Source organism: Aristolochia californica, unplaced genomic scaffold (assembly GCF_029961685.1).
Source record: "Aristolochia californica isolate CCGP_79_NKW_82.1479 unplaced genomic scaffold, dmAriCali1.0.hap1 SCAF_6, whole genome shotgun sequence".
Classification (NCBI taxonomy): Eukaryota; Viridiplantae; Streptophyta; class Magnoliopsida; order Piperales; family Aristolochiaceae; genus Aristolochia; species Aristolochia californica.
In genome coordinates this window covers 38,883,926-38,956,014 of record NW_027182257.1, presented here as the reverse complement: position 1 = coordinate 38,956,014, position 72,089 = coordinate 38,883,926, and the positions used below count along the sequence as shown (strand labels likewise).

The 72,089-nt window shown below is 36.7% G+C and overlaps 4 protein-coding genes and 2 pseudogenes across 8 annotated transcripts; 2 read left to right on the top strand and 4 right to left on the bottom strand.

Moving 5' to 3' along the window:
* Window positions 1–774, top strand: part of LOC137934851 (uncharacterized) — a 1,925-nt pseudogene extending 1,151 nt beyond the window's left edge.
* Window positions 775–1,578: 804 nt separating this feature from the next.
* On the bottom strand, window positions 1,579–2,103 carry LOC137935387 (small heat shock protein, chloroplastic pseudogene; annotated as a pseudogene).
* A 14,774-nt stretch (window positions 2,104–16,877) lies between these two features.
* LOC137934992 (small heat shock protein, chloroplastic-like) lies at window positions 16,878–17,851 on the bottom strand. The gene has a single exon (XM_068779607.1). The coding sequence runs from the start codon at window positions 17,827–17,829 to the stop codon at window positions 17,110–17,112; it is 720 nt and encodes a 239-aa protein (XP_068635708.1). The 5' UTR covers window positions 17,830–17,851; the 3' UTR covers window positions 16,878–17,109.
* A 17,762-nt stretch (window positions 17,852–35,613) lies between these two features.
* LOC137935135 (uncharacterized) lies at window positions 35,614–36,446 on the bottom strand. The gene has a single exon (XM_068779798.1). The coding sequence runs from the start codon at window positions 36,324–36,326 to the stop codon at window positions 35,757–35,759; it is 570 nt and encodes a 189-aa protein (XP_068635899.1). The 5' UTR covers window positions 36,327–36,446; the 3' UTR covers window positions 35,614–35,756.
* An 8,290-nt stretch (window positions 36,447–44,736) lies between these two features.
* LOC137934474 (protein ARV 2-like) lies at window positions 44,737–50,328 on the top strand. Of its 5 annotated transcripts, none has more exons than XM_068778832.1 (10): window positions 44,737–45,069; window positions 46,033–46,185; window positions 46,461–46,508; window positions 46,759–46,848; window positions 47,323–47,368; window positions 47,470–47,543; window positions 47,683–47,777; window positions 49,338–49,404; window positions 49,904–49,979; window positions 50,065–50,328. In XM_068778832.1, exons 2-10 carry the CDS (start codon window positions 46,099–46,101, stop codon window positions 50,172–50,174), a joined length of 693 nt encoding a protein of 230 aa, XP_068634933.1. In that variant the 5' UTR covers window positions 44,737–45,069; window positions 46,033–46,098; the 3' UTR covers window positions 50,175–50,328. The 5 variants fall into 5 exon arrangements, 4 of the variants coding, with proteins under 4 accessions (XP_068634933.1, XP_068634931.1, XP_068634932.1 ...); XM_068778830.1 differs by having other exon boundaries at window positions 47,464–47,543; XM_068778831.1 differs by having other exon boundaries at window positions 46,030–46,185; window positions 47,464–47,543.
* Window positions 50,329–63,604: 13,276 nt separating this feature from the next.
* On the bottom strand, window positions 63,605–66,535 carry LOC137933885 (alcohol dehydrogenase-like 3). The gene is made up of 10 exons (XM_068777972.1): window positions 66,362–66,535; window positions 66,130–66,266; window positions 65,998–66,047; window positions 65,562–65,890; window positions 65,388–65,470; window positions 65,224–65,299; window positions 64,923–64,984; window positions 64,634–64,729; window positions 63,959–64,120; window positions 63,605–63,847 (listed from the first exon to the last, which is right to left on the bottom strand). The coding sequence occupies exons 1-10, from the start codon at window positions 66,429–66,431 to the stop codon at window positions 63,737–63,739; spliced, it is 1,176 nt and encodes a 391-aa protein (XP_068634073.1). The 5' UTR covers window positions 66,432–66,535; the 3' UTR covers window positions 63,605–63,736.
* Between the last annotated feature and the right edge of the window lie 5,554 nt (window positions 66,536–72,089).

Sequence of the window (72,089 nt, the reverse complement as noted above, 5' to 3'; positions counted from 1 at the left end):
TGGGGTGGCATCCAGCAGAGCCGAGCTGAGCCGAGCCGAGCCCGAATTTGCTTATATTCGAGCTGAGTTTGATTTAAATATTTTGAACTCGAGCTCGAGCTGAACCAGTCTCAAGCCTAAAATTATTATCGAGCTTGAACCCAAAAATTTTAACCGAGTTTGAGCTGAACTTCAATATACATTTAAAATTTTTCAAAAAATATATATCAAATAAATTGTATATAAAATTATGCATATATTTTTACATAAAATTGAGCATAACCTATATATATAATACATGTATAAGATTGGACATGACCTCTAGTTAAAATTAGGCATAATCTATGTATATAATACCTGTATAAAATTCGGCATGACCTCTACTTAAAATTAGGCATAATCTATATACATAAGACCTGCATAAACACTCCATAAAATTATTTATACATTTCATAAACACTCCATGAAATTGTTTATACACTCCGTAAACTCCATAAAATAGTTTATACACTCCATAACATTATGAATAAACGGCTGAAGGCGGCAGCGGGGTCAACCGATTTTTGGTGGTAAAACGACGACGAGAGAAGAGAGAAGGAATATTGGGGGGTTATGTGCGGCGCCGGTTGGCTGGGAGCAGTCGGCGCTGTGGTCGGAGGGGCGAACGGCGGCGATGGTGATGACGGCGGCAATATGGAACGGCGGTGATGGCGAGACAGAATCGAGACGAAGACTTCGTCGGGAGAGATGAGTTTGTGTAGCACCGGCACTGTGGCCATCAGAGTGAACGACGTGCGGTGGGAGAGTGCGGCTGCGAGCAACAACGGAGTATTGCTGAGAGCGGCTGAGTGGCGTAGTAGGGGCCGGTCGCTTAGCGACGGCGTGCGGTTTTAGGCTGCTGATTTTCGGCGTGCAACGGGAGCAATCGAAGGTTGTAGAAGTTCGACGGGTGACGAGAAAATCTTGCTAAACGGCATAGAAATGGCAGAGAAGTATGGGATTCGCAAAGGCGAAATGGAAGAGAGTCCAAAGACTGACTCCTGAAATTTTTCCAAATCCCCCCGATTCCTAAATCGCCGCTTGTTAGTCGCGGGACTCTCTTCCGGTCCCGAGACAGACTCCCAAAAATTTCGCTCATTAAATTAACGAGTTAGCAAGCCAAACCTAGGCTCAGTCGAGCTTGGCCGATTTCTGATCTCAACCTCAGCTTGAATTCAAGAGATAACGAATCAAACCAGCACTGAACCGAACTCGAATCAAACCAGCACTAAACCGAACTCGAACGGCTCGCGGGCCGGCTAGGTTCAAAGCTACCCCTACTTTGGCGCCACCATTGCCGGTGGATTCAGACATCGTTCCAGAGAAGATAAAAACTAGAAATCAGTTGATAGGCTTGGATTAGTGTTTTCTTTAGAGTGAATACACACTTGATCGACAGTGAATGCATATTTGAAACCATTACTGAGGAGCAAATACTTACACAGATGTTTACGGGCAGAGATATTTACAAAACAGCACAGCAGAACTCAAAACAAAACAAAACAAAAAAGGTCCAGTTAATAGTAAAGACACATGGAAAACGGATGCTCGTCAGCAATCTCACTGAACCGGAACATCAATGACCTCCCTCTCCACTTTGGTCTTCGGAATGGAGATCAACAGAACACCATTCCTCAGCTCTGCTTTGACTTTGTCCTTGTCGCAGTTATCAGGAAGGAGCAGCTCAGTCTCGTAGCTGCAGTTCATACCGGACCACGTTTCCTCGTCTTTATCCTTGCGCTCTCCCCTGATGACCAGGATGTCGTCTTCCACGGACACCTTCACGTCTTCCTTGGAAAGGCCCGGCATATCAAACCGCATCTTCAGCTCATTCTCATCCTCCATGAAATCCCACGGCGAACGGGCCTCCCCGGCTTTCCAATTCAAACCAGGAAACGTCATCGCGTCCTCGAACACGCGGTCGACGGCGTCAAAAATCTGGCGCATCGTCCGCATAGGCGAGAGCACGTCTAGCGAACCTAAGGGAGAGACTTCGAGACTTGACCTCCGGGGACGCAGCTCCACCTCAGTTCCTTTCTTTCGGTCCACCTGAACATCCAGAGACTGGCCTTTGTTCTCAGCCATCGCGGCCGGAGGGAGAGCCGAGTGTAAGTCTTAAACATAAATTTCTAATATCAAAATGAAATTAATTATAAATTAAACGGAAGATAAATCGTACCTCCTTCCATACGTTTCAAATTCCTTCTCTCTGTTTTCTCGGCGCTTCCAATCTTTGAGCACTCACGGCGATGGCTCAACTGAAGGGGAATGAGAATGACGAGACAGGGGACCGAAAAACATTCTTAACCAAAGCCAACCTCCCATCAAGGTTATTCATGGCTTCGTGTTACCGAGGGAGTTGCAACTGCCGGAAGTTACAACTGCCAGAAGTTTGAGACCACGTTAATGAGAAAACCGTTTCTCATAAAAACGGTTTACATTCTCCCACTTGGTCCAAACTTCTAATATAATTTTAAACCCATCGATAATCTGAATTTAAGTAATAAATACATGAATCATGGCGATAGGTCCTCTAATGACGAGTAGTATCTTCCATGTATTACTATATATGTATTACTTATATTGTATGAATAAACCCTATGTTTACTCTTGGTCCAACACAGATGAATTTTCTCAAAATTTAAAGTGCACATGAATATGAGAAAAAACATCACTTTAATTAAGAATTTCAGTGAAATAACATTGTTCATACAATGAAAAAAAAAATTTACATAATGGAACCAAGTCCCATATTCACAACATGATCCTTGAATTTAAACGGTGGCATGCCCTTAGTCAAAGGATCTGCGATCATTAAGTCAATGCTGACGTGCTCAATGACCACTTTCTTTTCTTTAACACGTTCTCTTATGGCCAAATACTTTATGTAGATGTGTTTACTTCGACTCCCACTTATTGTTGTTCTTGGCCATAAAAACAGCAGCTGAATTATCGTAATATATTCTTAATGGCCTAGAGATAGAATCCATAATTCTAAGCCCAGAAATGCAACTCTTAAGCCATACACCATGTGAAGTAGCCTCAAAACAGGAAACTAACTTGGCTTCCATAGTCGACGTGGCGGTCAAAGTCTGTTTGGCACTCCTCCATGATATTGCTCCATTGGCCAACAAGAAAATGTGTCCTAATGTTGATTTGCGGGAATCAATACAACCAGCAAAGTCAGAATCTGAGTAACCAATGACTTCTAAATTGTCCGTCCGCCTATACATCAGCATGTAGTCTTTGGTTCCTTGAAGGTACCTCATTACTTTCTTTGCAGCTCTCCAATGGTCTAACCCGGGATTACTCTGATATCGCCCCAACATTCCAACAACAAATGCAATATCAGGTCTTGTGCAGACCTGAACATACATTAGGCTTCCGACAGCAGAAGCATATGGAATGTCCTTCATTTGTTCCCTTTCAAGGTCGTTCTTCGGGCATTGGTTCAAATTGAACCTATCACCCTTCACAATGGGAGCTACACTTGAAATCTCTCTAACACTATATTAATACAGGTTTCCTGAGACAGACCTAAGATACCTCAAAATTTGTCTCTATGAATCTTAATGCCAATGACATAAGATGCTTCACCCATATCCTTCATATCAAAATTGTTAGAGAGAAATTGTTTCACCTCATGTAGAAAACCCTTATCATTGGTTGCTAGCATAATGTCATCCACATATAAAACAAGAAAAAAGATTTTACTCCCACTGACCTTCTGGTATATACATTGATCCATAATGTTTTCTACAAACCCGAATGAAGAAATTACATTATGAAATTTCAAATACCATTGGCGGGATGCTTGTTTTAATCCATATATTGACTTTTTTAACTTGCAAACCAATTGGTCACCATCACTAGAGGGGAATCCTTCAGGTTGTTTCATGTAAACCTCCTCCTCTAGATCTCCATTGAGAAATGTCGTTTTCATATCTATTTGTTGCAACTCTAAGTCAAAATGGGCTACTAATGCCAAAATTATGCTCAAGGAATCTTTCTTAGATACAGGAGAAAAAGTTTCCTTGTAATCGATTCCTTCTTTCTGAGCGAATCCCTTAGCAACGAGTCTTGCCTTGTATCGTTCAATGTTGCCTAATGAGTCTTTCTTTGTTTTAAAGACCCATTTACATCCAATGGCTTTAAATCCACTAGGCAACTCAACAAGATCCCAGACTCCATTACTCTTCATAGAATTGATCTCTTCCTTCATGGTATTGTACCATAATTCTGATTCTTTGCAACTTATGGCTTCTGAAAAATACATGGGATCATTTGCGGTTCCAATGTCAGATTCTTGGAGATACACAATATAATCATCAGGAATTGATGATCTCTTGAGTCTAGTAGATCTTCTTAATGTAGAACCATCATTTTCCTGAGAAGTATGTGGTTCAACTAGTTGTTCAAAAGTGTTTGGCAACTCTTAAAGAACTTGATCTACTGGAATGTTGTCAGCAATTTGTGGAACTTCAATGATTGGTTGTTCAACACCAGTTTGTACTTGAGGGGTGCTATGAACAATAACCAATCTATCACTTGAGGTGGAAGGTTGAGATTCTGAATAATCCTTCTCAAAAACTATGTTCCGAGTTGGATTCCTCCCACTGATCAAGTCATTTTCAAGAAATTTTTCATTTCTTGATTCCACTATCCTAGTGTTGTGAGATGGACAATAAAATCTGTAACCTTTAGACCTTTCAGCATATCCAATGAAATACCCACTAATGGTCCTTGGGTCCAACTTCTTCTCTCGTGGATTATAAATTTTCACTTCAGACGGGCATCCCCAAACACGCATATGTCACAAACTCGGTTTCGAACCTTTCCATAATTCAAATGGCGTTTTTGGAACAGCCTTAGTTGGAACTCAGTTTAATATATACACTGCCGTCTTAAGTGCTTCAGGCCACAAGGATCTAGGAAGATTAGAGTTGCTAAGCATACTCCGCACCATGCCTAATAATGTTCGGTTTCTTCTTTCTGCTATACCATTTTGGTCCGAAGAACCAGGCATGGTATTTTGGGCAACAATCCCATATTCCTGAAGAAACTTTGCAAATGGCCCAGGTGCTTGTCCATTCTCAGTATATCTACCATAGTATTCTCCACCTCTATCCGATCTCATGATTTTAATTTGCTTACCGCATTGTGTCTCTACTTCAGCCTTAAAGATCTTAAAGGCGTCTAATGCTTCATTCTTGTTATAAAGCATGTAGAGATACATGTATCGTGAGGAATCATCTATAAAAGAGATGAAGTATTTCTGACCATGTGAGTCCATGTCTGGACTACATATATCAGTATGTATGATATCTAATATGGTTGAACTCCTATTGGCACCTTTCTTTGACTTGTTAGTCTGTTTTCCCTTAATGCAGTCGACACAAGTCTCAAAATCAGTAAAATCCAGAGTATTAAGTTCCCCTTCATTCACTAATCTTTTAATTCTATCTATGGAGATATGACCTAATCTCCGGTGCCATAATGTAGAGGAATCCTCATTAATAACACATCTTTTATTACCAGTGTGAACATGCATTGAACCGTAAGTGACATTGTTTTGTAAATTAATGCTATAAAGACCATCAGACAATGTACCATTCCCAACACAATCAGACTTATAATATAAACTGAAAGATGAGTCTGAAAAGTTAAAAGAATATCCATAAGGTACGAGCCTTGAACCTGAATTCAAGTTTCTGGAGAAACTTGGAACATAAAAAGTCTTTTCTAATTTTAAAACAAAACCACTACTTAAAGTTAAATAGCAAGTTCTTATAGCTTTTACATGTGAGCTCATCTGATCTCCTGAGAAAATGTGATGCTCACTTCCCACTGGTTTCCTTAGGTTTTGCAAACCCTGCAAGGAATTCGAGATGTGGATTGTTGATCCAGAATCAATCCACCAAGTGTAATTATTGACATTAACCATATTAGATTCATAACAAACAAATGAGGTTAGTGTACCTTTGTCAGCAAACCATTTCTGAAACTTGGCACATTCCTTCTTCATGTGTCCCTTCTTTTTACAGAAAAAACACTTGGAATCTTTCTTAATACTAGCTTGGGGGGATATTTTACCCTTTCCTTTTTGTTTGGCTTGATACTTGCCCTTTCCATGTATTGCCATCATGACATTTTCTCCTTGTTTGATCACTAGTCTCCCTTCCTCTTGAACACACATGGTCAAAAGTTCATTAACTGACCATTTATCTTTATGTGTGTTGTACGAGATTTTGAAGGGTCCATATTGGTGTGGAAGCGAATTCAGAATGTAATGCACCACGAAAGATTCTGATATATCAACCTCAAGATTTTTTAATTGAGCCGCTATATCCCTCATTTGCATGATGTGCTCACGCACACCTCTCATACTGGTGTGTTTTAGGGATGAGAACTTCATGATTAGGGTGTTTGCTAATGCCTTATCTGAAGTGACAAATTGAGCATCAATGGCTTTCAGCAAGTCTTTGACATTTTCATACTGCTCAACAGAACCACAAATACCAGCAGCAATTTTTGTCTTAATGAACATTACACTGAGGCGATTAGATCACTCCCATCGTTCATAAAGTGTAATTGCAGCTGTAGTGCTGGTATCAGTAATTACGGGTGGTTCGTCTTTCCTAATAGCATAATTTATGTCCATCCACCCTAAATGAAGAAGTATTCTCTCTTTCCAGACCTTATAGTTATCTCCCTTAAGATCAGGGATATCACAACAAAAATCAGAGAAATGTGCAGGTTGTACAACTGCATAAAATTACAAATTACATGCCGATGTTAAAATTGAGGCCTGAATAAAATATCATGCTTTACCAATGTAAATCATGCTTAAAAATCAAATCAACTGACATAAAAAACATTGCCTGTGGGCTAAATGTTTTTAATTCAAGTAGATTCAAGATTCTTTATGAGTACACTGGATGATAAAACTATCAAATTATTTATGAATTCATAATTCCTGTGGGTAAATTATGAATAATTTGATATTTTATCCTAATTAATATACTCAAATATAATAAAAAAATTCCTGTGGGATAAAATTTATTATATTAAGTATAATTAATTACAATTAATTTCTAATTTTTCTTTATGATAAAACTATCAAATTATTTATGAATTCATAACCCTGAGGGTAAATTATGAATAACTTGATATTTTATCCTAACTAATAAACTCAAATATAATAAAAATTCATGTGGGATAAAATTTATTATATCAAATAAAATTAGTTACAATTAATGTCTAATATTCTTTATGTGATCCTAATCATAATATATAATTTTTATTAAGTTAAAGATGTTGTGGCTACTCTCTAATTAATAAAAATTATATGGATCACTAGACATTAAATCTCATAAATATATGAGAATAGCATGAATTGCATAATTGTAACTTACACTAACATGTTATCATTATGCACCAGATATGCTCATAAGATATGCATAATTAAAAACTATAATATTATGCATAACTTTAATTTCATGCATTTACATATAAGCCAAAAAATGCATAAAAACTGTAAGAGGAAATAAATTTAAAATTTCCTATATACACAACAGCAGACGACCCACATGAATATGCGACCGCGCGGGTTCGAATCCCGCTGGCGCAAAACCAATTTATGCACCGAGTCGGCTCGGCCCAGGAACGGCGAGCCAACTCAACTCGTCCGAGTCAACTCGACGTTTTTTTTTTTTTTTTCGAGTCAACCCGACCTGAGTCGCGGTTGCCGAGTTGGAACGGCGAGTCGAAGAAAACTCGTCCCGAACCAACTCGATGGTATTTACAAAAAAACCATATGATTTTAATTTACATGATCTGCGTGTTGGAGGTCGTCTTCAACCTCCAGCCGCGCACAGAAGGAAAGTTCACCGACGTTCTTTCAAGTCGTCGACACCGACAAACCTGTCGGAATGGTCACCGGCGTCGGCGCTGCGACTTCCGATGCTCGAAAGTGTCACGAGACAGCCGCCGCAGTGAGCTCACAGAGAGCGTACTGCGACAGCCTCCGTCGGCGTTCTGAAATTTGTCGGCCCCAACAACCGTGCGGAATGGTCGCCGGCACCAGAGTCATGCTCGACGCTGGCTGTCACCGATGCCAGAGCCCCGACGCCCGAAAGCAATGAGCGCAGAATTTGTTTTAAAAAACAAAAACAGAGACTCTAACTGAAATAGAGACCCTCAGAATCGAAACGCTGGATCAGAGGTCTGCTCTGATACCAACTGTAAGTCTTAAACATGAATTTCTAATATCAAAATGAAATTCATTATAAATTAAACGGAAGATAAATCGTACCTCCTTTCATACGCTTCAAATTCCTTCTCACTGTTTTCTCGGCGCTTCCGATCTCTGAGCACTCATGGCGATGGCTCAACTGAAGGGGAATGAGAATGACGAGACAGGGGACCGAAAAATATTCTTAACCGAAGCCAACCTCCTATCAAGGTTATTCATGACTTTGTGTTACCGAAAGAGTTGCAACTACCAGAAGTTTGAGACCACGTTAATGAGAAAACCGTTTCTCATAAAAACGGTTTACACCGAGTAGGTCTTATGGCGGCATATATTGACGCCCGTCTACCATGCGCAACTGAGATGCAAGAAGCAGGTACAGAAACCGTCGATGAAGGCCGCTTCAACGTCGCGGTTGCTGACATCTTAAATTACACTTGAAACGCGGGAGTTCAGTTGCTGGATTCAGCAGGCTGACGACGGAAACTAGGAGGGGGGCTCTTGGGGTTTTAAGGCGGCGAACAGAAGGGGAAGAGGGAGCATATGGGGAGAAGAGCTTGGGGAAGTCGTCGTGGCAAAAATGAGCATCTAGAGTGAGGACACCCGAGCACAGGCAGATGCCACACGTACCCCCTTCTCTTTCTCTTTGGGAGAAAATTGTGGATTGTAGATGGCTTTTTACATTAAAGCACAATCGAAACGCCTCTATGGCTAGATATAAGGCATGGCTAAAGCTACACTCAATCTTTTGGTAAATTATGAAGAGGCTCTTGCTCGGATGACAAAATTGAATTCATATTAGTTTTTATCTCTATTGATTCAAATTTTAAGTGATCTATCAGCCAACTAGCCTCAAAGAATATTTTTCTTAATAACAATCTATTTTAAAATATTTATATGATACAACCACCCGATTATTTGATTGAGGGGGAGAAAAGTAGCTGATGCAGTTAGTCCTTGAATTTGTTTTTCAAAGGTGTCTTTGTGATCATTCTATTTTCACTAAAAATTAATCAAGGCATGATTCATGTAGCTCTTTATTTAGATGATATTATCATTGCACACCATTACATTATGAGAATTTAGCATGTTTAAAAGGATTTAGACACAACTTCTCAATTAAAAGACATTGGTCTATTAAAATGCTTTTTATCACAAAGAAACTATATTCTGGATCTCTTAAAAAAACATGTAGGGTTTTTTTACCAAAATACCCAATTTCAAAAACATATTTCGAGAAACAACGATGCTATGAACTTATTTGGAAAAATACCCAATTTTGACCAATCCACTGTACATATGCACAGTCAAAGGAGACACAAAAGCTTTGATTGATTACGTATCGCCACATCATCAGTATAGTGTGAGTAGATGAATACATCGACTGCCACATCATTATTCGGACACAACATTTACCATGTAAGTTGCCACGACATTAAATGATAAAAAATTGAATAATTTTTTTTAGTTTAAAAATCAAATTTATGAATACACTTTTTATTACCTTATATCTAAAATAATAAATTATTAAAAAATATAATAAATAATTAAATAATTAACTCTTACTTATTTAACCCCATTTATTATCGATTAAAATATTTATTAATTCAAAATAAAATTTATCGTTACACTTTTTATTACTTTAAAAAATAAAAAATAAAATAAGTATTCTAATTAATTAAAAAATTTACTAACATATTATCGATTTAAAATATTTAGAAAATTAAAATATTTATAAACATAAAAAATCTTACTTTTACCCATTTATTATGGATTTAAAATATTTATAAATTAAAAAAATCTTACTCTTAAGTCTTACCCATTTATTATCGATTTAAAATATTTATAAATTGAAAATTTTATACAAAAAATTTATTTTAGAGTTTAAAAATACAATTTATTTGTATACTTTTTTTCACCTAATTTAAAAATAAATAAATTATTAAAAAAATATTAGTTAATTAAAAATCTTACAACACCTTTTATTATCGATTTAAAATATTTATTAATTTAAAAAATAGGAAAAATTTATTTGTGTTTAAAAAATAAATGTATCGATAAATTTGTGGTTTAAAGCCCTTTCCATGATGTATGTTAAAGCCCTCGATGGAAGCATTGAAGCAGAAAATGTTAAGTTGTGGTCAGGGCACAAGGGAGAGTAAATGTTGCACATATCGATGATGTCAAAGAGATCGTTAATGGGAGCCATGGCATCCCAACATATTTGACCCGGGTTCGAAAGACTAAAATTACATTTCTTCTTTATCTCCCTATGACTCTCATCTGATATCTTTGCTTGACTCCATGCATAATCTACAAAGCCATTCTGGTCTGTCTCCAAGTCTATCCACCCATTACCAATCTGCACACAGTTTTCAATCTTTTTTTCTTAATTTAAAAGCTCTAAATATGATCAATGGAAAGTCGTATATTAATAAATGATTTTACATCAAAATGTAAAAGAATATTAAAATTCTCATTCTGCTCTTTAGTCTGATTATAACAATAACAAAAAACAGTGGGATGACCCTCGCTTTCAAATGTGCCAAACTTGTGTTGACATTTAGCCAACCTATAAGCAAGAAAGAGGGATGGAAGGTCTTTTCTTAAAATGTCAAATTGGCGGACCAGGGACTCCTCCGACCAGCCCGCCTGTTACAAGAAAGGAAAAGATGATCAATGCAAATGTCAAATATGATAAGGAGAGGGAAGAGAGAAAAACAAAAGGAAGAAAAAAGGTCAAGACGTGGATAGGGCCTTGCCTAAAATTTCTTCATTTGTTGGAATAACACTTCCTTTTTTCTTCTGAACAAGGAAAAGCACATTGAGGCATGAGAGTGAGGGATCGAGAGAAAACTAGTGCGACTTCCATTACATAAAAAGTTAAAGAGGGAGAGAGAGTACTCGCCTTTTACAGTGTTATCGCAATGAAACTCATCGGCTCTAGTTATGATGTTTAGCCCTTTTCTCACGATAGTTTCCGTCCATGATGACTGAAAAGGATCAAATTCAAACGAACATACTTATATTTCCTATCAAACAAACGAAGTTGTGGAGCTTCTGAAATACGTTAAACTGAAAATACAAAGACAGCTACCTTCTGGTATCCATTTTGATTTGTTCTCATTTTTAACACACAATAAGCACTAGCCAACAATTCCTGAAACAAGGCAAACCTTACTTATGTTGATGAGAAGTTTCATTTGTTCATCCAGCATTACAACTTTAACAACATCAAGACCACATTTCTTTACAAGCATTTCAAGAAGAAGCTTGACCTGATTTGAAAATACATTGGATGCAGTTGTTTAAAAGTGAAGGACAATTAAACATTGAATTATTTCAAAAGTTGACAAAGCCATTTAGGTTTTTTTAAAAAATAGAGCAAAGAAATTGAACAATAATCATGTCCCTATCTTAGTTTTTTTGTCAAATGTATTATGCTATCATGGAATAAAAAAACTCAGTTAACCAATGAAAAAGACCAGGATTCCACATTCACTATTTCAACTTCCAAAGAATAGTAGGAAACTACATTGGAATCTGAAATAAATTAGTCATGACTCATGTCAGAAAAGGTCTTCTGCCAAACTCTTACTTGCTGGACAAGTTCTACAAACGAATCCGGAGGACCCATCTGAGCTTTTGATTGATTATTTTCAAATGGGGAGATCAAATCTTGAACCTACAAGAAACGAAGAAAAATAAACTTTAATTCATTCAACTAAGTACTTTATATGTTGAAATAAAACAAAAAATACAGAGGAAACGATAGAATCATCACCAGTCTTTACACGAATGATGAATCCATCAAGAAACTCAACCACTGACATGCCCTCATCTTCAAACAAGGGCTTTACCAAATGGGCACTAACTACAACTCCCACTAAGAACAACTACAAAATATAAAACTTTAAAATGAATGATTAATACATATAAAATACCAAAAAATAAAAGACAATTATCAATAGTAATACTTAAATTTCACAAGTAATGAAAATGTTCACCTTGGATTGCTACTTCCTGGAGCGTTTATTGGGGGGTGTTAACTAGCTAGTTTCGACATTTTCTGGAGTTATGCCCCGATTGTTTACATCTACCACAAACATAGGTACCATGTTCTCCTTTATCCATTTCCATACGTATACGAACTAAATGTGGACGACATGGTTACTTCCTTGCAATAGGTGGAACAATTCGTACACTCGTATTAGGCCAATAGAGTTCATATTTAGGATGATAGAATCCAATTACATATGTTTCTCTATATGTCTCTATTGTATACCAAGGACCACACAATTGATTGAAATCATAATTGATTTTTCCACACACTGCAATGGCATGGGTACAAGAAATTTTTTCCATTTGAAAGTGAGTCCATGTACATGTCATATTCTCCAAATCAACTTGACACAACCTTTCATCATCCAAAGAGATTTCATACATATTATTCTGATACCAACGTACATGACATGCTCTTGTTGTATCCATCTTATTTTTTAAAGAAGCATCAACAGAGGGAGTACAGAACGATGTCATCTTTCCTACAAATTCATGTCTTTTTACAAAAAAATTATTCAATCTATAAAAAGGTGATGCCACCAATGCTTGAATTGGAAGACTTCTAGCACCTCTCAAAACACTATCAAAACTCTCAGACATATTGGTGGACAGCACACCATTGCGAACATTGCCATCATGCGCCAATGACCAAAACTCAAGACTCAATTCTCCTTCTATCAATAATTCTTTCGTTCTCTGACTTTGCTGCTCAATCAACTCCGTTATATGATCAAATTCTATAATATTTGACTTCTTTGCTACAGACTATATGTGAGCAATCAATGTTTCATTTTTGAACGTCTTCTTGAAATTGGCAACTATATGACGCACTCAAAAATGATGAAAACATTCTGGAGGTGGAAATTGTCTCTGGACCGCCCTTATTAAACCCTTTTGATGATATCAAATCAGAGTAAATGGATTTCTTTCTTTAATAACAAAATGATCTAGACAAGCTAAAAACCATTCCCAACATTTTTTATTTTCTGATTCAACAATAGCAAAAGCTAGAGGAAAAAGACCATCGTTCCCATCAAGAGTAGTAGCAATCAACAGACATGTAGGATACTTACCATATAAATGTGTTCCATCAACACTAATAAGGGGTCTACAGTATTGGAATCCTACAATGGATGACCTCCAATGCCCAAAAAAACATAGTTAAACATCCTTTCATGGCCAAATTCCTCACAACATAGTATATATTCATTAGATGGATTCGCCATTTTTATTGCATCTAAAAATCATGGCAAAAGATTATATTATTCATCCCAATCACCATAAATTACTTTTATAACCTTGCATTTTGCTCTTCATGCTTTCCCATACTTGACAGAGATATGATATTTATCTTTCATGATCTGATGTATATCATTAGGACTCAAAGTAAATTTTGTCCTCACTGTTGGCATAATAACTTTACAAACGAAAGATGATGTACTCAGTTGATTAACGAAAGATGATGTACTCAGTTGATTAACGAAAGATGATGTACTCAGTTGATTATCGTGACAAATAGTACTATTAACACATGTGTGATCTCCACCACACTTTGTTATCTTAAATTGACGAATCATTCGATCACATGATGCAAAAAAACTCCAAGGGCATCCATCTACACCACATTTAATTTTATAATCATAACTGCTAGACCTCAATGTCTTATACTCGACATGTCTTTCAAACGAGTATTTTCTCAAAAAAATATATTATTTGGGACTTATCCTCAAATATTTGACCCACGCTGATATCATTTGATGTTGAGTCTGAAATATTTATTATTCTATAATCATCGCTGATACATCTAGTATTAACCTCCTAGGCATCTTCATATATATATATATATATCCGGGTACCCAATTTCATCTATTTTTTTAACTCTGTTACTATGAACCCCGGCTTCGAATATCTCATCCCCCTCCCCTTTAATATCTTATAAACTAATATCATTATCACTAAAACTATCACTATCATCATTATTAACAAACCTGAATAAACACAACAATAAACATAAAAATCAAAGTAGGGATAGCATAAATATCACACATATCACAACGAAAGGGTAAAACAATTACATGGGAGAAGACATTCCAGACTCAGATAGTGATGCAATAGACAAGGGGTTCAAAAACCCCACTTCATGCATTTGTGTATTAAACCTATATAGATAATAGTTTGTACTAAAAAACAAGTCATATAAACTTAACAATTCATATCATAAATATATGAACATAAATACTTACTCCTGTGTACGTGGTAATTCTTGTTTTCGGGGATAGGATGTTTCACCAAAAAAGTTTCGATTTCTCGTACCTTTCCTTCCATGGGCTCTTTGTCTTAAGACCTTCTTTTCTAATAAAATCTCAACCATAGATCAATTACTTGAAGCCTTCTCAAATAATTCAGTCAAATCATGATCATTTTCCACATTTAAGATAACAAAAACCATGTCAGAAAATGGGACTTTGGCCTTAATTATCATTGGACGAGTATCACCATCCCACCCCGTGAGTCTGTACATCATTACTAAGAATTGACTCAACTTAGTCAAAACTGTAATCATTTTCATTCGTGATTGACCTCCATCATAACTATCAAAATATCCATCAATTTTTCATTGTTTCGATAGAAGAACCCAACAACTGACGCCATATTATCTATAAAAACTACATACATTAGTAAGAGTTTATTTATACAAAAAATTATCTAAGTTCTAATTTTTATGACTAGTCATAACAATGCAAAAACAACACCTAAGTCCAAATTCACCAAACACCCCTGGTAGAACCCCATATGACTTCACAGTCACTATAAACCGTACCTCGTCAGTCATGCGGGTCGGGTTTAGTTGCCTAATAGACGCCCGTGCATGCGACTCAGCCTAGTTTGAACTGGACCCAACCTACTCTTAATCAGACCCTCTACCCATCCCTAGGGACACTTGGAAACTCAATAAAACATAGACAAATAAAATACCATGTGGTGGTTATGTATGGCAAAATCATTCCATAACACTTCAAAATTATTCAACAACATTCTACAACATTTAAAAATTAATTGAACTAATTCTATAACAAATGACTAGTCATAACAATACAAAAACACACCTAAGTCCAAATTCACCAAATACCCATGGTAGAGCCCCATATGACTTCGCAGTCACTACAAACCGTACCTTGTCAGTGATGAGGGTCAGGTTTCATTGGCTAATGGACGCTTCTGCATGCGACTCATCCTAGTTTGAACTGGACTCAACCCACTTTCTATTACCCAATCTACTCTTCATCAGAATTTGTACCCATCCTAGTAACTAGGGCAAACATAAGAAAACATAAAAAAAAAACAAAAAAAAAACATGTGGTGGATATTTATAAAACCCAAATCTTCTCACCACATGGCGTGATCATTCCATGACATTTCAAATTTATTTAGCAACAACTAGCAACTAAAAATCGAGTAAACTGTAACTTCATAAATCAGAAAATTAAACAAAATTAACTAAAATTAAACTAGCAACTTCTGTTCAATGGCATAGGAATCCATAAACTAAAATATAGCAAATTATACAGAAAATTCATAAACTAAAATTAAACTTTACAATAATTTTAATTTATCTGCAATTAACTAAAATTTCATTAACATAAAATCAGAAATTAAACAGTAAATCTAAAAAAAATCAATACAGTAATTAAACACCTAAATTCAAATCAACATTATAATTAAACATAGTAATTAGATTCAATTAACAAAAGCCCTAAAAAATCACCCTACTAAATCGGCTTCTTAAATTTAAATTAGGGTTTAGAGAGTGAATAGGGCTTCGATTTTGAGAGAAGGGGCGGTGAGAGAGTGAAATAATTGGGGGTTGAGAGAACAGTATAGGGTTCGGTTTTGAGAGAGGGTACGACGAAGAGATGAAATGATAGGTTTGATTTTGAGAAAGGGGCGGCGAAAAGATGAACAAAAGGAAACGGAGAAGAAGAATGAAAAATGAAGTTAAGACGAAGAGAAAGTGGTTGAAAGGGGGGTATCGAGGCTGAGCGATAGTAGGGGAGCCGCCGAGGCCAAGCGGCGACAATAGGGGAGAGGGGGAGAGGAGAGGTGGCGAGAGGGGGAGAGGAGAGGTGGCGAGAGGAGAAGAGAAGAGAAGAGAAAGATCGAAGAGGAGGGATAGAACGAAAAACAATAAGAAGGGAGGGGTTAGGTGACACGAGATGTGTTCTACTGATAACATAACAACACATAATCAATTAAAGATTACGTATCACCGTTAACTGGACACATGTACAATAACATAACAACACATAATCAATTAAAGATTACGTATCACCTTTTAATGGATCGATCAAAGTTAAATATTTTTCAAAATAAGTTTATAATGTTTCTCGAAATAGATTTTTAAAATTAGGTATTTTAGTAAAAGGTCCAAACGTGTATGTTTGGATGTAATCTAGCATATGGACTAAAAATATGAAAATCAAATATTGAATCTCAGAGTGCGTGATAGGAAACAGAATATATATCTCAATAATTTCTTCCACTCACATTCAACCTCTACATTCTCTCATTTATCAAAGTTGCCACTTTTATGAAAACTCACTCGGTTACTCCTTGGCTTTGAACAAGGGTAACAATTGTAAGCGAAGTAGCTATTTACAAGATGCGATATGCTGATTGCTCAAACAAAACCATGCTTTATAACGATAATAAAAAAGAGGAGAAATTATAATGAACAGGCCGGACTGCGCACTGGCAGTGACATGTTCTAGGCTCCTCGCTCACTGAATCTGAACATCTATAACCTTCTTCTCCACTTTCGTCTTGGGAATGACGATGAACAGGACCCCGTTTTTGAATTCTGCATTGATCTTGTCCTTCTCGCAGTTGTCTGGAAGCCGGAGTCTCGTACTATAAGAGCTATAGCTCCGGCCGGACCACGAATCCGCCCCTTCATCATGTTCTTCCGCTTTCTGCTCTGCTCTGATCACGAGGACATCGTCTTCTACACACACCTTGACGTCTTCCTTGGATAGACCCGGCATGTCGAACCTCATTTTCAGCTCATTCTCCTCGTCCTTAAAATCCCACGGAGCCCGAATGTCTCCGACCTGCCGGTTAGACCCGGGAAACGTCATTGCGTCCTCGAACAACCGGTCCATCGTGTCCAGCATCTGGCGCATCGTACGAACCGGCGAGAACGGATCCAGCAGACCGAAAGGAGAAATGTCCAAGGTCGACCTCCGGGACCCCTCGGTCACCTCTTTTCCTTTCTTCTGGTCCACGTGAACATCTATAGCGTGGTCTTTATTTTCTGCTTCCACTCGCAGCCGCCGGCCCGCATGCCGACAAGGCTTTAGGGGAGCTACTGCTGACAATCGCTTATTATTTTTGGATGGGAAGAAAGCCGCAGACGGGAGGCCCGAGTTGGACAAGAGCCGTTTCTGCCTGGGAAACGAAGAAAAGGAGCAAACAGGGTTTAATGCCGCGCAGGCTGACATCTCCACTCTGCAAAGACCAAGAGACGATGTTCTCTACAGCCGGTCGGACACTGAAGCACTAGCTTTTATAGAGAGAAGGCCAGTAGAAGAAAATAATAGGGCGAGAGAAGGCTAGAAGAAAGTAGAGGTATCCGGAAGTGTCCGGGCGATGGATGAATGTTCTGGACGCCGTGAGACCGTGATGTGACACGTGAGCTCCAGTCGTACCTTAGGTTGAGGAGTGCTCGAGTAAGATCCCTTTCATCTCATAGTGATCGTAGGTAAAATATCTTAAATTGGCTTCACGGAAAGACAAACTCCAAACTATACCACTAATAACCAAATTTTAAAGTTTTACACTTTATTTCATCTCAGGTCTAATCAAAACCAAATGGTCCATCAAATAATTAACTTGGAATATCTACAACGCCCGTTTGGCTTATAAAATGATAGAGAACTCTTTTGAAACTTATTGCATATGAGTTTGAAAATAATATATGAGTTTGAAAATAATATTTTTTGTTAAATTAGGTCAATATTTATCCCAAAATGACTAGACAACTTAAGAAACGTCTTTTACCAACTAATAAACTTAAGATCTTTCATCTTACTAATTCATGTAAGATTATTCATTAACACTCTCACTCATGTGTAGGCACGTAGATAATTTGGGTAGAGGACCTCACGTGTGGTACGTGGATAATTTTTGGGTGGATTGCTCACATACTGAGTGGACGCTTTGATACTATATTAAATTAAATCAAGGTCTATCCCAAAATGACTAGCTAACTTAAGAAACCTATTCTACCAACTAATAAACTCAAGATCTTTGATTTCACTAATCCATGTGGGACTGTTATTTAACATTTTTCATTTTCATTTCTTCAAGTTGAATAAAATGTGAGAAGGAGAGGATAGGCTGAAGCGAATGGGGGAATATTTTGCTAGAAGGTACGGTAGTCTAAGGAGTGGGATGGGAGGGTGGGTTTGGGAAATTTCCAAGAGGGGTAAGGGGCCCTAGGGGATTTTGTGAGAAAGATGAAGGGGAGATGGAGAGAGGGAGACAGTAGTGAGGGACTTAAAAAGGATAAAAAGATAAAGAAAAAGGGGGGAAGCGAGAAGGAGAGAAGAAGAAGCAAAGTAATAGTAGAGGGAGGGAAGAGGCAGATAAAAAATAAAAAGAGGGGGAAGGGAGAGGGATATAGAGGGAGAAGGTTGGCTGAAAAGATGGAAAAGGAAAAGAGAGATAAAGATAGGAAAGGGAGAATATGAGAATGTTGAATTTATGAAAAAGAGAAATACTTCATTAACTTATTATAATCAGAGTATATGAACCCCTATTTATAATAGAAGAAAGTAGTAGAGTCCAATTACAATTAAACTACTATTGTGCCAATTATATCCAAACTCTAATACTTCAAGACAAATTATAGCATAATTAAATAACTCAATATAAATAGAAGACTAACATGACTAAAACACATTTAAATTGAAATTCTTCTGTGAGGCCTGCTTCCATAATAATTGTAGCTCTATTAGACTTCTTATTGTATAAGACTTCTTATGCCACTTCACAGGATCGTGGTAGGTTCCATATCTTATGGGCTTATGTCCATCTTCTAACACTCTTGGATATGTGGGCATTCCTTGGTCTTATGGGTTTGGGCCCCATCTTCTAACACACTTTGGATATGTGGGCATTCCTTGGTCGTGTGGGTTTGGGCCTATCTTCCAAACTCCCCCTCAAGTTGGGGGTGAGAGAACATCATGAACTCCCAGCTTGCTATAAATGATGTATAAAATCTTTTCTTATAAAATGGCATATAAAATGACAATCTTCCATATCTTCCAACACTCCCCCTCACGTTGGTGCTCTCTTCCATGAGGCCCAACTGGCATAAGATAAGTGAGAGTAAAATTACTCCAAGCCGTATGACATCGCCCCATACTCCAGTCATAACTCATGCTAGATGTAGGGAACACTCTTATCATTCTTAGTAGTGACACCTATCTTTCGCAGGTAGTGGGTCTATATGTAGTGCTCAGAAGTGTAGTAAAAACTCCTACATCACCGTGTCCCTCCACTAGACAACGACTCTCAAGTCGTAGGAATAATAAATGTCAAGGGGGGTAACATATATGTAGTAGTAAGCTCCTCCATCACAGTGTCCCAACCCGGGCATCGACTCTTACAGGTAGAAATGGGTGATAAATGCATGTCATTCACATGTCAAGGGGGGTAACATATATGTAGTAGTAAGTTCCTCCATCACGGTGTCCCAACCCGGGCACCGACTCTCACAAGTAGAAATGGGTGATAAATGCATGTCATTCACAAGACGGCGATAAAAGACACATAGGGTATATATATATATATATAAGTCTCAATGGACTTAAAACATCCATATATGTATATATGTATTGACTTAAACTCCCAACCAAAGCAACACACAAAAGGTTGACCCAAAGATGTATGTGAGAGTCAAATAAAGGATGGTAGGAGTAAGGTTGTCAAATAAACAATAGGTAATGGGTAAACAGGAAGATAGGAAGTTGAGGCCACTATTTCTTTAATAATAATATCTCATCCAAAGAGACACAATAACTATAGCTAAAATGGGCATGAGCCCATATAAATCCTTGTAAAAAGGACCCAAGAAATAATTCGATGCAATATGTTGACCAAAGAATATGTTGCGAATACTTCAAAATAATAATCTAGCCGGAGAAATAGAATCGGTCGAGCCGAATTAGGTATCACCAATAATTACCACAATTATTATTGTGAGTCAGGATTCTTGATATCCAATTTTCTTCACTACAAAAAAAAATATTCTTAGATGCAAAAACTTCATCTTTTGTGATCCTCTTTTCTTGAATATTTTGGTCACATAAAACTTACCACAACATATGGAATAAAATACCTCTTTCTTATACTTCTTATACTTCTCCCCCTCAAGCTGGGAGGTAATGGCATTGTTCCTAGCTTGAACTAAATAACATAGATGTAGTAACAGAAAAAGGGGTAAGTGAGATATTTTCTTGATATAGTTTATCAATAATAGGCTCTCAAAAAGTGACGCAAAACAATCAACTTAAATTTGGATTTTTCAACACAACAGGATACCAGTATGACCTTTGATTCTTCCAATGAGAATAAATCCTTAAATATAAATCTGATTGACATGAAATTTTCTCTTTTTGAAACTAGACTTAAATACCTTTCATCCAAATATAAATTTACTTCATAAAATATACTTATATTGAGTAATATACTTTGATACATTTTGGTCTCTTCAGAACTAAGTACTATTTCCCCTTTTTCCAACATGACCATTGACGCTTCCAAGATCAATATCTCCATATAAAAAACACAGATCGAGAATTGTTGAATAGGTAAAAAAATATACTTACATATCTTTCGTTTTATATATAATTCTCCATATAAAGTCTCGTTCTTGATAGCATAAAATAGCTGGGAAGTTGAAGCTTTCTGCCGCTGCATGAACCTCTTTTGCAATTTGACATTTGCTGCTTCAAATATCTATTTCTCTTTGTAGATAACTCCAATGGAAAAAAATCATTTTTCCTTGGATAGTAGACTCGAATATATTTCTGTAAATATATAATATGAAATATGAAAAGGTCATTATAGAGGTGAAAACATAAATCAAATAACGGGTATAGGGACTGACAAAAGATAAATACAAACCTAAACTGTTAGAGATAATAATTCTGAAAAGATCACATTACCTTTGTGGGTTAACCGAGTCAACTCACAAAACCTGCTTTGATACCATGTTGAATTGATGGAAAAGAGAATTACTTCATTGACTTATTGTAATCAGAGTACATGGACCCCTATGTATAATAGAGGAAAGTAGTAGAATCCAATTACAATTAAACTACCCTTGTCCTAATTACACCCAAACTCTAATACGTAAAGATAAGTCATTGCATAATTAAATAACTCAATATAAATAGAATACTAATATGACTACAACACCTTTAAACTGAAGCTCTTATGTTAGACCTAATTCCATAATGTTGGAAGATAGGGCCCAAGTCCACACGACCAAGGAAGACCCACATATCCAAGTGTATTAGAAGATGGGTCCAAGCCCATAAGACCAAGGAAGACCCATGCATCCAACAGATATAGAAGACATGCTCAAGGCCCATAGGACCACATACAATTATGGCAGGATGGTAAATAAAGAGTTATCTCATAAAGATGACATTGATGTAATTAAGTCAAAATTATAGGGTTAAAACCATTAACCATTACCCTAATTTCAGGGCTATTATTGTAATACAATAGTTTCATTAATCTATATATAGAGCTTCAAGGGGAGGGTTAGGACATCGAGTCCATAACCTCTTCTTCCTCTGGTTTTCTCCCTGTGGGTCTCTCTCTCTCTTTTTTTCTCTATGAGCTAAATCCATGGAGTCCTGAAAATCAAAATGGTATCAAAACTTTGATTTTCAGGACTCGTAGTATAGTAAACCAGTTTTTTTTCTTTTCCCGTATCTATGCTTTTTTATAGTAGCTAGAATTGGTTTTAGATTTTGTTTTTTGTTGCTGGTATTTTTAAACTACTGCTTCCTGATCATCACCCCGGTAAACTGCTTCATGTTGTTCTCCATGGAAGCCATCCTGAGTGCACTCTCGAGCCCATCTAATTGGCAACAGCTTCGTTGTTGGTCATTGACAGCACTCTTATAAGAACTTCCTATTCCATTATATGATATTGAAGTTGTCGTCGTTGCCTCTGTGCTGGCTAACAACAGATTTTGGAAATTCGGTCCCTGGCTCGTCTCCTCTGGTCCAGTTTTTTTTATCTGTCGAAGATTGGATCATCGTCCAGCAAATCACTTGGAAAATCATTTAAGCTTCCGCTGGTTGATTACCATCACTGTGTATCATCGTTCCAACTGACAGATCCTCTGTTCAAGAAAACTCAACCGAAAAAAAAGGGGCCTGCCAGCGTTTCTGCTGCTCGACTCTGTTCCACCATCAACGTCAGTATTTCCAGTTTCAACGTCGGTTGCTAGAATTGAGTAGTCAGGGGAACTCGTCGCAATTATTCGCCCAGAATCAACAAACACAGCTCGGTGCACCAGCTGTATCAGCGGCTTCTCAATTCCGGGATGGGGTTCGGGGCGCCGGAGCTGTTTCTTATTTCAAAAAAAATCTCTGCCAGTACGTTGCCGTGTTTAGAGGATCACATCTCTATTTTGGACGTTGTTTCGGAATTTATCTTCCGAATTGCTGTGCTGCCATTTTTTTACGAACACAGCTGCCATCTATCTTCGAAAAATTATTTTACGTTTTTGCTGTCTGGAAGATTGCCATCTCGGGAGCTAATAATATTTTTTCGGAAACTCTTTTGGGCCTTGCATTGTTGTCTTCACTGGAACTTTCCATCTCCACTGTCATCCAGCCCGAGACTTCGAGAAAATCTATCTGCTTGGTTTCCGCGGGGGAACGAAGATATCGTGATTGCACTGAAGAAGACGACATTGTTGCCAGATTCAATGTTTCCTAAGTTAGGAAACGTATTAAAGGCGGGTCGAGTGCCTGCTTCAACCCGGACAGGACCGAGTTCCCATCCAACCCAGCAACCCGAGGGAACTTACTGGTTCTGTTCCACCGAGTTAACCCAGCGGGTTGCGGTTCAAGTCATCTCAATGAGTCAACTCAGGCATGGCTCACTTATTTTTTTGCCTCGATATATGTGTCCACGACCCAAGGTATACATATTTCTTCCACGACTTAGATATATTGATCTACTATTTGACTCGGCACGACTCGGTAATTTTTCTATGGCTGGATTATTATTTTGAAGTAATGACAGATTATTCCTTGGTCAACATATTAGTTGGTACAGGTATGTGCATTGGATTATTTTATGGGTCCTTTTACAAGGATTATTTTTGTTCATGTTACATGGGCCCAAGCCCATTTCAGCTGCTATTGTGTCTCTTTTGATGAGACATTATTATTGAAGAAGAGGTGACCTCATATCATTATTTATTTGTCCCTGTAAAAAATATCAAAAATATTTGCAGTTAGGATTCCTTGACGAAGGAACTTAATTCCCTGTAAAAATTATAAAAAATATTTGTGGTTTGGATTCCATAATGGAGGAACTTAATACCCCGTAAAAAATATCACAAATATTTGCGGTTGGGATTCCATGACGGAGGAATTTAATACCTCGTCAAAAATATAAAAAATATTTTTAGTTGGGATTCCATGACGAAGGAACTTAATACCCAGTCAAAAATATCAAAAATATGTGCTATTGGAATTTTATGATAGAGGAACTTATTATTACATGTATGTTACTTCTCCCCATTAATGTCATATATTACTCTACCACTTGAGAGTCGTTGTCCTGTAGAAGGACATGGTGGTGGGGGTGGACACTTCAGAGCAATGCCGATAGACACACTACCTACAGAAGACGAAGTGTGCCCTACATCCAGTATGAGTTAAGACTGGAGTATGGAGCAATGTCTTAGCGGCTAGAAGTGATTTACTTTCACTGATATTATGTTAGCTGAGCCTCATGAATGAGAGCACCAACGTGAGTGGGAATGTTGGAAGATGAAGGCATATTGGAAGATGTGCCATTTTATAGAAAAAATATTTTATACATCATTTACAGTAAGTTGGGAGTTCATGTTGTTCTCTCACCCCTAGCCTAAGGGGGAGTGTTGGAAGAGAAGGCTCAAGCCCAGATGACCAAGGAAGACCCACAAATCCAAGTGTATGAGAAGATGGGCCCAAGCCCATATGACCAAGGAAGACCCATGCATCCAAGAGATATAGAAAAAGGGCTCAAGGCCCACATATCAAAGAGAAGGCCCATAGGCCCACATACAATGATGGCATGATGGCATGATGGTAAATAAAGAGTCATATCATAAAGATGGCATTGATGTAATTAAGTTAAAATTACAGGGTTAAAACCTTAAACCCTAAACCCTAAGTTCAGGGGTATTATTGTAATACATTAGCTTCATTAATCTATAAATAGAGTTTTAGGGGGAGGGTCAGGATATCAAGTCCATAACCTCTTCTTCCTCTAATTTTCTCCCAATAGATCTCTTTCTTTTTCTCTATGAGCTAAATCCATGGAGTCCTGAAAAGCAACACATAATAAGTTAGACTTCTTATTGTGTAAGACTTCTTATGCCTCCTCACGTGATCATGGTGGGTCCCATATCTAATGGGTTTGGGCCCATCTTCCAACACACTTTGGAAATGTGGGCCTTCCTTGATCATGTGGGCTTGGGTCCATCTTCCAACACTCCCCGTCAAGCCAGGGGTAAGAGAACATCATGAACTCCCAGCTTGCTGTAAATGATGTATAGGATCTTCTCAAATAAAATAGTAGTCCTTCATATCTTCCAACACTTCCCCTCACGTTGGTGCTGTCTTCCATTAAGCTCTGCTGGCATAAGATAAGTAAGAGTATAATCACTCCAAGCCGTATGACAACGCTCCATACTCCAGTAATAACCCATGCTGGATATAGGGCACACTCCTATCATTCTCAAGTAGTGGCACTCCTATCTTTCGCAGGTAGTGGGTCTACACGTAGTACTCAGAAGTGTAGTAAAAGCTCCTCCAACACCTTGTCCCTTCACAACACAACAACTCTCAAGACGTAGGAGTAATAAATGTCAATTAAGGAGCGTAACATATATGTAGTAATAAGCTCCTCCATCACGGTGTCCCACCAGGGCACCGACTCTCACTGGTAGAAATGGGTGATAAATGCCTATGATTCACAAGACGGCGATAAAAGACGTGATACGTGATAAGTACATATCATTCACAAGACAACAATAAAGTATGTGATAAGTGGGTAATGTCTATCATTCACAAAACGGCGATAAAGGACCCACAGGTATATATATAAAAGTTTCAATGGACTTAAACACCCATATACGTATATATGTATGGACTTAAACTCCCAACCGAAGCAATACGCAAAAGGTTGGCCCAAAGAAGTATGTGAGAGTCAAATAAAGGATGGTAGGAGTAAGGTTGTCAAATAACCAATAGGTAATGGGTAAACAGGAAGATGGGATGTTGAAGCCACCACTTCTTCAATAATAATGTCTCTTCCAAAGAGACACAATAGTTGCAGCTGAAATGGGCCTGGCCCATATAACATGAACCAAAATAATAAAAATCCTTTTAAAATGGACCCATGAAATAATCTGATGCAATATGTTACGAATACCTCAAAATAATAATCCAACCAGACAAATAGAATCGAGTTGAGCCGAGTCAAGTATCACCAATAACTACCACAATCATTATTGCGAGTCAGGATTCTTGATCTTCAATTTTTTTTACTGCATAAAAATTGTTCTTAGATGTAAAAGTTTCATCTTTTGAGCTCCCCCTTTCTTGAATATTTTGGTCACATAAGACTTACCACAACATATGGAATAAAATACCTATTTCTTATACTTCTTCTACTGCTCCCCCTCAAGTTGGGAGGTAAAGGCAGTGTTCCCAGCTTGAACCAAATAAAATTGATGTAGTAACCAAAAAAGGGGTAAGTGAGATATTTTCCTGATATAGTTGATCAATAATAGCAACTCAAAAAGTGACACAAAACAATCGGCCTAAATTCGGATTTTTCAATGCAACATGATACCAGTATGACCTTTGATTCTTCCAATGCAAATATATTCTTAAATATAAAACCGATTGACATGAAATTTTCTCCTTCTAAAACTAGACTTAAATAAATTTCATCCAAGTATAAATTTTCTTCTTAAAATATACTTCTATTGAGATATATAATCTGATAGAATTCGGTCTTTACCGAACTAAGTACTCTTTCCCCTTTTTTCAGCATGACCATTGACTCTTCCAAGATCAATATCTCCATATAAAAAACTCAGATTGAAAATTGGTTGAATAGGTAAGAAAATAGACTTACATATATTTTTTATATATAATTCTCCATACAAAGTCTCGTTCTTGATAGCATAAAATAGCTCGGAAGTTGAAGCTTTCTGCTACTGCACGAATCTCTTTTGCAATTTGACCTTTGCGGCTTCAAATATCGATTGCCCTTTGTAGATAACTCCAATTGTGAAAAATCATTTTTCCTTGGAAATTAGACTCGAATATATTTTCGTAAATATATAATATGCAATATGAAAAGCTCAGTATAGAGGTGAAAACGTAAATCAAATAACAGGTATAGGGACTGGAAAAAAAGATAAATATGAAGCTAAACTACTAGAGATAATAAAAAAAAATCACATTACCTCTATTGGTTGACCGAGTCAACTCACAAAACTTGCTCTGATACCATGTTGAATTTATGAAAAAGAGATATACTTCATTGACTTATTGTAATCAGAGTACATGAACCCCTATTTATAATAGAAGAAAGTAGTAGAGTCTAATTACACTTAAACTATCCTATTTTCAATTACACCTAAACTCTAATACTAAAAGATAAGTCCTAGCATAATTAAATAACTCAATATAAATAGAAGAATAACATGACTAAAATACCTTTAAACTGAAACTCTTCTGTGAAACTAGCATCCATAATAATTGTGGCTCAATTAGACTTCTTATGCCACCTCACGTGATCATGGTGGGTCCCATATCTTATGGGCTTGGGCCCATCTTCCAACACTCTTAGATATGTGGGTCTTCCTTGGTCTTATGGGATTGGGCCCATCTTCCAACAAAGATAAAGAAAATGGGTAAGGGGAGAGGGAGAGAAAAATACGTAGAAGGAAGGGTAGAGGGAGAGGGAAAGGGAGAGGGAAAGGGAAAGGGAAAGGGAGAGGGAGAAAGAAATATGAAGAAGAGAAGAAGGAGAGTGGAATAAAGTGGTGGGAGCCTTAGGAGGAGCAAAGGAAGAAGGGAGAGGTAGTGTTAAGTTGTAGAGCCTAATTAACGCCTTACGCTGAGTCGGTACGTAGATCGAGTCAACGTAAGTCACCTGAGGGTAGTTTTGGGATTTTATAATTGTATTGTGGTTATCCTAGTTTTATTTTTATATTTTGGGGCACCGTTATTAGGGTTATCATCATTGAGAAGGATTATCAATTATGGCTGAGTGATGTTCGAGAAAAATACTTGAGTGTGTGCGATTTTTCTTGTAAACTATTTTATCTTCAAAGTGAATTACTACAACGATGGAAGACAGGACGTAGTCTCACCTTGAGGCGAAACTGTATAAATCTTGTGTTTTTTGTATTTTATTTTTATTTTGTTGTGATTCTTATTGCTCTCGTTCGTTTTGAATTAGGGCGTCTAATTCCTAACAGGTAGTGAAAGGGAAACAAAAAAAGGAGGAAGGGGAAAGGAGGGAGAGAGGGATTGTTCAAAAGACTTGGAGAGGGATGGGGTGATGAGAGAAAACTTCGGGCGGGGGGTGGGGGAACCTATGGGAGAGAGTGAGAGAGAGGAGTTAGAGGGGGAGAGGAGAAAGATGGATAATGCAATCATAAAATTGAACATAATATAAGTTTAATATATCAGTATAAGCCCTTATGAATGTTATTAAACATAATATGAACCTCAAAATGATGAACATAATACAAGCATAATATAAGCATGACAACCCATGCCAGTGACATTCAAAATCATATCTATAACAAAATTATTATAGACCCCACATAATCATGTATAAATAATTACATTAAAATATATAGTAGATATTTACTAATAGGTAAACACAAGTTTAGTAGAGCTTCTCTATAAGCGATAGTAAAGGTGGGAAAGATAGAGAGCGTAAGTCAACCTCAACTCTAGTCTCATTAAATCAAGATTAGTAAGGGTCGTAGTAATTTAGTCGATGTATTGCTATATTTGTGCCCTTGATTTGAATTATTTGGATGAAATATGACTACCAGATTAAAAATTTGTAATGTATAGTTCAAAGTCCTAAGAGTTTCTTTGGCCATCTAGAGAGAACAAACCGAGAGAGAGTGTGGGGGGGGGGGGGGGTGTTGGGGAGAGAGGGGAGGCGGGGCAGAAGAATGAAAGAGAATAATGCCCAATTGGGGAGAAAAGAAGAGAAGAGAAGAGAAAGAATAGGGATATGGACTAATTCCAAACCCTTCCCCTTAAGCTATATTTACAAATGCTACAAGTACCAATATTATAATTACACCCTTCACCATAGTAAGAGTGAGGTATAGACAAAAAACATAAACTAATTGCATCAATAATACTCCAACATATTTATATCTTCCAGCACTTCCCCTCAAGTTGGGAGGTAATGGTAATAATCCCAACTTGGAACAAATAACATAGATATAGTAATAATCTCCTCCATCACAGTAGCCCAAGGATAAGTACGAAAGCGAGCACAAACTCTCAAAGGGTAGAAATAGGTAATAAAACATAAGTCGAAACCAACCTCAAATGATTTCAAACAAATATAGTGATAATAATCACTAAAGTGGGTAATGCCTGTCATTCACAAGACGGTGATAAAAAAACCCAAGTGTACCAATAAAATGTCTCAATGGACTTAAAACACCCATATATATAAAAGGGACCAACCAAAACAACACATCAAAAAAGGGTTGGCCAAAGGGAGGAAAGTGAGAGTCATATAAAGGACGGTAGGAGAAAGGCTGCCAAATAATAAAGGGTAATGGGTAATGAGGAAGATAAGATGAAGAAGTCGGGGTCATCATGTGCTTTATTTTCCTAAGTAAGTCCAATTCTTCATCATATGAACACAATCAGCAAATAATGAACCCAAGGCAAGCAACTAAGGAGTTCATTTCTAATAATAAAGTCTCAATCAAAGAGACACAATAGCAGTTGTAGTAATGAGCCAATGCCCAAATAACTTGTACCAAATATACAGTTATACAGTAGCAGATAACCGATAAATAATGAAAGTCTTTAAGAGTAATAAAGACACATGAAATAATCTACAACGAGTCCATCTTTGAATAAGGCAGTTGTGCACCAAGTAATAAGCTAAAGATAATCCAGGGTAATAATCCAAGTAAAAAAATGAGTCACGATGAGTCAAGAGTTGAGTCGGTGTCAGACCAATATAGCCCGATTGCGAGAGGAATTGGTATAGTACTCGGATCGGGACCAGTATACCGGAGGCAAAGAGGCAAAGAAAAAGTCGGCTGAATTAGGCTAACTCGTGTCCAAGTTGACCCGGTCCGAGTTAACTTGAGTTAACCAGAGCAGAATAGTATCGGTATGGTCGTTGGTTCAGTGGTTTGAACCCGAAAGATTAAATACAAATAGAGATTGACCCGACAGGTAGTGATTTTTCCCATATGACAATCCCCTTCATCTCTCTCTCTCGACTTTCCTCCTTTCTCTGCAATAGAGATAGATAAAAGGAGAGGATATACGATAATACTGTTCTACTCAATCACTAGCATTGAGGACATAATCTCATATGACTTTCCAAGATAAACTTTCGTCTACGTATAATGTGTTGGATGACAGTGGAGACAATTGTGTTAATCTGAGCAAAGCAAACTTCCAGGAGATTGCCAATGAGGGTAGTGTGAGAAATAGTTGAAGATATAACTTCCAAAGATATGCCAGCAAATTATGGTGATTCAGTATTAACAAGATACCTAGCAGCCAAGATACTGTATCGAGATATAAGTCAACGATCAATGATGATGCCAGCAAAATATTGTTGAAGCTTGGGTACCAACTTGGGATACCAACAATCAAAGACAACAATAATGAAACTTCCATTGTTAATGGTGGATTAAAAGAGCATGCTAGCCAAGAAGATACCCGGAAGATTACCAGGCATTGTGGCGCTTATTTGATGATGAACTTGCTAGTCAACAACTGGATAAGTAACCAAGTAGGCAATCGAATGAGCATATATCAATACAATCAGAGAATTCACTAGATCAACTTGGAATGAGTTTGACAACTAGGCTGGATGAGACCAATGAGAGCAATACAAGAGCAATACGACTTCGAGAGAAATACCAGAGAGGATTGGTAATGCCAAAAACTTTCCGAAAGTAATCTCAACTTGCCAGCGTAATAACGAAGTCTACTAGATTTGTGATTCATTCAGTATCAGTAGCGTTGAAAGTTTAATGTAATCACATAGAAACCTTGCTGATAATCAACAATAATCACGTAAAATCACTTCTAGGATTCTACACAGCAGGGACTACAATCATGTCTCTGATACCCGACAGCAACAAAGCACAACAATTTGATTTTTTGAGATGAAGTTACTGGATGATCAGTAGAGACGACGATTAGCAAGGAAGACTATCAGCAGGGACAACGATATCAATAAGCACCAGAAACCAGAAAGTTATCAGCCTCTAGTCAACTCCCAATACCAGCAATGCAAACGAAATATTTTGCTATTAAGGAGAGTTTTTGAGCTGAACTATAAAACACAACAACAATAGAACGACGATAATAATAGCACTAACATAATGCAATTCTTGATGATCCCAAGCAGTAGCAGATTCACAAAGAAGACTTGACATATTGACATGGGTTTTTCCCTCCACCGAGAAATAGAAAGTTTGGAATTCATAACTATGAATCCTGAAAATCAATCCCTGCTATGATACCATGTTGATATTCAGGACATCATAGATTACATCTAGGGTAAAGAAGAAAAAGAAGAAGAAGAAGAGACAAGAATGCACGAGGATTTGAAAGATTTGCAAAGAGGTGCTTCTTTTCTCTCAAAATTGAACTTAGAAGGAATTTCAAGGTTGAATGCTTTGACTGGTGTAGGTATGCCAATAAATGCTCTTTAACTTGTCGAAGGCATGTTTGGTAGGTAATTTATAAGTTCTCCAAGCCAAACTAGTTATAATTTAACTTTTTTGCAAAAAGTTGACATGACTTTGATCGATCAATTGTGGGTATCGACTATAGTTTTGTCAAACAATGGCTTATTGATTGATGGATTGATTGATCAATATTTTTTTTATAGGTTTGACACATTAAGTTGTTCGATCAATGTACTCAGATTGATCCATCATGCAATCTTCCTACTGGTTGTGCAATATATGTTTGATCGATCAGTAGAAAATCTATGATTCATCGTGCATTATGTACCTCAATGGCAAATTCTATATGATCGATCAAACTGAAGGTGTGATCGATCATGTTGCTTACTTTTCCATCATCTAGACAAGATTGATCGATCAATCTATAAGGAATAATCGATCATGCTTTATAACTCTTTCTAGCCAAGTTTTGATTGATCGATCAATCACCCCTAATTGATCGATCAAGTTTTATTTTTTAGGCCAAAGCACATTCCAATTATTCGATGATTCACAAACAATGATCAATCATGCCAAAGCTAGTTACCTAAATGTGACTTCAAAGCATAAGTAATTTTAGTCCTAAGACATTATAACATGTATGGAATATAGGTATGCATCGGTAAAATAATTCATGAGTGCAAATATCCTATAGCTCCAAAAATTTCAATTAGACCTCAAGAATTTTGGGTTGCTCTGTTACATAGGTGGAGTACTTGAGATTTGCTACACTACTTAGACTCTAATATTCAATTCTTCATTTCTTTTCTTGCGGGTGTTTCCTCAAGATGACTTGATACACTTTTAAAACTCAAGGTCTTGAGATATTCATGACGATTCTTTCGCATAGGCCTTTATTTTTGTCTCTTAAAGGAAGTGCATTTGACATGCTTAGTGTGCAATTGTTAGATCAATTAAGTCTTGCTATCTTCAAAATTTGGATGCGACTCAACCCTCGGTCAACAATCTCCTCTTTTTTATGATGATAAAATCTTATATAGGAAATAAAATAATAATAGTTTCGAAGAGTAGGAGAATAAAAATTAATCTAATTTGGGAATAAGATCCCCCTAAATCCATGTACATTAGGTTTTCAATTTTATTTTAATTTTGTGTATTGGCCTCTTTGTCATAAGCAAAAAGATATTATTGTAGAGAAAAAAAAAGCTTCATGACCTTTCATTTAATATAAACTGTATCAGATTTAAAAAATGGAGTGACTACATACATCATAGACAATGTGTACTAAAATTGAGTCAAACTCTGCCAACCAAGGTTAATCCTAGCTTCAAGTGGTGGGGGTGGAGCGACATGGCTGCGGATAGTCTGGAGCATAGAGTGGAGCTTGAGCCGACTCGTTAACTTAACGAGGACCCAGGAGGCGGGAGATGTCTTTGACTCTTCCGGTTCGAGATAACTCTTCGTTGTTTCGTTTTCCTCAGGGAAACGCAACTAGCCCCTGCCTTCTGAAAATAAGAGGAAACAACAATTGATGAACAATGTATCTCTTCCCCACCAACTTTTCCCTCTTGATTTTCTATTTGCCCAGATATAGAAACATCATACCTTCAAAAAAGGGAGAGACGACGACAATAGAGACGTAACAGGCCCCTTTGCCGCCTCCCATGTTTCTCCGCTGTTTTCTGGACACATATATTTGTTTCTAAGAATCATCGTTGTCTATTATAGAGGATAACTGGGTGTTCTCAGTTGCCAATGGCGAAGCTTGTTAAGAAGCTTGGAAGTAGGTAGAAGAAGCTGGGACCAAAACCGTTGTTGTGATTCGCCTTCCAAATTCTCCAGCGGTAGCATTTACCGTTGAATTTTTTTGTCTTGTCTCTCTTTCCCATCCGTCTCCAAGGGCTTTTTGTATGTAACTAGCAGCCTTCGTTCTCTGTTCTCCCTTCGCATTGAAGCGTTCCATTAGCCTTGTGGAAAGGAAAATCATTTATAGGCTTCGGCACGTGACTTGTCACGGTTGTCGTTAGGTTTCATATATCCTGTAAACAAAGTGCGGGATTCATAGGTTTTTACACAAAAGTTTTCTTTTTCCTGTTTTACTTAAGCTTTATAGGATTCATTCATACAACAGTTCTAAAGGAATCCCAAGGTGTGAGAAGATTCCATGAAGAATTTGAGGAGGAGTAGATGGCGTTCTACTCGAGAGACCCAAACAAGAAGGTGAGGTTCGTGAGCAATTTTGATCTATATTAGTTGAAAGCTGCGAACTGGAGAGGTACGCTCGGCTGCATCGTGGCTCCTAACTTTGAAGGCCCAGAAGAATTGCCAAAATCTAGTAGGTATTTTTCTCCACATTTGAATTGTTATCCATGGCGGATGTCCAGACGAGGATTTACGGGCTAGGTTAATTTTTTTTAACAAATCAGACATCATGAATGGTTTCGAAAGCAAACTTTCCCATCCGGTGATCAATTTTGACTACTAAACATCAAACGACATGGACATATTCAATCCCCTAAACCAAATAAGATTTTCTTTACATTCCTCGTTCCCATCTCATGTTTTCATTCCGTCGGTTACTGGACTTCCAAGTTCTTCGTTCGTCATCCTTTTATCGTTTTGTCAGTTTTGGTTTCAATATTCCAAATTGACATCTCATGAATGAATGAATCCTGTAAAAAAAGTGTGGGATTCATAAGTTTCTTTTTACTTCATAACTGCTGCTGTATAAATCCATGCTCCGATGGAAAAAACAAAAAATGGGCATGCGATTAAGTCTTCCAAAACCATTTTTCTTAATTTTTTTTTTCTCTCGATGATTTGGTTTTTCAGTCCTTGAATCAGAACGATCTGATTTAGTACAAATAGATAAAACTAGCGTTGCTTTTCAAATGAATATTTTTGTGTTTGATTATTAAATAAAGTTTATGCATAATTATGCAGCTTTTATGAATAATTTTATGCATACTGTATAGATAATTTTATGCAAGGTTAATATACAAAGGTTATGCCCAATTTTGTGTAAAATATATGCATAATTTTATATACAATTTATTTGACATGTATTTTATGCAAAGTTTTAAATGTAAGTTGGAGCTCGATCTCGAACTCGAACTCGGTTAAAATTATTAGGCTCAAGCTCGATTACAATTTTAGGTTAGAGGCTAGGCTCAGCTCGAGCTCAGGTTCAGTTTATTTAAATCAAACCAGGCTCGAACATAAATAGGTTCGGGCTTCCCTCGAGTTGATGCTACCCTTAGTCATCAATATGATTCCTCTTGACAAATTCATATAGTTGAGCTTGCCATTGATCTGCACTGAGCTCGTCACCAATCCCACAACCTGAGTAGGTGTCTTCCCAATAGTGTCTTTGGGTACCCATTGACTTCTCCACTTTGTGAAACCAAACTTTTTGGATTTAATTTCTTTGATCGTCATCTTCTTGGTCAGGTTGATGCAGTCCTCGTTGGTGAGGTCAACTCCGATCTACATATGTATTTATGTTTCATATTATGTCATTCTAGGTTCTCTTTTTTTACATTGTAACGTGGTATTCTTTTTTTAAAAAATTACATGTTAACTGTTAATTGATTACCCATTTATTTGGTTGATTAATAAGTCAAATGGAATTTTCACACATTTATTTTAGAAACTATCTATTTTAAATTGTTTTATCAAACCTCAGCTAGGGTAATGTTTCCCCAGATAGAGCAAGGTTCAGTGGAGCTGATTCCGTGTAATCTGCCTCCATTGATGGCGAGCGCCTCCATATATGGTCAAATTACAGGTCTTACCGCGAGAGACAGTCCCTGAACTACATACATCTATGTAAATTTTTTAATACAGTTTTACTCAACTCTCCTAACCCTTAACACTTCGAACAGATCTGGGGAATAATGCCAGGCGAGTATATTTGATGAAGACCAGCAGATATGTCTCAAGGATCAGATCATCCTTGCACACAGCTAGACCAACGAAGAACTCCTCGAACACGCGAATATAATTACGTGTCGGAAGAAGGGGAAAAAGAAAAGCCACCAAAGATTACTTATGTATCAACGTGATAATATCAGAAACATGTGAGAACAACTGATCAACGAAGAAAAAATAATAATAAGAGAAAGAAAAGTGAAAGGAAACAGACACTGACTTCCTTCCCAGTAATTTCTCTTCTCTCAGGTAACGTTTTCCGACGCCTTCCAACTGCTGGTCACACTCCACTGATCAGAATTGGCGGCAGAGGCGAAGCCATTTCCGCATTTGGCCACCGTTCGCACGCTCTCAATGAGAGCCTCCGTCCTCGTCTCCTGGGATAGGATCTCTGTCAGCTGCTCTGGACTGATCACCAGCTTCACCTTCCACACACCCGATGTGTTGCTCCTAGGCACTACCTCTGCCGTCTCCGCCCTTCTCCAAATCCCCTGACTGTCGAACGACATACGGTAAGGTGCAGCAGCGGCCGCCGCGGATGCTACGTCGCCCCTTCTGGCCCTTACCCCTCCCATCTGCGGCCCCAGCGGAAGGAGATAGTAAAGCTCCCCGACGAGAAGCTCCTCGTTGTGAAGAAGCGGCTGTGGCTGCGAAGAGAGAAGGTCAGTGGAGTGGAAAATCCCTTGTCCCGGAAACTCATTCGTGATGTTCTCGGCGCTGATGGGCGGGTAGAGCTCCATGATCCCGCCATTAGAAGTCACCACCTTTATTACATGCTCCGCCTCCACCAAACCCCGAAAGACACAGTTCCCCATGCCGCAGATCTACCCCAATGGACTAACGTCTCCCTCTCCCTCTTTTCGTCTATTCCTGTCTGTCGGTCGATTTTGCCGCTGAAGAGGAGAGACGAAGAGGAAGAAGATAAGGGTGGGAGAGAAAAGACTCGAGGTGGGATGGTTCTAAAGAGCTTCCCGCAGACAGACAGATCTTTCTACTGTCGCAAAGCCGCACAGTCGGGGTCCATGGGTCGCTCTCTTTTTTCCTTTCTTCCCATGGATCGGGACCCACCGGACGGCGACTCGTTGCATCAAAAGTTGTGTAAGGTTCGGGTAGCTCTCGGCGGAGACTGGAGTTTGTTGTGTTAAAACAAGAAAGAGATTATTAAAAGAGAAACAGGTCAAAGATAGGAGGGCGAAAGATTTGACCGGAAAGAGACTCCCCAAAGAACAGAAGAGAGAAAACGACGGTGCCCAGGACTCCATTTTGCATAATTTGCCCGCTCTGTGTGCTTCGCCCTCGGCTTAGGGATCCAATTTGCTCACACTCGGAACAGTGGGTTGATGCAGTAGTTAGAGCGGGATCGTCGTTCTGAAGAAACTTCTCAGGGGTGACTGGTTTTTTTCTTCGGAAAGCTTCCATATTTCCATTTGTCAAAGTTAACTACCAAGTTGAAATTACTAATTGAAAAAGGGTACAGGAAAGGATCCGTGAGGAGTTTTTTAAGAGTAGGAAGAAGGAAAGACAATTGAAGACATAGGTGGCCCACAAATCATGATACGTGATTTTCGCTGATTTCCTCTTTGAATTGACGGCATCAATTAAGACGGCTAGAGGTTTCACGGCCTGATTTTTGTTGGTAAGAGGCTTCGTTCACAGGCAACACATCCCGTGGAGGAGCAAGAATTGATCCATAAATTAAGCTAGTTGTTAGATATGAAAATCCAATCATCGGAATTTGGACTTTCCATCAATGGTTCAGATTATTGACATCCATCAATTGTCGTGATTGACAGATCTTGATCACTAGTTTGATCAATGACAAAAGTCAAACTTCTCAAGGGTGAAGTATGAAGAATTAGTTAAAGGGTAGTCAATCAAAAGTCAAAATTAAGGTATCAATCAAAATCAAAATCAAAGTCAATTATTGAGATCAAGGCCCGATTGATGGTTAAGATAAAGTAGATCGCATAAGTAAGATCAAATTAAAAGAATGCCAATTAGGTGGTATTAAAGATGACACATGGCATTGTAGGAAAGGCTCACCAAAGCAAGAGGGACAACACATTGGTTATCCATGGTGTGTTTGGAAGGCTCCACTTTAAAGTAAAGGTGACAAAAGATTGTGAGGTACCACATCCTCATCAATTAGAGAATAAGTCTTACCATGTTATGTATACTAAATAGCAAAAGATTAGGGAGAGAAAAAGGTGGGTTGGTTGAACCACCCCCGGGAATTTTTGGAGACCAAGAGAGAAATCTTAGAAGAACTTTGAGAAAGAGGTTTTTGAAGGAACTCTATCCATCAAGTGAGAAAGGCTTTGCCAAGATATCAAAATTTCAAATCTTTGCTAGATTTCTATTGTTGGCATAACAACAAGCAGTCCTCTTTGCCACAACCTTAGATACATCATCACAATATGAGATCAAAAGTTTCTCGCCAAACACTAAGTGGAGACTAATGCTAAAACTAAAATTAGTCGATCAAGGAGGTTGCAGACATTCATCCAGTTAAGAAAAACATGAAATGAGTTTGTGAGATTAAATCAAATGATTAAATTAGAGGTTGGACCATTTTGAATTTTCATAATTTTCTCTTGTTCTTGTACCAATGGTCATATTGATTCGTAGCTCAACTCTTTTGTACATCGACAATAGAGAACTTATATTTTGAAAGGGTATTTTCTCCATTTGCTGATATATAGAAGAAAGACATTTTCATCATTTTTTATTAGGGATTATTTAAAAATAACCAATTTCAATATTGCTGATACCGACTTCAAGTTTCTACGGGAGTTGGTATCGTTGATATGTATCTGTTGCACCAACTTTGCTTTTTGTTTTGCTTTTTAAACCGAATCCCCTATCTTCACTATCCATGGAAATGGAGATTGCCAGAGCCCATTATTACTCTCCTCACTGCCAAAAGACTATTTTCCCACCACTGGAGCTAATTGTCATCATTGGAGGTGTCGCACTGCTCGTTCTTGTAGTCAAAGGTGACAAAATCTCGTTGACCCTCTCTCTCTCTCTCTCTCTCTCTCTCTCTCTCTCTCTCTCTCTCTCTCTCTCTCTCTCTCTCTCTCTCTCTCTCTCTCTCTCGATCTCGACTCTTTCTACCGCTCAGTGTTGCCTCCTTAACCATATTAGGCTCCCATCTAGCCGCTTCTCAAGAGAGTATCTAATCTCTAACAATTACGGCTCATATTTGCCAAAATTTTGATTGATTAGGGTTTTGTCTACGTTTGAGGTTTTCTCTGGTTTACCTAATTTGATTGATTTTCTTGAAATTAGGATTAAGGTGAGGGGGAGCGAAGGGAAGGCTAACAAGAAGAGGGGAGGGAGGGAACAAAAGGGGAGGAGAAGGGATAAGGGAGGCAGGGGAGAAGCAACGGAGAGGGCAGGGAGGAGAGGGAACAAAAGGGGACGAGAAGGGATAAGGGAGACACGGGTGAAGGGTGGGAGGGGGCAAGGAGGGAGGAAGGAGGAAGGGGGAGAAGGGAGGAAGGAAGGGAGGGAAGAGAAGGTAGGGAAGGGAGTGGAGGGATCATTTGTTCTCATGCCTTCAAAGTCAAATTAATTGAACTTAGGATCATTTGTGCTCATGCATTCAAAGTCAAATTAATTGAACTTGCACTGGAATGATCGATCAACATCTGACAATGATCAATCATCCAAAAGTGCAAAGGCCAAGATTATAAAACATGATCGATCAGCCTAAGTTGATTGATCGATCATCCAGAATATGGCAAAATCATGCTATAAAGCATAATCGATTTTCCCACTTGGATTGATCAATCAACACTATCCATTCAATTGAATTTTACACTAATTGGTTGATCAACCTACATGGCTAATCGATCATAGATAACCTTTCTTGTTAGAGACATAAAACATGATCAACCATAGAAAGTTCATTGATTGATCATACTTGCTACACACTACTAGCAAATATTGAATTTCTGAAAAAGAGAAAAACTTCACTGACTTGATGTAATTTGAGTAAGAAGCTTCTATTTATAATAGAGGAAATAAGTCGAATCCAATTATAATGAAACTACCCTTGTCCCAGTTATACCCAAAGTTAAATACTAAAACATAAGTCCTAGAATAATTGAATATCTGAAAATAAATAGAAGACTAAAAAAACTAAAACACCTTTAACTGATACTCTTTTGAGTGACCTCCTCCTATGAGATTTTTTTCAAACTCCACCTTAATAATTCTGGCTCTATGAGATTTACTCTTGTGAGAGTCATGTAGGACTTTTTGGTAGAACTAACTTTAGTACTTCTGATATTGATATCCCCATGATATAACTTAGAATCACAAAAAGTTTATTGCTCAAGAAACTAAATTCAAATATCTTTAATTGGATACCTAAGTTGACATAAAAAGTTTTGTTCTTGAATCTTCTGTTACCACTTGATTTTTCTTCATTCTGTAGATTGACACTTGCTGACTCTAATGAAAGTATCTCTTTACATATAGGTCAGATTGTCATGAAAGTTACTCCTTATGATACTAGACTTCGATAAATTTCATTCAAGTATAACATTCCATTATAAATATACTTCTTTTTCGATAAAGAATATGATAGATTTTGGACAGTACAATCTAGCCGAGCTAAGTATTCTTTCTTCTTTGGCCATCATGACCTTTGAGTCTTTAGATATTGATATCTCCATCTAGAAAAGTCAAATTGAGAATTATTTTGATAAGTTAGAAAATAGACTTTTAGATATTTCTTTTGAAATATAATTCTTCATATAAAATCTTGTATCTGATGACATAACCCTAAAAGATTGAAGCTTTCTTTTGCTACTTGAACGTCACTTGTTGTTTGACCTTTGTTGCTTCAAATGTCAATTTCTCTTTGTAAAAAACTCCAATTGCCAAAATTTATTTTGGCTTGGAAAGTAAACTCAAAGATCTTTCCATTATATAATTTGAAATATGAAAAGTTCTTTATAGAGGTATGAATGCCAAGGAAACAATGGGTACGGGACATGAAAGAAAAAAAAAGGTAGAATATGAAACTAAACTACCAAAGATGATAAATCAGAAAAGGATCACATTATCTCTATGGGTTGTCTGAGTCAATTCACAAAAATCGCTCTGATATGATGTTAAATTTATGAAAAAGATAAATACTTTACTAACTCGTTCTTAACTGAGTACAATGTGCATCTATATATATAATAGAAGAAATAAATAGAATAAGATTACAATTAGACTACCCATGTCATAGTTACACCCCCAAAGTTTAACACTTACAAATAAGTCCTAGAATAATTAAATAAGTAAACATAACTGGAAGACTAATATAACTAAAACACCTTTAACTTAAAACTCTTTCGCGAGACCTCCTTCCATGAGACTTATCTTAGATTCCATATTAATTAAGGATATGTGAAACTTCTTGTTATGAGAGTCATATAAGACTTTTCCATGTCTGTTCTTCAACATAGCCATGTAAATAGGAAAACACCAAACTCTGATTTTTAGGTACACAATAGCTTTGGAGGTGGGCATGTCATTTCTCAAAATTATGTTTATTTGATGGGCTCTAATGTATTAAACTTCTAAAACCATTTAGTTGCATCATCATCATACATAAAACCAATTTTCTAAATCTGGCATGCAGCATGATCAATCAACCTACAGGGATTTGATCGATCATACAAAATGTAGTTTGGTTGAAGAAAATAAAGGATAATCGATCAATGTAATTGATTGATCAATCATATTAAAAGCTGCCATATTGAGCTATAATGAATGATTGATCTTAGCATGAGCTATGATTGATCATCCAAAACACTCACTGGGTAGCCCATTAAGCATGACCAATCAATCGACCATTTATGAGAGGTTGAGAATTCAATTGATCGATCAACAAGCTCATGGAACACAAAAATATAACCATTATATATGGTTGATCGAACATAAATTTCTAATGATCGATCAACACTTTTTTCATCTTTTCGAAAAAAGGCAATAAACAACTAGTTTGATGGGAAAACTTATAAATACCCCTCCAAACACATTGTGAAGAGTAATGAGAGAATCTATTGGTTATTGCATTCAACCATTGTTTTATTTGAAATTCCTTCACCAAACCCATTTTTTAGAAAAAATAGCTACAAACTAGAAAAAAATTGCCTATCTCTCTCAAATTCTCCACGTATTCTAGCAATCCAGATACTCACCTCTTGTGCATCAAAGGTTGGAGATATAGAAATCTTAAGGAAAACATTGTCTCCAAAAATTTCATGGGTGTAAGTTTTCCTTTTATTTTTGTATTTTCATTGTTTCTTCTCAAGGCTAATCTATAGCAAAGAGATTAAGAGAGCTTGCTAGAACTAAAATCTAGCTGTGTAATCTCAAGTAAAGATTTGTAATCATATTTTTGAGCATAACACATGGCTTAAAAGAGAGTCAGAATCTCTTTTATGTAAAATAACAGTTAGTTGAGCTATTAAAAATTTCCCGAGCAAGGGTTCTTTGCAGCCAACTACCAATAAGGGAACATCAATAATAAAAATTTCCCATCTTGTATTATGGTGTGTACTCATTAAAAATTTTACTTATTCTTAATTTTGCATAGAAGTACTTATTTTTAACTTAAAAATCCAATTCACCCCTCTCTTGAGAAGCCACCTAGGCCAACATATATTAGACAACAAAGAGCTATGCTAAATGAAGAATTACTTGATGCTCTAGTTCCACCAGCTCCACCTTCACCTTCTCCACCATCTCCACCATCTCCACCATCTCTATCATTAGCAGGCTTACCTCCACGAGTACGTGGACGGGCTCATACATGGAGACAGAAATTGTAGTTTTTTTCTTAATTCATACAATGACTGAGTTGTATAATTGAAATATTTCTTAGAATGTAATTTCTCATCTGTATTAGTTCTTGAATTTGAATAGGTGGATATTTGAAATTTTATATGTTCTTGTAATTTTGACATGTGTATATTCTAAATGTTACGTGTCCTTGAAATTTCAACACATGTATGTTTGAGTGACATTGTGATTTGTATGTCCGTGTATTTTTTTTAATTGTGAGTCCATAAAATTAAGACATCAGGTTTGCATAGAACTATGCAAGTAGCATTGTAGAGAACTGGCACATATCTATGCTAGTGGTTGTGTTAAAACAATGCCTCATACAATGGTTGCCATTTATACTATAATATTTTATTTTGTTTTAATCACCTAGTTACTTATGATAGTAAATAGATGAGTAGTTAAAGGCTTAAAAGATTAATTTTGATATAACTCATTTTAAATACTTATTAAAAATAATAATATTATTATATACATGTGTGTTTTAAAGCTAAAAATACTTTTATTCATGGAACAATTATAGCCCTTAAGCGTGAGAAATAGTGATTTCAATTTCCCCTCTTTCTTTTATACAAGCATTTCCATAAGTTTTTGCACTTTGGATTAAATTTATAAATATTTTCAGGATCCTGGTACAGTTACAATCAATATTATATGCTCTATAGTATTAAGTTGCTATGATATTATAAATTTATTAATTTAATCATAAATTCATTAAGAATTTATCATATAAGTTAATAATATAATATATCTTGTCGAAGAAGTACTAATGGCATATTTTATAATTAAGTGATTGAGTGACATAGCTTGTAATTACTAAGTATTTTAAGTTCCTTTTTTTATCTTTATCATATATTAGGGTTTCTACTCTTGAATATAAATAAGACATCATGAAGAGGGGAAACTCAGACCCGATCTCCTCTCCTTCCTTACCTAAAATCTCTCCTCTCTCCCATTGGAGCTCCTCTGCTTAGACTCTTTTCTCCTCTTTTATTCTTCTACTTCTTCCCTTTTCTTCTTTCCTCTTTATGAAGCTTCTCACGTATGAAACTCTAAACTTTAGCTTGCAACGGGTCTTGGTAAAAAAATTTGTGTGCTTGAAAAAAAATTTGATCTTATGTGACTTGAAAAAGAAATTTTGATTGTTTGGCTTTGTTTCATCTTGTTCTTATTCACATTTTTCTTCTAGTTTTCATCATGTTATCCCCCTTGGATATTCTAGTCACAAGCCGCAAAACACCTAGGGAGCAAAACATGAAGAGAAAATTGTGGACTAGCAATCCAAGATAGGATTGTGAATCACTATTAAATATACGTGTTCTTTATGCATGTATATTTGATTGGTGGCCTGGCACATTGAGTTGTAGTTAAAATTATAAATACACTTAAAATAAGAAATAAAATTTAAAAAGAGCTGAATTAAGCAGAGAAATGTTACTAAACCTATTTACCCTCCCTCTAGTTTTGTTCCTCATAAGACCTAACATAATGCTACTATATTCAATCTCAAGCTACTATAATGCCTAGTTTTTTTTTTAAAGTGAAATAGGTCTTTGATTCGAGTTTGATCAGTGCAAGTCAATGAGTTTACACGTTACTATTTGCACAAATTCACAGTTGTTCAACATTGTATTCATATTCAAATTTTCTATTGGTAATTTTAGTTTACTGACACTGATCACCTTTAATTTCTCTGGAATGGCTATATGTCATAAACTTTAAAGATTAAAGCTAGATGCACAAAGTGAGACATGCAAGATAATGAGGATCAGTGTTAAAGCTCCTATAATAGCTTGCAAAAACACAAAAAAAAAAAAAAAATAGAAATGTTAGTCCAATTGAATTAATTTTGGAGTTTAGTAAAGATTATGCTAATATACTCGTGTTTTAATCTAACCAATCTAATCAATCCCTCTCTTGGTAGACCTCACATATGTGTGTAGGTCAAGTTATGTCTTTACAAGTGTTTAGCTCCCTAAATTTCACCGAGTAACTTATTAGTTAGTTATTTCATCACTTCAAAGTAACCCATAGATCTACTACTTGATAGAATAAAGAGTGTGCCCAGCATAAAGCTTGAGTCAAATCAAGTTACTTTATTCTTCACCTTTAAAAGAGGTTAATTTTGAGCTAACTTTACAAAGTGGACGAACTCTTACTAATGCCCTTAAGAATGGGTTGAAGGTATAGTTACTTTACTAATGGCCATTACATCCACATTTACTTTGGCAATGACTTTTTTCATCCCAATCACTCACATATTTGGAGTTTTAGCCATTTACTCTTAGAGTCAGGAGATGGTATCCATTGCATATGGGGTTCTCACATATGTGATTGACTAAATATTTCCAAACAGGGGACGAGTAGGTTTGTTCAATTCTGTTACCAATTTTGGCTCCTTAATTAGGTTTATGTGTGTTCACTCTTTCGATAACTTCAAAGCTGTCTCCGGCGCTCGACTCCCTTCCTCTCGCCGTCCCAGCACCGACGACCTTCGGCGACATCTCTCCCCTCTCTATAACCTCTCCGGCTCCTCCCTCGCTCGCGAGCGTCGGTGATTTCAATCGCCCCCTCTGCCACCTCTCCCCGGCGCTTGACTCTCTTCCTTTCGCCGTCTCCAGCACCGACGACCGTCGGCAACTTCTCTCCCCTCTATGCAACCTCTCCGGCTCGATTTGGAAGAAAGTTGGGTAAAAATTGCTTCATGTAAGTCGATGGTTATGTTTTTAATTGTTTCTGAGTTTCATGTATTGAATTCCCTTTTTTATTTTCCGTTGTGGTTCTTATCAGTTTAGATCCTTTTCTTGTTGATTTTGATTTGTTACTTGGTTGTGATTCTGATCTACTGGTCTCGTCTATTTGGGGTTTTTAGGGGCTTTGGTTTAACTGTTAAATTTTAGGATCGGAATGTTCTTATTGGGGTTTTCTTATTGTGTGATGTGATTCTAAAATTGAGATTAACGTACTTAAAATAGGTTGAGCATTGACATGGACAATTGCTGGCAACAGATAAGCAAGTGTCTTCCCTGACCCTGTTTCTGCACTGCCAATGAGATCACGACCCTTTAACGCCCTTTAACGCCATTGGCCACCCCTGAGCTTGGATTGGAGTTGGTTCAACAAAACCAGCTTTAATGACTTCTTGCATGACATAATCTGGAGAGATAAGCAGGAGATATAAATAATTTTTTTCTTTGTACTTCTTCACATAGAGATAGGAACAGAGAAAGAAGTCTCCACTTTGTGACAAGCAAAACAGTAAGACCTCAAACTAACACAAACAAGTACTTTACACTGTACTTTATATTGTGCATACTAATTCAAACAGGTACTTTATACTGCACTTTCCATTGCGTACACTAACACAAACAAGTACTTTACTTTCCCTTCCACTTTCCCCCTGCACTTACAATGTGCACTAAGCCCCCAAGTGTCTTCTGGTTTTAGTGCACATTAAGTTGGCTGGGTGTTGGTTAGAGTAACCTCGATCATCCAATGGTCCAAAAATTACTGGTTGATCTCTAAACTCTATAAATACCCATTGCATTGGCTTGATTTTTTTTGCAAGAATGAATTAGATAAATGATTGCCCTACTTTCTAAGAATTGTGAATCTTTAAGAAAATATCACACTAAAACTTGAAAAACTCAATTCCTCTGAGGAAAGCAGATTCAATACTGGTGGCAGCAGAGACAAACCCGCCGACGGCAAAGACGCAGCAGACAGGAAGAATTCATGGAATTTCGTTGTATTCATTGCGGATTTCCATTGGAGAAGCTTATGGTGCAATATTCTCCTGGTAACATCCGTTTGGCGAAATGCGTGAGTGAGAATGTTCTCTCTCCCTCTCTTTTCGCCTACTAAGATTTGAATTTATATCATTTCCTTTGTATATTTTGTGGCCCCTTATGAGGCAAAACATAATGCGGATTTCATTTTCTTGCTTTCCCCCCTTAATTCTAGTAAAGGTGAATTTTGTAACGAATCGTTCTTGGTTCATTTTGAAGCAAACTATGGAGAAAATTTCGGTTTTCTTTTTTTTTCCTGATTATGTAAACATAAATTTTATCTCATTGCTATTGGAATTCGCTATTCAGGAGAATTGCAGAGCCGTTGCCGACGAATACATCGAATGCGAGATAATGGTAACTACATCTGTGGAAATCCTGAAACCCAGCCGTAATTAATGTGCTCTCTTTAATTTTTCATTTTGTCTTAGCTACTTGTCAATGCTTCACTTTACATCTTCGATTCTCGACTACAGCATTTTTTTTTTTTTTTTGTGGCTTGAATTCTCAATTTTTTTTTGGTGATCTCAAAGTAGATTGTGGTGTTTCTTTCAGTTTCAGCTTCGTATATCTATAAGTATTAATAGAGAAGGGATTGTGTCTGTAGATTGTACTCATTGATTTGATTCTGCACAAGAAGAAGGCGTATAGACATTTGCTCTTTAATGTGCCAAAACACCATGCTATTGATTTTGAGGTATATTTTCTGGAGTTCTTTATCTTAACTAGCTGACTATTTACTTTACCAAATTCTCATGGCTCTGTACTTTTAAAATTTGCACTGGCAAAGTTGTGTTCGTACTCTTCTCGTGCTTTATTTTCACGAAGCAACAGTAACAATACAACTGCCTGTAACACAGGTAAATCTTAAAACTAAAAGCAGAGTAACAGAATTGAAATTTTTTGATAAAAGAACTGTGTTTATTTTGCTACTCTGTCTGTTCTTGTCTGATTTAGACTCTTTCTTTACATTCCAGAAATTTGTTCCACATTATTGACTGTGACAATTATGGAGAATCCTTTAATGGTCCTGAATTTGCATAAGGCCCATGCTTCCTGATTAACTAGTCGGAGTCTCTTGCCGTGGGTCAGGGCCATGTTCCGATAATGACTTTCTGAAAGAATAGCTGTTTGGAGCTTTTCTAACTACTATAGTTTTTAAGTTTTGCAGGGAATTTTGTGGAAATTAATGATCATCTTCCTGCTACTCGATCTTTGTATCCTCTATTTTATTACATCATATTATGAATCGTATTATAAATTTTACTCTGCATCTTCCCATTCATTGGTGAACAAGAAAGAACCTTATCAGTCCAAGGCAGAAACTTGATCTTGTATAATAGTGAAGAAACAGCTAGAAACTCCTTTCCATCAATTTGGCTTTGTGGAAAGGTATGGCTTGAGCTTATTCATGCAACAGTATACCTGTTTTTTTGTTTGCAATTTTTTTTTCATTGAATAGTATAATTTGATTACTTGTAATTTCTAGCTTTATGGTTTTTTGTTCTGTTCTAAAATCAGCATTTTGCAGATCTTAATTCAGGTTTTCGCGGGAAATTTTGCATTCTTTTCTACTCTGTTTATTGCTTTGAAGCTATTTCATGGTTTTCCTTCTCATGCTAGCAGGTAACACATTCTTTTTCCTCTATATTAAAGATCCATTTACTCACAAGATATAACATCCTCCTTTGACTCTGTGCATTTTATCTTCAACCACCCTGATATGATAAAAGTTAAACCTGTTGGTTGAAGCAGATCCTTTTGTTTTACTTTTTGTGAAATGTTCTTCTTATGTTGCTCCTGGGTGTTCTTTCGTGGTCAGCTTAAATTCTTTAGACTTTTACTTAAAGAAGCTCTGCAGTTCAAGACAGATAGGTCATAACAGATGTATCACTAAGCATTCACCAATGCTGATCTAAGTACAAGGACTTATCCCGTGCTTTACATGTTCTAGAAAACGCAGAAGAAAATTTTCAAGTACGCAGTCTAACAGGTAACTGTGGAGTAAAATGCTCATGCTGACTGATGCATCAAATCTTCAGTAGTCAAACTAGTCTTCTATCTTTCATGAATATGGATATAGGAAGATATGCAACAGTAAGAAAAGAAAAAGAAGCTGCTTCCACCCCATGATTGTGACATAGGCCAATGCCAGTCATTTAGAAACTGTTGAGCAATCACGAGATATTCCATTCTTAACTAGCTAGTCTGCTTCCACCGCTGTTTTTCCTCTGTTACATGTCTCTTAGCAAGCATAAGGTTCTGCTTCTTCAGGTTCCATTACCTTGGGCTAATATACGTGGGCTTGAAAAGGAAAGTTCTGTAATTCTGTTGCACAAACTATCATGCATTGAAAGTGGAGGATTAAAGAGCTAAAAAGATAATTGCTTTTTTCTAGACCTCTTCTTGTTTCATCAAATTCTGAAGCTCCGTGTCAAGGATTTCATATGAACACTTATGTATGAAGAAAGATCACTGAAGCAGAAAGCGCCTTTTATAATATAGTGTATGTATTAGATGTCGTACCAGAAATGAATTTTAAAAAAATAAGTGGACCTGAAGATATCTAATTAGAAGTATGCACTTCCTATTTTAGAATCCCGAGTGACATTCAAAGAGGTGATAAGCCATGCATCACTATTTTCATAAAACTGATTTTGAGATCGGGATCATTTATAATTCAAGTATAACTAAGATTTCCTTTTTGGGGGGTCAAGAAGACATACTTTTATTCAGAATACAGTATGTGTACAGACTAAAAAACTTAAAAACTCATGTAAGCACCTAGAATATGGCTAGTATTTAAACATTAAGAGCTGAGGTATGACGAGTCAAAATGACCAAATACCATTGGGCATCAATAATTTGACTTGGCAATGGAACCTTAGAGAGTGGCTTGTAATCATTTCTATTTTCTGAAGTCATTAACGTGAAAGTTTGGAGCCCATTGGTTGTTAGCAATCTTGCACAGCAGATGAACTCTTTGTTTAATTTATTTAAGTGTAATTTTAGTTTTGCTTCTTGTACTGTTTATGCCACAAATGTTTTGTTATTATCTGCTTGTCATCTGCTTTACCACTTGAATGAAGAGAAAAGATTGCAGACATGCTTTCAGTAGTTTTTAAGTTCTTTATTAGAATGATTTTGTTTACATGTTTTGGGTATTTTATTTGTCCAATTGTTCAGGTGTAAAGAGGTTCTCCTAGCCATTGTCATTTCAAGCTACTTGAGGACTTTCATTATAACCATGATGGTATGTATATGATTTTCATTATGGTATTTCTCTCTTCTAGTAATACTGTATTCACTTCCTTTAGGAAAGCTATATACTTGCATATTTCTTTAGTGTGCTGGCACTTTAGCGCTTCTTTACCTTGTCTCCAGATCTGGAGTGCTAGGGAAGGATAACAGACTGTTGACTAACCCTGTATGTACTTCAAAAGAAATTTTAATGAGAAAGAAAGCATTAAAATTTCTATATTATTTTGTTTTGTAGTTATTGTCCACTGATAGTGGCTTGCAAGTATGAGTGGGTTAAATTTCATTTGGAAATATTAAAATTCATTTGATTCAGTTACGAAATTATTTATGATCTGGTGTGCTGTGAACAATCAGTTTGTCCAACCCACACCCTTATTGGTATTTAGTAAGAAGGTAGAACTTGTGTATTTAAAGTTCTTAACTCAGAGCTCAATCGCCATTGTTTTTTTTTTACCCATTGTACTTATTCTATATTAGAGATCGTTTTACAGGTTTGGGAGTTCCCATCGTTGATGCTCTTCATCATTGATATCTTTGTTCTTTCATCCAATGCAGTTGCCTTGAAAGGTGAGTCCCAGGCACAACACAGTTCTCTTCATGTTGAATTATGGCAGCAGTATCCACGGCTAAGCAAAAACATTTCCTTTTACAGTTTTGACACAGTTGACAATTGCGACTTGCGTTGGTGTATGTCTCAGTGCACATACTGCAAGGTTGATTGCAAGTCATGTTTTGTGGGGGAGTGCGTCATTCCAATTTTAATGCATCTCATTGTATGTGAACACTAAATTGTTTTGTTTTGGTAAAGTTGAAGGCCTAATGTAACTCAATTTTGCTATCGATCAGATCCGTCTGTATGTTTTATTCTTAAAACATCTAATGAAACGAAGTTGAGGGGGTTAGTCCCCCAAACGGATTTTTGAAGATCAAGTTCACGTCTAACATGAAGATCATGTTAGTTATGTATATGAAGATCATCTTCGCACTTGGTGTTAGTATTGATGACTTCATATGCATTGGAAAACAATTTTCAGTGTTAATGTCCCAATATCAGAAAAACATAGAAAATAAGAGAATTCCTAAACCTTTACGTACACTTAATTATAACATAATCCTTAAATCTTAAATTAGGTAAAATAATTATTATTACTACACGAATAGTTATTTAATCTATAATTAAATATATTAATATATATATTAATTGAATTAGATATTTTATTGTGTGTTAATATGGTAACTACATAAGTCAATGAAATATGTACATGATTAATTACAAATAATAAATAAATAACGTTATAAATAACAAAAACGAAAGTAATATGTTGAGTTATTAATTTATTAATAATATATGATATAATTTAACATAAAAATAAATAATTTAAGAGAAAAAAATGATCTAATCATAACTTTAACACACTATATATTTGTACATAATATATTTTATGTATTATTAATTAATAATATATTATCACAATTTAAAACCATTGGTTTAATTAACTATAGCAATCGGATAATTATGCCAAAATAATTTATCAAATATTTATTTTAACAATATTTTAATTATGACTATTAAATCACTATTTTAATATAGAAATTATAAAATAAATATATTAAATAAATAAAATTAACTATTTTATAAATAAAAATATTATTTTTATAAATAAAATTTATAAATTAATGATTTTTATGACGATAGTTTAATTTTTCCTAACTTAGGAAAAATTAAACCATCGTCGTCTTCCTTAGTGGCGAGCCTACGGGCATCGTCGTCTTCCTTAGTGGTGAGCCTGCGGGCAATGGCGACGGCGGCAGGCAACGCCAATAGAGGCGGCGTTCTGACGGTACGCTGAGAGGGAGAAGAGAGAGAGGCCGAGAAGCTCGACCTCCCGTGCTCTACGACAGAGGTCGAGAGGGAGAGGAGAGGGAGGATGGCCGAAGTAGGTGGGGTGGGGGGGTGGGAGGAGGAGAAGAGAGGAATGCCGAGAGAGAAGAGAAACCGTCGTCGAGGGAGGAAGGCCTCTCTCCCTCTCGACCTACGTCGCAGAGCCTCTCGGTTTCCCGTACTCTACAACGGAGGTCGAGAGGGAGAGGCCGTAGAGAGGGAGACCAGAGAGGGACGATGGAGACGAGAGAGGGAGCAGAGAGCTCAGGGTTTAGGGAGACGACAAAGCTGCGGGAACGAGAGAGCCCCGTGCGTGAGTCATGTACATGATTCTCAAAATCGGGCGAAAAATACTTTCTACCGTTTACTCTTAGGACATGAACTCCTGAGTCATGGATGATCATGTATGACATAAAGTTTGGCACTCCCTAACAATATCAGGACATGAACTGAGTAATATGTATGATTATACATGTAAAAGAATATAGAACTATAATATTGCACGTGCTACAAGAAAAGAATCCTTGTACTTTTTTGAGCAAAGCGAATGCAATCATGTGTATCATGATAATATGGTAACACGTAATCGGTCAATGCCTATATATCACTTTTAACTATATACATGTGCAATTGGCAGGTTAAAGTTGGGTAATTTTTTAAATAAGTTCAAAAGTTTGTCATTCGTCTAATTATGTATAAAAAGTTGGGTAAAAACCGTATTATTGAAATTAGTCAATTTCTCAATTGCGTGAGGAAAGGAAATTTGCACTGGTTCTTTATTGACTGATCATGTGTCATGTGAGGTGCAGAGATGAGACTTTGTTAGTCTCCAGAAACAATGAAGTTAGTTATCTTCAGTCGTCACTGGGAGGCACATCTTATTCAGCGTGAGGCAATTATTGGACGGAACTGATCCGTATTGCTCCACAACTCTAAACAGAAAATAAATAAAACTGCTCTGGTTTTCTGTTTCTGGAAATCCAAGTCGACGACGAGAGGCACCCGTGCCAGGAAAGAAAAGGAACAAGCCAATAACAGAAAGACGTCTCCTCATTGGAGTGATACCTTAAGGCATCTCCTCGTAACTAGAGCGACCAAAGTAGCTCGTTAAAGCCATTAGAGAAAAAGGTTGCTACGTAGGCAGGCCACCACCCTTCTCCCAGCACCGAATTACAGAGGGTCTTCAATAATACATCGAGCCAGGCGGCCGACCATGCTTTTTCAAGTGGTTGAGTGTTGATATTGGGAGTTGACGTCATGCCTTTCAGCTTGCTTCGCATCGTTCTGTTGCTTCCGTAGCATGTGCATGAACTGGAACTTGTTCAGAGTTCAGAATCTGGGTCTTTCTGTGCGAGCACCTCACTTTCTTCTTTGAAAGTTTTGTCAAACTCGACAGCGGATTTTATCGAGGACGGTTGTGTATTTATTGCAAGCGGCTACTCTCTATCCATATCCATCCGTTTTAACTCGGACCCCCTATATACTGTTCGTCTGAGAGAGCTGAAGAAGAAGAAGAAATGGGGAACTGCTTTGGTAGGAGAAGGAACCCGGTGATGCAGACGAAACAATTCGCTGGAGAGGGGAAGGTGCAGATCAAGGTCAGGATGACGGTGGGAGAATTGAAGGAGGTGCTAGCCAGGGCGGATCTCAGCAAGGGAGGTACCTATTTGGGTCATCTCATCGTGCAGGAGTGCCTAGAGGGAAAGCGTCCTGGCCGAATCGTGGACGCCGTCGACGAGTCAAAGGATCGTCCCAACGAGAGAAGTCTAGACACCATTGCGGAAGAAGACGAATGAGGTGACTTGAACGTTTGAACCCAATTTTCGCCCTGAGGTTTCCGCTCGTTCCAATCTTCTTGAATCTGCTTGGTCGTTATCTAGTGGACTGAGGTTGCATTCAGAAGTTTAGAAAGATGAGTATCATTGAAAAATGGCGGATTATAGTGGTTTTAATAAGCTTTATCGATTCAAATTCATCATAGAAATTTCTTCCAGAACAAAAGATATCTTGCTCTATGCGATGTCAAGTTCTACAATAGAGCACATCTCCTCTTTAAAACCTGACTTCAGATTCTAGCGTTGTCATGTTTGCTGCGGACGCATTTTCTAAATAAAATCAGATTAAACTTCCTTGAGAAATGAGTCTCTTTCCTTTTTCTTTACTCTCTCCTCTTGTTTATGCTATTGCATGACAGAAACTTTTCTCTCTTTTTATCATGACTAGTAAGTTTTCTGAAGAATTTTTAACAGTAAGCATTAGTTATTCGATTCTTCGTACATCTAGACATCTCTCTATAGAGATAACACTAACAAACGAGATTGGATCTGCAGAAACAGAAATAATACGTGAGAAAAGAACTTGCCCTGAGTTATGGTGTATTTGAGGGATGTAATTTTCATTCCAGCAGGTCTTAACCTGAAATCAAAAGCAGCGCTACACACTGGGGAAGAGAACATTACATTCTACAATAGAATGGTTCACTTCATCTCTTCATTGAAACTCTAATTATACAAATCTATTTCTCTTCAAAGGGTCTATCAATAAGTCGTATTTGAAAATGCCGGAACTAATGAAATTACTATGGAAAGAAAGAATCGACAATCATCTCCATTCACTTCTTTTTTTCTGGTCATTTTGTTGCTTACTCACTGCTAATGCTCCACTAAGCTATTAATGAGGGTCTGAATTCAGTGAATGAGAGTCGTCGATTGACTGTTTTTTTCCATGTCACCTGGAAATTGAGGGAGACATGTGATCTCATTCAAATTGTTTGATGCTAGAGGGCATCTCCCTTGGGCATCACCCTTAGAAAGAAAAAGCAGATTAAATTCTAGAGTTTAGGAAACCTTGAAAAAATGTCAAAACTCAGTTTATGTAAAAGAGCAGCCCGAATCCTTCCAAGACTTGTTGTACAATATAAATTTTGGAGCTTTAGGATATATTTGTATTTAAACATGTAAGCATACATACATTTCATACATGTTAGAATCATCTAGGATCACAAACATTCATGCTTTGAAAATCCACATAGTGAACTGGCAGTGTGTTGATCGATCAACATCTGCCAATGATCAATCAACTAAGGTCGATTGATTCATCATTCGGAATATGGCCAAATTGTGCTATAAAACATGATTAATCAACCCAAACGTACTAATAAATCAATATTATCCAAGCAATGTAAATTCATGTTAATTGATCGATCAAGCTGATGAGATTGATCAATCATAAAAAAAAAAAAACCCAACCAGGGACATAAAGCATGATCAATCATAGCAAAGCCAGTAGGAATTTTGACTGGTATGATCGAACAATCAGACCCAACGGGAAGATATTAATCAATCATACCATCGATCAATAAGGCATTTTTTGAAAACAAATATAGTCATTACACACAATTGATCAATAAATATAGTCGTCATACATGATTGATCGATCATTTTCTTTATATTGATTGATCAATGTAAAATCATCTTTTTTACAAATGGACAAAAAAAAAGGCTAGTTTGGCTTGAGAAACTTATAAATACCCCCACCAAACATTCCATTTAGAAGTTAATGAGCTTTTATTGGCATTCTTATTGCAATTCATTCTCAATTACTTGAAATTAATTCCTATGTTCTATTTTGTAAAAGAGGGAATCTATTTTGTTACTTTTGGAATTTCAACTCCCAGCATACATTTTAGTCAAACTCCTATCTATTTCATTGTGAATTAAAGGCTGGAAGTTTGGATCTCTCAAGGAGAAAACTATCTCTCTATGGTTTAAGGGGTGTAAGTTTTACCTTTCTTTTGTAATATTTATTTTATTGGTAGGTTTATCTAGAACCTTGCTCAATCTAAATAGATAGACCTACTAGAGCTAGAACCTAGCTAATCTCTTGGAGAGATTGATTTTTAATCCTTTATTTGGGCATACAAATGGCTTAAAGGAGAGTCAAAATCTTTTTCTTGTAATTAATTCCAAGCTAATAGAGTGATTATTAGTGGAATTTTTCAAGCATGGGTTCTTGGGCGATGAATACCAATAGGGGAACATCGATGACAAAACATTTGGTGTTCATTTGTAGTGTGTGATTCTTTGAAACTTGACTCTAACAACTCAAGTAGTGCCATAGATCAAAAAACCTATAGAAGCATGATAAGATTCCTACTTTCCCTATCATCCAATAGACCGGACATAATGTTCTCAATACACCGATGTGCTAGATTTCAATATGACCTTGTGGAATCTTACTTAGTGGTTGTGAAAACAATTTTCCATGAACACAAAACTTAGGACTTGATACTCAAACTCACCTGCCATTGATCTAGTAGTTTACTTCAATGTCGATTTTTATGGATGCAAAATTGACAGAAAGAGTATGAGTGGTAGATGCCAACTACTTGGAAATATGTTTGTCTCTTGGTTTTCCAAGAAAGAACATTTAGTTGGTTATCTACCATCAAGGCTGAATACATAGCTTGTGGAAGTTGTTGTGCACAACTTCTTTACATGAAATAGCAACTAGATGATTATAACTTATAGCATGTTGAATTCTAAGGTTTAATCCATGGATAACTAAGTTTGAGAAGAAGAAGAAGAAGAAGAAATAAAGGCACTATTTTTCAAAATTTCATGAGTTGCTATTTTGGTTACAATTTTGCTTTGAGGATCACCAATGATTTGTTCTAAGGGATGATTAGCCATGAACCTATAGTTCTTAAGCTCTATAGGTGGCTTTTCTTATCTATTCAGGTTACTTGGGTTCTCTTCAAGATTTTGATCTTGAGGTTGAGATCCCAGGGATGAACGAAAGGGGTTTCCCTCTTCGTCACCAGAAATTTGAGTTGGCGTTAGATTTGGCAAATTAGATTCGTCGAACTCAACATGTACCAATTCATTGATTCTCATAGATGTCTTGTTATAGACTCTATATGCTTTGCTATGAGTTGAAAACCCCAACAAAATTCCTATGTCAGGCCTAAAATAAAAGTTCCATAATATTTCCTTTGGTTCTTTCAATATGAATATATTACATCTAAAGGTTTTAAAGTAGGTAATGTTGGGAATGGTGCCTGAATACAACTCATAAGGAGTTTCATTGAGAAGGGGTCTTATGCTTACTCGATTTATGATATAGCAAGTGATGTTTACGGCTTCGGCCTAAAATTTATGTGTCATGTTGTATGCATATAGCATAGCTCTAGCCATCTCAATTGAAATATTATTCCTTCTCTCGACAACATCATTTTGTTGATTTTGAGGAGCTGAAAATGTATGGTCTATGCCATGCTATCTGCAATATTCCTCGAAGTGTAAATTTTCAAATTCTCTTCCATGGTCACTCATAATTTTGACAATGCTACAATCTTCTCTTTTTAAATTTTTTCACAAAGTTTTGGCGAAGGTCTTAAATGTATCCTTATGAGCTAGGAAATCTACCCATGTTAACCTAAAATAGTCATCCACCACCACTAAGGTGAGATGCTTCCCATTTAGGCTTAAGGTTCGAGTAGGTCCAACTAAAGCCATGTGGATTAGTTGAAAAGGTCGAGAGGTTGAAACTACATTCTTTGATTTGAAAGAATTTTGTGTTGCTTTCTAAGTTGGTAAACATCATAAGGTCTCTCTCTTACAATTTTTTTATTTAGTAGTGCTCTCACTGGGTTTTTCTTTGCTATTTTGTGTTAACCGTATGTTGTCTCCCATATTGTTTTTTATGATAACAAAACTTAATTGATTTGACAACTTGAAAATCTAAGTATTTCAAATACTTCACCTTCAAGGATAAAAGTCTCTCAATGTCTAAAGCTTCAAGCCAAAACTCATGACCTCAAGCACAATTGAAGACATTTTCTTAAAGAAGCACCCATAAGGAAGAAGACAATGAGAAGACTAAAGTTCAAGTGTAATAAACAGATGTCTAAACTCAGTCACTTTTGTGAGAAATTTTTCTAAACTCCTTTTCCTTGAGTAAATATGTGAAATTGGAGATTTAAGTTATAATTTTCACTTAGACATGTTTAGAATCATCATAAACATCATTTAGAACATTCTAGAATGATTAGAGAAAAACATTCTCATGCTTTAAAAGTCTACATTGTTGAACTGACATTGAAATGATCAATCAGCCACTGGTAATGATCGATCATCCAGATCTGTGCAGGGCAGAAATATAAAGCATGATCGATCAACCATAATTGATTGATCAATCATTAGAACATGGTCATTTCATGCTATAAAGCATGATCAATCATCACACTTGGATTGATTGATCATTTCTGTCTAGGTAAACAAATTTTACTTGGAATGATCGATCATCTCACCTGATTGATCCATCTAATAGAACATTGCCAGTAAGGGACATCAAGCATGATCGATTATAGTAAATACATTGATCAATCATACTTGTATTGCACACTCAGAGGGAATTCTGTTTGATCAATCATCCCCTTGTCAATGATCGATCAACTTAACTAATCTGTACCAACGGTAACATATTGATCAATCAGTCTATTGATCAATAAGTCACTATCTGACAAAAAAGTAGTCATTATGATCGATTGACCGATCAATCACTTTATAGTGATCAATCAATCAATGTACTGATTTTTGCAAATAGGCAAATAAGGGCTAGTTTCAGTTGGGGAAGATGTAAATACGCCCATTAAGCTGTGAGTAAAGCAAAGAATGAGCATTAATTGGCAAATCCTCAAGCCATTAGTGTCTATCTTGCATTTTTTTCTTAAAAGTGTTTTAGTGTGAAAGAGAGAGCCTACCACTTTGACGAAAAAAAAAAATCTTCAATCAATCCTTGCATTCATATGGTCCAAGCTCCTGAATCATTTCACACCATGCTACAAAGGAGAAAGACGCTTGAATCTCTCAAGGATAAGCATCTCTCCAAGTAAGAGTGTAATTTTTATGTTTTCTTTTATTTGTATTTTTGAAAGGTTCATCTAGAACCTATTTAATCTAGATAGGAATGCCTGACTAGAGCTACAAACTAGCAGCAATCTCTTAGGGAGATTGGGATTGTACAAATCGTGTATTGAGTTACACATAGCCAAAGAGAAACAAAATTTATTTTGTATTTCCAACTATTAGGGCATAAAGTGGAAATTTCCTAAGCAAAGGTTCTTGGGCGGTGACTACCACTAGGGGAACATCGATAACAAAAAATTTATTTGTCCTTGTGGTGTTTACACGTTATATTTATCTTGAATTGCTTGTATGCATGAGTTTTTAGCTACACACACAACTCATTTTTAATTTGATTATCTCAATTCACCCCTCTTGAGAAGGCACCTAGGCAAACAGCTTGTTCAAGGATTCTATTCCTATATGCCCTAGTCGCTTATGCCATAACCAATATTCATCAATATTTTCTTCCAAACAGATGACACCAGTTGAGGGTAAATCAACTATGTTCACAACATAGAGGTTTCTATTTCTATGTCCCTCTAGAACTAGTTCATCATTTTTGTTCTTTACAAAGCATTTTTCCTTTTCAAATGAAACTTTGTTACCTTTGTCATAAAATTGACTAAAGCTAAGTAAATTTATTCATCAACCCTTCTATATAATAAATATCAGATATAAAAGAGGTTGAGGTACCGATTTTACCAATTTCTTTGATGGTACCTTTGCTATTATCTCCAAGAATTACATGACGTTGTCTTTAGATTTGAGTTCTACGAACTTCTTCTTATCACCAATCATGTGCCTCGAGCAACCGCTATCTAAAAACCAAACATTTTTTTATGCCTTAGCTTAGAGACAAACCTACATCAAAAGAGATTTAACCCTTAGAGATCCACTTTAAGTTGGGTCCTTTGGGGATAACATTTTAAACACTTGGTGATTTGGGCTGCCAAACTTGTTTGCCCAAGTTTTGTGGGTTAACACAACCCTTTCGATTGTTTTGGTACCCAACGTGTTTTGATGTCATTTGCGTTCTTAATTTGGAAAATATGGGCAAAGTGACCCACTTCATTACGATGGTGGCATCAAATATGAGAAATAGGAGTGAACTTCTCAATTTATCTTTTCTTGTTCTTCCTAACTTTCCTCTTGGGTGTGAATTTTTTGGAGGTCGAGCTTTGAGTTCTTGTTCTGGCTCTATGCTTTTCTTTTCAAATACAAATCTATCTATCAATCCACTTTGCCTTGAAGTATTGGCCATACAGCTCTCTTTTGTTTCCTTCAAGGCACTAAGCTCTTCTTTAAGCTTTACAATCTCGTGTCCTTGAGCATTGCACTTTTCTTTATATTTATTTAGACTATGAATTGATTTTTGTAATAACAATTCAAACTCATTTTCATAGTCCGAATCACTCACCTCTTCGGAAGTGTTAGACTCACCCTCATCTTCAATAGCCATGAATCCAACATCACTTGCTTCTTCCTCAGAGTGGCTTGATTCACCTCCATAGCATCGAAAGTTGAGATTAAGACCTTCTTCTCCTTATTGTTGGGATCTTAAGGATGGGGTTCTTCCTTCTAGATTTGGGCATTTGTTCCTTCTATGCCCTAGTTTACCACACTCAAAACAAACATCAAATTTCTTAAACAATTTTTCATTTTGAGTTCTAATTTGGCATTTTCTTAATTTTGTTCTTTTTCCTATTCATTCTTTGTAAATTTCTAGTGATGGAACTCACTTCATTAGAGCTTTCTTCACTAGAGATGCTTTCAACCTTCACTTTGGCCTTTAGAGCCATGGTTTTTTTTTTCTTTTAGGTTGCTCTTCCTCCACTTCTTGAGGTTCCATCTCATATGTTAGGAAGATTTCGAGAAGCTCTTCCGAGCTCATAGTTCTAAAATTTGCATTCTCACAGATAGTTGTTTTCCTCATGTCTCATGACTTTGGAAGTGCCTTGAGAAGTTTGTCATTTTGTCTATACAATGAAATCTCTTCTCTTAATATGTTCAATTCATTGATTATACGAGTGAACCTAGAGTTCATCTCAGCTATTGATTCACCTATTTTCATCTTAAATTCATCATATTGGGCTATTAACAAACTAATTCTAGAGTCCTTGACTCTAGTAGTTCCCTCATGTGTGACCTCTAATTTTTCTCAAATTTCTTTAACAGTCTTACAAGTGGAGACCCTATTGAACTCATTTGGTCCTAGGGGACACAACAATAGGTTAATGGCCTTTAGAGTTTGTCTTGAGATGCCCCTTGTCTTTCCTTTTCTACTCTATAAAGTCATTAGTCACTAGAATGACATTTTTTCAACTTTTGAGGTTCAAATGGTTCATTCTTGGTTACATGCCATATGTCCCAATCCATAAATTGGAGGAAAAATTTCATTCTTACCTTACAATATCCATAACTTCACTCTATTGAATAACGAAGGATGGTTGGCCGATTGTCCTCCAAGAATAACCAATTTATCTTGAAATGTCATTTAATCGATTTTCAAAATCATATAAAATTTGACATAAATTAAATGTTTGGCCTACTCTGATACCATTGTGGGCCCAAATGGTTTATCAAGAGTGTGTGTGTGTGTGTGTGTGTGTGTGTGTGTGAGAGAGAGAGAGAGAGAGAGAGAGAGAGAGAGAGAGAGAGAGAGAGAGAGATAGAGGGGGGGGGCTGAAATACACGCTTTTACAGACAATCTTCCCAAGAGAGCTCTATCTAGGCCCTTTCAATCTAGATTTCAATAGGTTGTAGAAGAAGTTTTCTTAAAAGAAAATTACAAAAGAAGGGATAAAACTTACACCCTTTATCATTTGGAGAGAATATTCACCTTGAGAAATCTAAGCCTCCAACTTTCTAGCACAATGGAAATGATGGGGCTTGTCTAATGCAGATGAAATGGAGAGGATTTAAGAAAAGAGTATGGGATTTTCCAAAGTGTAGGCTTAGTCTTTCTCAAAAAATGCACTTTAAGAGAATTTTAAAAGAATCGAGAGTAGAGGCTTAAGAAAATGCCAATAAATGTTTATTCTTCTCAATAGGAGGTTGGGTAGGGGTATTTATAAGTTCCCCAAGACAAACTAGTCATTTTTTGCTCACTTGCAAAAAGAAAAGTTTACATTACTTGATCAGTGTAAAGTGATAGATCGATCAATCAAGTGTAACAACTATTTTTCTGTCAAAATGTGTGTTCTTGATCTAAGGTATGATCGATCAATATTTTTTTCATTGAGTCCAATATTTTTAGTTGATTGATCATTGTCAAGGTATGATCAGTCAATCAAAATTTCCTCCGACAATGCATTACAAGTACAATCAATCATGTTTTATATCCTTGACTAGCAAAATTTGGTATGATCGATCAGTCATATAGGTTGATAGATCAATCAACATCAAATTCATTTGTCTAGACAGTATTGATCAATCAATCCAAATAGATTATCGATCACGCTTTATAGCACAGTTTGGTCATGTTTTGGGTTGTACGATTCATTTCAAACTCCACCATACCTTCTCTTCAACACTCCCCCTCAAGCTAGATTTTATAACTTCAAGTTGTGAGGAAAAGGATTATTGGTCTTCAATCTTCTTTTGTAAAAAATTCTTCAACTTTTGTTCTCCCCCTTTCTTAAATATTTTGGTCACATAAAATTTTTCATAACATGTAGAACAAAATACTTCTTTCTTGTATTTCTTCTTCTACTTCTCCCCCTCAACTTGGAGATAAAAATGACATAGAGATCCACCTCAGACAAAACACAATATGGGAGAAGAAAATCACTCCCAATCGTACGACAAAACTCCATACACCAGTAAAAAATAGTCATAGTCTGAAACACACTCTGCTCAATTTTAAAGGTGGAAAACGGCCTAACTTTAGGGCTTAACAAAGAAATTACTCGCATTTTAAGGGTAGCTCAAACACAAATCACCTATTCAGTGAAGAATAGCCGGATGTTGGACACTCCTATAGTTTTTAGTTAGTGGGTCTAGACATTGATCTAAAGTGATGAAAACACGGAAAGATAAACTAAAGAAATACTAGAGGAAAATAACTTTAACTGGAAGGAGACTAGTTTACAACACCCATACTTCCAAATGGATTCTAGAATGTGACATTTTTTTTTTGAAAAACTAGGGCAGACTATAACGATAGAACTTAATAAATTTTATCAAAGATAATATTTTTTAGGGTAACCACAATTGTTTGAGTTGACAATGCATTAGATGCATAACCATATTGAGTTGATGTTTGACCAAGATAGGTTTCTTGTCACATTCATTTAGCTTGGGTTGTTCAAAATTTGAATATAATTGACTTTTATGCTTATAATCCTGTCTATTTTTCTTCTTTTGTCTTAAATAACTAAAATACTCTTACATATAAAAATTACATACAATCTTTATTCAATTAATTCTCACCAATATATATCTTCTTAGGCTACAAATACATTGGATGGTTGGTTTAGATCATTTCTTGGATCTAGACAAAAAATTTAAAAAGATCTTTGATACATATAAATAAAGAAAATACTCTTTTAACTTACATTTTCTATTATTACCTATTATTTGGGTTGGGAATACATTGTGTCGCTTTATGATAACATTTTTACAACTTTTTTATTCAAAAATACCAAAATCTGAGGAGATGGAAGTATCAAAATACTCATGTGTATGTAAATTTTGTGTTAATAAGTATTAATGTATATAGTGGCACGGTTCATGTTCCCTATGATTTGCACAATATTTTTGTATATGATATAGAAGATGCAAACCCGATGTTAATAGTCAATAATTATAGGCCGCTCATTAAGTATTCACTATGTAATCTATGACCAACTTAAGGGCATTAATATAATTTGATGAGAAATTACTCTTAATATAAGTAACAACCTAGAAAATGAATTTTATTGTGTCCATGATCACTTTTTTTTTTTTTGTTCTCGATTTGTATTTACATGTATATGTAGGGATGTCAATTGTATCCAATAACCTTTTTTTTTTTTTGTCAGTCGCCGTTTATTAAAGAAATTAATAGAGAACGAAAATTCTTACTTGTATATGTAATTGGGTAATTTTAATTTACCTATTTATTTATTTAATTTATTAAACAAAACTTAGTCAAATAATGCCTATTTCATACCTGATTATTTACATCAATATTTAATGGATATTATTATAATTTTTATCTACCTATATAAGTAGGACCTTGTTAAATATATTATTATATGATTTTTACTATATTTAAACATTACAGATAGATAACATGTTCTTATTTTTTATTTTTAAGAATTTGATATATTTTATTATTTTATTTTTTTACCTGTATTGGCAATCGGGTAAATATAGAGGTAACTTATATAAAATATTAAAATGATAATTGAATTAGTATATAAAAGAAGAACTGATTTCGCCCGTATATGATCATACACGATTCGACTTGATAGTACGACAAACATGACCTGACCAAGGCACGATGCCGGCAATTACAGGAAGAAGCAGACAGTAGCTTATCTAATAATCACTCAAAGATGCAACAAACACCTCAAAGACTGTCCTGTCTTCAGTAACTCGAACGCTTGGTTGATCTCCGAGAAGGGCAGCTCGTGCGTAATGAAGGCGTCCAAGTTCAAAAGCTGCATCCGGAATCCCCAGTTAAAAAAACCCAGGAAGGATGGGCAGAATGAATAACCACAACGAAACCAAAAAAAAAAAAAAAAAAGATTACTGTCGTTAATTTGACTGACCCCTGTCATGCATTTCTCTGCAAGTGCAGGCAATTGGCTCTTGCCTCTGAAATCTCCGAAAACGGATCCGACGAGTCTTCTCCCATCGAAGAATTCCATGGGGTGGAACGGAAGCAATCGTGGCGTGGGGTGAATGCCGAGAATCACTGTGAGGCCCCATCCCTGGCACAAAGGTAAAATTGCTTTTATTATAAGAAGCAATCCATAAATCTGATCCCTGATGATAAATCTTATTCACTGTAATTTCTTAACAAACGGTTTTCCAGTTGCGTCTATTTTCGAGTTGGATTTGCTACTAATAACTTAGCTTTGGAACAGAGAGGGAAGGTATGAAGATTGAAAATCATAGGTCAATAGGAAAGAGAACATTTTGCAGACAGTAAGCGCAGCATAAGGCCATCTCTGCCTGTGATTGACGCAAAATCTGTCTACAGAACACAGACCGACAGGGGAAAGCAATTTCTGACAGAGGGAGAAAACGAATAGTCAGAGAAAGTATTTATGGAGGATAGTCCCACCTCTTCTCTATGCAGGCTCGGAGGAACCGGAGAGAAGAGAAGATGAAATAGAGACAACAGAGTTAGTGGAACAGAGGAGGTTTCTAAGCCTATGCAGTAGAAAAAGAGAGACTGTATTTAGACAAGTAGAAAGGTCTTTTCTTTCAGAAAGACTCACGTCTGTAGTAGACAAGAAAGCTTCGCGGAGCACGTCCAAGTTGCCTGCACACTCGAAACTGTAGTCCACTCCTCCATCCGTCATTTCTCTGATTACCTGCGCCCGCAGTGTCACACAATGAATAAAGACTTCCATGTATATATTGAACTGCCACTGGTTTTTTTTTTTTTTTTCTTTCAATTTAAAATGGTGTGAAACAAACTAATTTTCTCTTCAACGAGCAGTATCGCAACCTATGATGTTAGCAGATTTTTTATGCTCTTAGTAGCTACTAAGAATTGAAGCCTACCTCATGTACTGGTTTCTTGAAATCTTTGGGGTTGATGAAATCAGTGACTCCCATCGGTTTCGCTGCAAGTAATAGAAACAAAAACACGAACAAATTAAATGTGTCATAAAAGGAAAGAGAAAGAGAAACAAAAACAGAGAGGAAACGACAACAATGGCGGCACATGAGAGATGATGGGTGTCAGAAATGATACAACTGGTGTGGTCAACCAGGGCTTTCGTTTCCGCACATGAATGATCATACGGATTTGATAAAAAAAAGTCAGTTGAAATGGTTAATTAAACTGTTTGATGAATTGAACCTTTCAAGAACTTGTTGGGGTTGATGTCGACGCCTATGATTCTTGATGCTCCTCTTGTTCTTGCACCCTCAGCAACCTATCATATTAGCAGTTTGAATTTTGAACCACTGAAGTAGCAGATGAAAAATAAATGTTTATTTATAGGAATAGAATTTAAAACTTACAGCAAGCCCGACTGCACCAAGACCGAAGACGGCCACACTGGATCCAGCTTGGACGTTGGCAGTGTTCCATGCGGCTCCCACGCCTTAAATGATACAGGTTCCCGAGTTCAGAAAATTTTCCCTTAACAGATAGGATGGAAGATGACGAAGGCGCGATGTGAGGAGATGAACTACCTGTAGAAAGTCCGCAGCTTAGGAGAGTCATCTTCTTAAGAGGGGCCTCTGGGTTGAGTTTAACTACGCAGGCCGAGTCGAGCACGGTGTACTCGCAAAAGGTGGAAGTGTTGAGGAAATGATAGATGATTTGTCCGTCTATGGTGCTGAATCTCGATTTGCCGTCAGCGGACATGACGTTTTTGAATGGGTTGACTCGGAATTTGTCGCACAGGTTGGTCTTCTGTGAAACACAATTTTTGCAGCTACGACATTCGCCGTTGAAGATAGGGATAACGTGGTCTCCTTCTTTGAACTCCTCTACTTCTTCACCGACGCTTTCCACGATTCTGCAATTAAACCAAGAAAGGAGCGAGGCCCAGTTACTGTTTTGTGTTTTCTTTGTTGGAGAGAGTAGTAGGAAGGAGGAGGTGTGAGAAATTAGAATCGTCCTCACCCTGCTGCTTCGTGGCCTAGGATTCGAGGGAACGCTTGTTGAGATTCATTCTAAGAGAAACAACGACGTCAGAAGCAGCCCAGATACAAAGCTATAAACCTTGCCAATCAATTTTCCCCGGCCCGCTCTTACCTCGCCCAAGCAAGCGCTGAGATCCGTGTGACAGACGGAAGTATAGAGGATCTTGATTCGAACTTCCATCTTCTGAGGAGGATCAACCCTCACTACTTCCATCACAAACGGCTTTCCGGGACCCCATACAACAGCGGCTTCATCAGAGAAATATCCCCGTCAAACGAAACGAAGGAGATTAACAAAAGATGGGTTTTGAGGAAGTAAAAACAGAGAAACTTGCGGCTTTCACCTTTACAAGTGATGACCTTCCCTTCCGTGGAAGCAGCATGAAATCCATTCTCAGCTTCAAGACCCGCCATCTTTCCCCCTCTTTTTCTTGTACGTTCCACTCTGAATCAGGAACCGAGGTGCAGACCGTTCAGTGCAATTAAGCAGAAACCTGTGAAGCAGCTGCGCTATTAAAGAACTCCGGCAAAAACCTAGTCAATGCAGGCGTTCCCATTTTTTGACTCTTTTAAAATCTGTTAGTGGGTCCCATAAATCTCCCATTCCATTGACAAACGACGATTTAAGCAATTTAAAAGAGAGTGTTTTTTTTTTTTTTCGGATTTGTCTACTTTTTGAATTTCAATTGAACTCCCCCTTGTTAAACTTGACTCACCCTCGTCCCATCCCAACTCCATTTTATGTCCATGACTCACCAACAGGTCGGGTTCGGGTCAGGTTAAGTTGGATTTCGGAAAACCTGGCGGTTTTCATATTATCTTAACTTGGTCGCATAACACGTTCTGAGATTCATCACTCCTGGTAATAAAATATATTACCATAGACGCATAACGTGTTGACTCGGGCGGTTCTGTACGTGTCAACTTGACTTTACATTTTCTAAGTTCTCCACCGTCTAAATTGACCGTGCTAAAGTGGTGAACTCGTTTAGAACCGATTGGGTAGAAAGAAGAAACGTGTATCTCGGTAAAGGTTGGAGAAGTAAAAGATTATGGCCTACAAAAAAAGGTTTGAGTCAGCCAATTTGCTCCATTCTAGAAAGTCCTAGCCGTGTGAATCTCGCAGGTGAGAATGAGCTAATCTCTTTTAAAGCTGTTTGCTGGAAACTCCGAAGAAGCTGCCTTGTTTGAGTGGAACTTTAACTGAGCTCATCTACAAGCCTTTCCCCTTGTCACCATGGAAGGAAATTCACTTCCTTACCAGTGGCATTTAAGTGCCAGTTGTGTCTCTTGAGTTGACGTTGTGGTTGTTGATTTAATGCATCTACTTCAACTTGATTTAGGTACAATTCTGTGGCTATCAGCCACTTGCAGATGGTGCAACGGGTTTTATTTCCTTTTTGAATGGCCAAAAGTAGCCTTCTTTTGTGGCAATGCAGTCTGTGGATCCCGCGTCAATAATGCTATGGTTGAGGACCAGGACCATGTTTCAATGGAAATCTTCTCCTCGCAGGTTTTGTTTCTTATGAAAGTGTGACATAGGAATGCCCTTGGCCAGTCTGTTTTGTCCTGTCGCAGGCCGATACGTAGGGTCAAGTATTTTCCATCTAAACTCCCATTGCACTTCTATATGATTTTCTTTTGTTTCTATCAAATGGGATTGCGTCGAATAACGTTGGCAGTTCGAGATAACAGGAGCTTCAAATGAAAGAGCTCTTGTTTGTTGCTTAAGACGATAAGTATGACCCATCAACTGTTTCAGCATAGCGGAAAAAAAAAATATAGATCTGCTAGGCATTATTTTTGAGTCATGAAAGCAGTTCAATCTCAAACCAGGGACAGAATCCTGTGACATTTGGTTCTTCGATTATTCGGGTTGCTTGTACTGCTTTCGATCGAATTTTAAGATGAAATAGAGGTTGCTTAAATCTTCTAGTGTATTTGTGGGAGACGAAGCCTATGATAATTGATTGAACGGAGAATGCAGATCACCACACAACCAGATGAAAACAAAACGTTGGGCCAATGCTTTTAATACTGCAAAGATCCCCAACTTCACGTTTTCGTTTTTTACCACTAGTGAAAAAACCCTTGGGATGCAAGAAAAGAAAATTAAAAAAACAATGACTATAGAATTGACAAAGACAATGACTATACCAACCCAACTGTATAGAATTGACAAAGACAAAATAACTTTGATTGACAACTCCTATCTTTATAGGAAGCAAAACATTGTTCAAAATATATACCACCGAACATCAAATAGAAGCTTAAAGATGGATTGTGTCTAATCTTGGTCAGGAGTTCACTTTTGGGAGGTTCAAAGGAGTAATCTGGAGACCTGTCGGTGGAACATCGGTGGATCTCTTTGTAGATCCTAAAGCTCCTTCTGAATCTAATATAACCTGATTTGCCTATAAATAAAGACTATTAGATCATCCTTGGCGGATCCAAGAGGAGTGTAGATCACATCTACAATGGTCTTGTTCAACCAATCTTGAAACAACAACATGAAAATCAAATGGTTCAAAGTATTGATTGTGAATGGAAATAAAGGAGCTGACAAGTTGCCCTAAATGTTAAAATTTATTATAAATTATAAATTCCAATGATTGGCCTTCATAAAACCCATTTAAAGTTCATTAACTCTTACAATCTTAATGACACCCATAGTAAGTAGCTTGTTATTTATGTACTATTACCATTTCGGTTTGTACCCAATGAACAGGAGGACTATTTAAAACTTTAATAATATTAGATCTAATATATTAAGGAGACTACAACTATTAGATAATTAGTTAGACCATTGAATGATAATCAAACAAAGCCTTTCAAGAATTATTTCCTCACTTTCATTGAATACTAAACCCCAAAAAGTGATAAGTATGAGAGTTTTCAATATTTAAATTAGGAAGATTCCTAATCATATGGACTCAAGAGTAGCATTTGCCTAAATGTTCTTTCTAGTCAATGATTGTACCAACAATACAAATTGGCAAAGAAAAAAGAAATTAGCTTGACCTACAACTCCTATTTTTATAGGAAGAAAAATGTTGTTTAATGCATATACTACCCAACATTAAATAGAAAATGAATTGTATCTAACCTTCTTCTGGAAGTTCGCTTTTGAGGGTTTGAAAGGGGTAGATCAGAGAAAAATTGATCGTGACAAAAAGAGCACCCTCTTGCATAGGGGCTCTCGATAGGGCTAAGATTGTGGGTTGCCAGTGGAAGGGATCCTTCCCACAGATCTAGCACTATAGGACCATCGATGGATCTCTCTATGGATCCTAAAGCACCTTCTAAATCCATTTGCTAGCCACTTAAGCTTCCTAGTTTAGGAAACAATAGAAAGGAAACCAGACCAAAATATAAGAAACTAGAATTCAATGAATTTACAGTCTCGATTTTTTAAAACCATGACTTAATCAATATATGGATGAGGGTCAACCTAGATCACCACTTTGATGCCCTGTTTTGTCTTGTGCATCAAAGTTTTAGAATTTCTTTATCTATTGTTTGAGTTTTCCATTGCCACTCAAGAAAATCAGGTTGGTTATCCTGAAGAAACAATAGTTTTCTTCGTGTGGACATTTTCGAGTGTGATCATCATCATCATCCTCATTAGAGCTTCAACTGACCAAGTCTGCCAATGTGGATTTTGTTGCTAATCTCCTTGTTGTGATGGCAAATTCCAACAACATTAATTCCATTGATTCAACTAGATGATTGGCAAACTAATTCATATAGATCCTAGAACATCTTTGGTGCATCCTTTAGACCACCAGTGTCATTGATGGACTTTCATGTTTTTGCTACCCCTTTTCCTTCCCAAAATTTTCATGATGAAAACATTATTTGCATGTATTGAGTACTCAACAGCATATCACATCCAATCTTGTTTTATGACAAATTTTCATTTTGCAACAAAAAATTCTTTCAATAGCTGAAGCAAAAGTAGATGTGTGTGAGAATCTAGCAATCTAAAAAGTGACTCAAAGGAATGTGAATTGGTTGCCGTGAGAAAGGGAGAAGTGGAAATTTATTTGGCTACAACACGCTGATGTCTTAGGGGAGTTTGCAAATTGAGGATTGGGGACTCCGGATTACATAGGGAAGTCGACATTAAATCAGGAATCCCCATTAGAATAGAAGTTTATTATTTTTTTACTACACTGAAAACCCATGGGAGTACTCTAAGTCCAATCACTGGAACCAATTTTTTATTCCAAAACAAGATCATGAACAACTCTACAACCACCTCAATTTGCTCATGCTTTGAGGAGGTCACTTCCATTGGATTTCAAATAGAAGTCCTTCCTCAACATGAGAACAAGGATTGTTTTTTACTTGGGAAATCAACTTTCCCAATTTAAGAATGCGGATCTATGTTCGAGCCTAGGTTCGATCAAGGTCAACTTCATCTGGTCTACACAAATAAAACCATTTTTGTGTTTCGGTTCATGAGTTGTTCATTACTAATAAAATTACTATTTTTGGTTTTTGAGGGGAGAATGCACCAAGCATTTTGGCTTGAAGTCTCCTCTCTAGTGTTGGCTTACTTGTCTACATCAGCTGTGAATCTATTGTTTCATCATCTTCAAAAAATTTAGCTCACCCCCTAGAAATTCCCTTTAGGTCATACTTAGTCCAACTTGTCTATTATATCTAGTTCCACCATTATAGTCTCCCCTTATTTTTTCAAAAAAAAAAAAAAATGATGTCACACTCATTATTGATTTTCTAAGTCCTTATTATTTTCTTTAGAAACTTGGTTGAAAGTAGAGTTTTGCATTGTCACCACCTTCTATCTATAGTTTATACAGTCAGTTTTGCATGTAGAGTGCTCAGTGTCACCTCCTTTCGTCTGAAGTATGATATGCTATTATTCTTGTGTTCCTTTAGTAATTCTTCACTTTGTCTTTTTTTATCACATTAGAACAATGCCTAGACCCATTACCTACAAAGAAGAAGAGTACCCCCAACATCCAGGGTGAGTCAAGTCCTTTTATTCTTCACCCAAGAGGTGACTTTTTAGCTACCCTTGAGTATTCTTTTTTTTTTATGCCTAAAATTAGGTCTTTTTTTGCCTTTGAAATTGAGCAAAGTTTTTTTTTCAAATTATGATTGTTTTGACTGATGTATTGAGTTTTATCGTTGTAGTAAGAGTGTTGAAGAACGAGTGTGAAAGATTATTACATGACTCTCACATAAAGAAGTCTCGTAGAGAGATAATTAAAATGGCAAAATCCTATGGGAGTCTCATGGGAGAAAGTCTCACAGGATTGTCACATATAAGAGAAGTTTTAGTTATTTTAGTCTTCAATTTATGTTTAATTATTTAATTATTCTAGGACTTATCTTTAGGAGTTAGACTTTGGATTTAATTGGCACATGTGTAGTTTAATTGTAATACAATTCAACTTATTTTGTATGTTATAAATAGAGGTTCATGGTAGTCAGTTAATTAATCAAGCCAATGAATTATTTTCTTCTCCAGAAATTCAACAAAATAGAAGAGAAGAAGAGAAGAAGAAGAAAAATAGAAAGAACGGGTGCCACCGCCAAGAAACAAGGGGTGTAAGGCATGATGGAAAAAAGGTAAAATAATTCCCCTTAAGGGGTTTATTGAAGACAAGTCATACTTGCCTATTATTGCTAAGATAGGATCATACCAAATTAGAAAGGATTTATCCTTAATTAATATAATTTTTTAACTTCCTATAAGCTCTCCTAGATAGACGTAATCATTTCAATTTCCTAAAATATCTTCGAGATTAATAAAATTAGGGACTCCTAATTGATTGAGTTTCCCAAATTATGCAATAAAAATATATAAATGGGGGTGTTGGCTGAAGGAAGAGATCAATCAATCATTTTTCAAAATCTCTCTTGGCTCTGTTGCCCCTCTCAAATTCATGCCCTAGCACCTCTCCTCTCTTTTTCCTTTTCTTCTTCTCTCTTTTGCTTCTAGCTCTCACTCTAACTCTCTCTCTCTCTCTCTCTCTTCCTCTACTTTATTTCTCTCTTCTTCCCTTTTCTCTTATTCTAACCCTCTTAACTTCTCTCTTT

Excerpts from the sequence above, each read along its gene's own strand:
- LOC137934992 (XM_068779607.1), bottom strand. The coding sequence starts at position 17,829 with ATGTCAGCCTGCGCGGCATTAAACCCTGTTTGCTCCTTTTCTTCGTTT.
- LOC137935135 (XM_068779798.1), bottom strand. The coding sequence starts at position 36,326 with ATGGGGAACTGTGTCTTTCGGGGTTTGGTGGAGGCGGAGCATGTAATA.
- LOC137934474 (XM_068778830.1), top strand. The coding sequence starts at position 46,099 with ATGGAATTTCGTTGTATTCATTGCGGATTTCCATTGGAGAAGCTTATG. Across the intron at positions 46,186-46,460 it reads ACATCCGTTTGGCGAAATGC|GAGAATTGCAGAGCCGTTGC; the intron begins GTGAGTGAGAAT and ends TTCGCTATTCAG. Across the intron at positions 49,980-50,064 it reads CAATGCAGTTGCCTTGAAAG|TTTTGACACAGTTGACAATT; the intron begins GTGAGTCCCAGG and ends TTCCTTTTACAG.
- LOC137933885 (XM_068777972.1), bottom strand. The coding sequence starts at position 66,431 with ATGGCGGGTCTTGAAGCTGAGAATGGATTTCATGCTGCTTCCACGGAA. Across the intron at positions 66,048-66,129 it reads TCAGCGCTTGCTTGGGCGAG|AATGAATCTCAACAAGCGTT; the intron begins GTAAGAGCGGGC and ends TGTTTCTCTTAG. Across the intron at positions 64,730-64,922 it reads TCAAGAAACCAGTACATGAG|GTAATCAGAGAAATGACGGA; the intron begins GTAGGCTTCAAT and ends CTGCGGGCGCAG.